Here is a 72,089-nt window from a genome sequence, read left to right on the forward strand (position 1 = left end):
TGACTGTGCTGTTTGCGCCGCTCAGTAAGGTATCCAAACAGTCTGTCCTGTGAACACCGATTGGGAAGTAGACGTTAGCAATAGTGACTTTGGCGCACTGTGGAAGAGATTTCAACCGCCAACAACTCACAGTGAGGGCGCATAACTGTCTGCGAGATTGATGCCCGGTGACATATTTTCGTAGAGATCATAGTTATTAACCCACCACCCCTGCCATTAACGCAATCTACCCTGAAAACTCTAAATTTTTTAAATGTGAATGATTTAAGTGGAGAGAGCCACGTTTCTTGTAAAATCACAATATCTGGATTATGTTTATGAAGAAGTAATTCAAGATCCGGTAAAGAAGAAAGTACGGAGTGACAATTCCACTGCATAACTTTTAGACCCGCCATGATTATCGACTGGTTAAAGAGGCATCAACAGCCTCCTTCAGCACATCAGTCTGGGGAATTCATTTGGGGGGTCCTTTCTTTGCTTTGACGTGCGGAACAGCTGACTTCGAGTGTGAGGAAGAAGCTCGACGCTTCTGGGAAGTGGTGAGCATTTCAACGTCCATGCAACAAGTATCTACATGAGCGACACTGTCAGGAGCGCTGTTGGCACGCGGTACTTGGGGCACGGTAGGAGGCGACATGGAATGACTCTTACTAGCAGCACTTGGGAGTGATGCCGGCGTAGCCGCCGAAACATGTGATTCAGTAGGCAGAGATTGGCCAGCAACAAGTTGAGATAGAGCCTCGGTGAAACTGCCCAGCATTCGCTCGACCACCACAGAAAGAGCCTGTTCTACTGAGGACACTATTGAAGTAGTCAAACTTGACGGTATATCAGCAACAGAGCTTCGCGCACGGCTGGCATATGTAGTATCCCTCCGATCCACAAGTGCATAAGCATCTGCTCTCGAACATCGTTTCGCTTGAATGATATCGAGCAGGCTTTGTTCGTCGGCTCGTTTCGAGCAGTTGACATCATCAGCTGAGTGGTTGCCCTTGCATAGGCAACACTGGGGCTGATCAGAGGGGCAGCTGTCATCTGAATGCCCTTTTCACAAACACGGCAGCGGGTCGCCGACTTACACGCTTTACCACTGTGACCGAAACGCCAACAGTTGTTGCACTGAAAAGGACGGGGCTGCAGAGGGTCCACACGATACACTATCGGCCAAACCTTGAGTTCAGAAGGACAGGAGGAACCAGCAAAAGTAGTGATAACTGACTCTCTCGCAACACGCACACCATTGAATTCTCTACTGCACCGGTAGACAGAAAGAACCCCCACACCTGCATCCTGAACCTCCTCCAGTATATCCTGCGGGGAAGATGCTGGGTCCACGCCACGAACAATACCTTTGGAACATGCGAGCTGTTCCGGGATGAAGGCTTTAACCGCTAATGACTGAAAAACTTTGCACTGGAGCAGGTCTGTGACACAATCAATGTCAGCGGACTTGCAAACAATGCCTCTCCGGCCGAACGGTCACACCTCAGAGATCTGGAGGTAGTGGGTAGTGAGAGATCTTAGCTCCTGCTGAAGGACCTTGGAGCTTTTCATCTTGATCGTTCCCTCACCGATCGGCACGAGAGCCACAGGGATGATGTCAATTCCACTTTTACGAAAATTTTCTAGCGGCAAGCTTTGGGTGGGAAAGCTGGCAAACCAGGTTGCCGACCCTCCACCCGGGGAGGTGAGCGACATACCTGAGCCAAACGCACCCTCAAATGCACATTAACCTGGCCTACAGACCTAACCTGAGACCTGGCCAAATCCCCCACGCAGAACGGCCTCACCAGAGATGACCACGTAGGCACCACCAGGACACCACAGTTGAGCTCGAAGCCAAGCACCAGCAAGAACCTGCTCTTGAATGCTCTTGAACAGGTCTTCTTCTTCTTCTTCTTCTCAAGTAATATGGCACTTGTCTTCTTCTTCTTCTTCTTCTTCTCCTCAAGTATTATGGCACATACCCACGTGGGGGGATTGGCCAAGGTATAGGGTAGAATGCCAATGAAGCATTTGCGCGGGGAAGGAAACGTCAGAAGACTGAATCAAGATAAAAAAAAATTGGGAAAAATAAAATGAATTCAAGAGGTATGAGTCATCCGGAATAGCATCAATCTAGCCTTTTTGGACATGCGAAAGAATTTTGTGTATAGCTAACAGGATAATCGATTAGTTGCACTTATGTAATCGTGAAGGTAGCCGCATACACTGCTTAACGGGAATCCCTTGGCACTCGCACCGAACGATAGAAGAACTGTAAGAGACAGAGGCAGTCCTAGTCTCGAAAGAGGAACCTCCAGATATTGCTTTCTCTGAACCGCGAACCGCCGGCAAGAGAGGAGAAAATGATCGATTGATTCAACTTGCCCACATGATACACAAAGGTTTGTCGCAGCGAACCCGCACCTGCATAAGTACAAGTTTAAGTGAGGGATTCTACATCGCATGAGCGTCATGGACACTTCACAAAGCCTTGACTTACACCACCGGATATTCCATGGGTACTTTAGGTGTTGAAAGTCCACGGTATTCAGCAACGGATCACTCAAAGTGGCTGAAATATGTTGGAACCGCTGGAAACGTGAAGCTGCTAACAGAATGAGGTGAGGGACGGGATATATTACAGGTGCGCTGAGAGCTGACCTTGCCAATAAATCAGCCACCTCGTTAAAATAGACGCCTGAATGCCCAGGTACCCAGACCAAACGGATCTCGCGCACTGTGCTCGGAACAAAAAACCTAAGTGAACGAGTCAAGAAAGATTTTTCCGAATTTTGGAGAGAGACAATAACTGAAAGGCAGTCTGTGAGAATAAGAACCCGTGCGACATGTCTGGGAATTTTGAGAAGAGCCAAACCAATGGCCAAAACTCTGCGAAGAATATAGGAGTATAATCAGGGATACGAACGGAGTAGCTCCAATCTAGATCCTGCGAATATATGCCAATCGCCGCCTTCTCACAGCTGCCGGAGGCATCAGTGGAGAGAACAGTATGATGTGGAAAATTCTGTAGGTGTTCAGAAAGAAGACCATTTAGGGCATGTGCGGGCATATGCTTCGCATGGGACGGGAAAATAAAGTCGTAATAGAAGACGGGATCAGCCTGCGTGTCAGCAACTCGTTGCAAGGAGATCAGATCAACCTGAAGCGGAGCTAACAGATTCTGCGTGAACCTAACTTGCGGAAGCTGATAACGTGGCCAGTGATTAGTCAAAAAAAGGTGTGGTTGGGATACAAAAATTGGAACACTAACGCCTGGGGCCGGGTCAAAAGACTTGAGGAAAGTACGCACTGTTAGAAGTTGGAAGCGGGAATAGAGGTTGGGGATACGCGCTTCCAGATAAAGGACAGCGTTGGAAGCTGATTTTGGGAGCCCGAGGCATAGCCGTAGGGCACGTCTTTCCAGTAAGGCTAATGGCTGCAGCTTGTAGTTCGCGCTACCAGAGAACAAGGGGCAACCAAATTCCAGAATCGGTCTCATATAAGCCTTATAGAGCAACAGTAGCGTGTCACGACGCATGCCAAACTTTTTATTGCCAACACGGGTCAAACGGCCCAGTGCACGTTCCCCTTTAATAACATTATTCTTAATATGGTGTCGCCAGTCCAAATTTTGGTCATAAGTAACACCTAGGTATTTAACCGACTCCACCTGCGGAATTGGAGTGGAGCGGTAGGCTAGCGAGATGTACATAGGAGCGTCGGGTGGAAATACCAGCACGCCGCATTTGCTGACATTAAGTGATAAATTGATTTGGTCCAACCAGACTTCAAGAGCATTCAGATATGCCTGCAAATACCCGTAGAGCACATGAATATCATTTGCTGATGCGAAAAAAGCTATATCATCTGCGTATACATAAACTGTAACGTTAGGATGAATGGGGATGTCCCGAACTAATATGTTGAAAAGCAGCGGAGAAAGAACAGAGCCTTGCGGCACACCTCTTGATTGACCATAGGTATTAGAACAAAAAGATCCGTCTGTACAGAAGAAAAATCTATCTTTTAGAAATTCACAAATCCAGGCGTAGAGGTAATGCGGTGGTTGTAGTTGAGCAAGCTTGTTAATGAGGACTGTGTGCTCCACGCTGTCATAGGCCTTCGCAACGTCAAGCGTCACCAAGGCCGAAACTTCTCTCTGGCGCATTGAGAGTCGTATTCGGCTCTCGAGATCCACATGCGCGGACCATATGGAACAACCGCGACGAAAGCCAATCTGTGCGGGGCTGAGGCCGTTAATATGATGAACATGCTTTGTGAGGCGACTGTGTACTACTCTTTCTATTAGCTTTACTAAATTTGAGGTTAAAGCAATCGGCCGAATATTGTCTAATTGAAATCCATTGTCTGCATTTTTTAAAAGTAAAATTATTTTCGCAATTTTCCAACTGTGAGGAATCCAAGAGGTTTCCAATGACGCATTTACAATATCTAGAAGGTGAGTTGGAAAGTCGTGCGCTAAAATCTTTAACATGCCCACAGTAATCCCGTCAGATCCCGGAGGAGCAGAGTGCATCGAGGAAACAATTTGCAGGAGCTCCGCCACGTCGACCTCAGGATAGTCCGAGCTGGGGGTGAGAGTGTGCAAAGGTTCTGCTTTCTGTACCTGGAAACGTAAGGCCAGCCCCTGCGCGATGCGTTCAAGGTTTTGCTTAGCCTCCTGCGGAGACATTACCATTGACCTTATGCGATTGGAGGCCGGAGAGCTGTTATTCTGCGCCATGAATCTATAGAGAGCCTTCTTATTCTGGGGTTTTGAGAGATACGTGTTTAAATTTTGATTATAATCCTCCTTTGCCTTTTTAACAGTTCGTTTGAAACATGCAGAGAAGAACTTATAATTTATCCAATTAGCTGGGCTCTGATTATAGGAAAGGCTTTTCCAGGCTGCTTTTCTACGACGATAAGCTTTCTCGCACTCCTCCGTCCACCAAGGAGACGGCTGTCTGGCAGGAGCAGTAGTGCACACCGAGAATACAGAACTCTCAGCAGCATCTTGCAGAAAGGTAATTGTCCGCTGAGCTCTTTGTGCTCGACCTGAGCTAACTATGGAGGGGAGTGAGGCAGATATCAATTTTTTGTACATAATGTGGTTTAGAAATTTCATGGTTGCACCACCTTTTCTGATAGGCGAGGATATAATAGAAAAGGTTATTGGAAAGTGGTCACTAGATGTACCTGATTCTTCAGTTGACCATGCAGATACGCCAACCCCACGAGATGCTAATGTTAAATCTATGATTGAACGGGATCCTCCACGCATAAAGGTTACTGCTCCGGAATTACAGCAGCGCACTGCATTCATTGACATCCAGGACCACAGAAGCTGGCCGCAGGAGTCAGAGCGACTATCCCAGGCACTGTGGTGCGAATTAAAATCTCCTGCGATGACTGTGCTGTTTGCGCCGCTCAGTAAGGTGTCCAAACAGTCTGTCCTGTGAACACCGATTGGGAAGTAGACGTTAGCAATAGTGACTTTGGCGCACTGTGGAAGGGAGATTGCAACCGCCAACAACTCACAGTCAGGGCGCATAACTGTCTGCGAGATGGATGCCCGGTGACATATTTTCGTAGAGATCATAGTTATTAACCCACCACCCCTGCCATTAACGCGATCTACCCTGAAAACACGAAATTTTTTAAATGTGAATGATTTAAGTGGTGAGAGCCACGTTTCTTGTAAAATCACAATATCTGGATTATGTTTATGAAGAAGTAATTCAAGATCCGGTAAAGAAGAAAGTACGGAGCGACAATTCCACTGCATAACTTTTAGACCCGCCATGATTATCGACTGGTTAAAGAGGCATCAACAGCCTCCTTCAGCACATCAGTCTGGGGAATTAATTTGGGGGGTCCTTTCTTTGCTTTGACTTGCGGAACAGCTGACTTCGAGGGTGAGGAAGAAGCTCGACGCTTCTGGGAAGTGGTGAGCATTTCAACGTCCATACTACAAGGATCTACGTGAGCTACACTGTCAGGAGCGCTGTTGGCAGGCGGTACTTGGGGCACGGTAGGAGGCGACATGGAATGATTCTTACTAGCAGCACTCGGGAGTGATGCCGGCGTAGCCGCCGAAACATGTGATTCAGTAGGCAGAGATTGGCCAGCAACAAGTTGAGATAGAGCCTCGGTGAAACTGCCCAGCATTCGCTCGACCACCACAGAAAGAGCCTGTTCTACTGAGGACACTATTGAAGTAGTCAAACTTGACGGTATATCAGCAACAGAGCTTCGCGTACGGCTGGCATATGTATTACCCCTCCGATCCCGAAGTGCATAAGCATCTGCTCTCGAACATCGTTTCGCTTGAATGATATCGAGCAGGCTTTGTTCGTCGGCTCGTTTCGAGCAGTTGACTTCATCAGCTGAGTGGTTGCCCTTGCATAGGCAACACTGGGGCTGATCAGAGGCGCAGCTGTCATCTGAATGCCCTTCTCCACAAACCCGGCAGCGGGTCGCCGACTTACACGCTTTACCACTGTGACCGAAACGCCAACAGTTGTTGCACTGAAGAGGACGGGGCTGCAGAGGGTCCACACGATACACTATCGGCCAAACCTTGAGTTCAGAAGGACAGGAGGAACCAGCAAACGTAGTGATAACTGACTCTGTCGCAACACGCACACCATTGAATTCTCTACTGCACCGGTAGACAGAAAGAACCCCCACACCTGCATCCTGAAACTCCTTCAGTATATCCTGCGGGGAAGATGCTGGGTCCACGCCACGAACAATACCTTTGGAACATGCGAGCTGTTCCGGGATGAAGGCTTTAACCGCTAAGGACTGAAATATTTTGCACTGGAGCAGGTCTGTGACACAATCAATGTCAGCGGACCTGCAAACAATGCCTCTCCGGCCGAACGGTCGCACCTCAGAGATCTGGAGGTAGTGGGTAGTGAGAGATCTTAGCTCCTGCTGAAGGACCTTGGGGCTTTTCATCTTGATCGTTCCCTCACCGATCGGCACGAAAGCCACAGGGATGATGTCAATTCCATTTTTACGAAAATTGTCTAGCGGCAAGCTTTGGGTGGGCAAGCTGGCAAACCAGGTTGCCGTCCCTCCACCCGGGGAGGTCAGCGACATACCTAAGCCAAACGCACCCTCAAATGCACATTAACCTGGCCTACAGACCTAACCTGAGACCTGGCCAAATCCCCCACAGAGAACGGCCTCACCAGAGATGACCACGTAGGCACCACCAGGGAACCACAGTTGAGCTCGAAGCCAAGCACCAGCAAGAACACGTCAGTTCTTCTTCGTCTTCTCCTCCTTCTTCTTTTTCATCTTAAAACATGGCACATACCCACGTGGGGGGATCGGCCATGGTGTAGGGGCATAAACAAGGAAATTTCCATGGTACATGATACAAATTACACATTGTTGTTGTTGTTCTTGTGCACATACTTGATACACGTTACATGCGATACAGGTCGTACACGGATTTTCTTATTCTTCTCCTCCTTCTTCTTCCTCTTAAAACATGGCACATACCAACGGGGGGGGGGGGGGGGGGAATCGCCCAAGGTGCAGGGGCAAAAACAAGGAAATTTCCATAAGCGATTACGACGAAACTTTAGCACCAAGCGTCAATAATGAAAAAATGTTTCAATGAAAACGAAAGAAGAATATTGAAAGTAAACTAACAGACAGCATTTGGGGAAAAAAAAGGAGCTCGCAGAATTTTGAAAGAATTATTATATCAACCTACCAGTTGCAATTATGTAATCGCCGAGAATCCCATTAATTGAACCCAATGCAAATCCTTTGACGCTCGCACCGAGCGATAATAACAAGGCAGAGATAATGGGAGCCCTAACCTGGAGAGAGGGACCTCCAGGTAAATCTTTCTCTGAAGTGCAAACTTCACGGTTCCTCTCTTAACTTCTTTTCTGTTGTGTTTTTCTCGTCTGACCACGTTATCATTGCGCATCGGGATTGATTTCTGCTGAGATACTGAAAATTATACTGGTGAAAACATAAATTTGAGTTACTGAGAGATGTGCTGCACGTAACGCAATTTTTTCACAGCCCATAGGCGACTTTAAATTCACCTCCCCCTCAATTCTTGTCCCAAATGGCTGTCAGATTTTGAAACTTGCAATTTATGCGAGTTAACGAACTACCGGTACCTAGAAAAAAAAAGTCAGCTGATTGCCTTCTCTTCCCTGGTGCCGTGGGCGGTGGTAGAAGAGAAGGTTGAGGAAGAGGCGGCTCCCGTCGGAGAGCCGTGTGCCCGATCGAGGTGATGGTGACCGGGTGAGCCCCGCGCTTGCCTCGGGAGCCGACCGCTCCGCCAGCCGCCAAGACGAGAGCGCTTCTGCACACGCCCCGGAGTGTCAGCGCGCTGACCTCCGGGGGCGCACATTCCAGGGCCAGCATGCCGGACATGAACGAGGACTCCATCCTGCGCCAGCTGAGTGAAGCGTTTGGCAACAGGAAGTACTTCCTTATTTCCGCTGCCGTGAGTGTGCCTTCTATGCTTCACGGCTAGCGATCTACATGTTAGTTTCGTCCTCTTAGTCGCCAACTACGAGATAGGGAGGACGCAGGCCTCCTGATTATTGCCCTAAATGCTCACGTTTACTGCGGAGGCACGCACTGCTTTTGTTGCGTCAGCGTGCTTGGCTGCGGGTTGCCTTAATGAGCTGGCGCGTTTAGCTTTAGAATTATGATGTCGCTAATTGACCAGCCCGTGGGCGCATTCGCAAATTAAACTTTAGAAGCCGGAACACGATTGACACGGCTTTAGGAGAACAGTTTCCTCTAAGAAATCAAAAAGTGCCCTTATTACCATGCGGCGGTGGTCTTGTATTATCCACCATAAGCTCACACGAGTGAATGACCGCACCTTCTTGAAGTGAACGAAAAACTTCCCTCGCATTGCCCTCAATATGCGACACGTTGGTTCGCATATGAGCTTCACCAATGCATTTCGGAGTACGTGCGTTTTTAATCTTGCTCGTATTGCGAAATTGTTTTTCACGCTTGTATTGCTGAAGCTCTGCAAGCGTATAGGGAGCTATTTTTTGGTCGCTTGTTTAACTCTTTGGTAATATGTTTTTTTATTAGCGAATTTTCAGTACGAAGCCGTTTGTACTGAGTAGGCACGTTTAATTTTTAATGATATTTGGCCTGAAATATGCTAACAGCGCGCGTAAACTTCTGCAACGCTAATACCTCGGGCAGATGTTGACGTGTCGAGTTTCATGCTCCTGAGGGGTATTATGCGGTTTGGTGGTGTCTCTTGTTTAGTTTGTGCATGAGAACTTACCGAATGTGAGCAGAAGCTGTAGTAGTAGTAACACCTTTACAAGTCTAAGCTGTGCATGCTTAGTGTAGCTTAGTTGTTATAGGACATGGCTGCTGAGGTCAGGAACCCAGAATTAACAACCTCCGTGGCAGCGAAATGCAAGAACACTCGTGGGTATCACAATGCTATTGCACGCTTACCGAGCACCAGGCGATCAGAATTAATCCCGAGCCCTCCCCTCTGGTGTGTTTTGTAGCCCATATTCAGTTTTGAGGCATTACCCCTACATAGCAAAGCTGTAGCCTCAGTAGTGGCATGTAACAAGGACTATATACGTTTGCACTAGGTGGCCAATTTACAACATTCTTTAAAATAAAAAGTCGCCTGCTTAGAAGCCAGTGGAATGAATGCAATACACAGGGTATCTCACCTAAGATATTCAGCAATTCTATTTAATTTAGCATTTTCAGTTAGAAGAGCGCTTCTTTCAGGACACCGTCGCCAGCGGTGCAGCGCATCAGGATTGAACTAAGCTGTGCTAACTAGTAGGATTGTTAAGTAATATTTTAATTATTACAGATGGCCTTTATTTATTGCATGGCTTGTAGCCCACAGTATATATTATTCATATTAGTTTTACCATTTCTAAAACGCCGCTACCTTCGGCGCTGTGGCCCTGCAAATTAAGTTATTCCGACCAGTTACGCGCACTGGAGGGGTTGCTTTGCCTGCACGTTTCTCGAAAGTGGGTTATTTCGGCCAGATGGGCGAGAGTAACTGCGTTCTCGAAATTCTGAACACTGATGTAGATATGACCTTTGGTGGGCTACACGCCTCTCAGTAAGGAAACTGGCTTGTAACGTAAAGTAAAAAGATGTTCGGTAAAAAATCAACGAAGTTTTAATGAACCCTGCCTGCCAGAACTCTTCTGTAACGTTTTGTATGGTTTTGTATTTTGCTTTTTATTGCATATTTTCTGTTTCATGTACGAAAGTTGTGTGAACTTAGTTTTTTTCTCTTGTTTTTCTCTGCTTTCGGTCATGTAATATTTTGTGCCAAAACTTTTTATTGTTACTTAAATGTGTAAAATGTTCAGTGTAAAACGTTTATTAAAAAATACAGCTACGGATACTTTGGAACTATGAAGTTCTGGAGCGACATTATTAGCTTACGAACACTTGGTGCTAGGAAGTGCTGGTTCCTGTAGGCTCTTCCTTGGCGTCGCTTCGACAGATCCAAACTTCTGTAGTTGTCCTGAAAGGAAAGTAGGTGTTTATGATTAGCATACAAAAACATTTTAGCGATTTCAGCCAGATAATGAACAACGAATGTATTAGTAAAATGCCTAACGCAGACGGCGCAAAATCTGGAAGTGTCAGCAGTACTTGCGTGGAGAATAGTTTTCATCCTGCATTTGGTCTTTATCTAGGATTTTACACATTGCATAATTGCACAGAATAAAAAGAAGTCGCAAAGTCGCCATTAATCCTGGGTGGCTCTGTAAATAAAGCATGATTCCAATACTATTGACATGAACATGTAGAGATCCTTTATAGCTGTTGTCTGAGGTACTAACATTCGTTCTCAAACGGAAAACAATTAATAAACCTACAAGCGACAAGCTGGATTGAAAGGCAATCTCGTTAATCACAGTATTCGAGGTTCATTGTTAGCTCGATTTTTGTGCACTCGACAGCGGGCGTGTTGGTGCGGCAATGTGAGTGATACTTGCGAATGCGCGCAAACGCTGGTCGGCCGCAGGCCTCTAGCTGCTTTATGTTTTTAGAGCACCTGCCCTAAAAACCGTGTTTTATTGTACTGATGCCCATTCCTTTTACCAGAGCGCGTACAGACTTCGACCCCTCTCAGCGCATGTGGTGAAGGTTGGGGCCTTTCTAAGTCATAGAGTGCATTCGTGCACACCCCGTGTATTATCTGATTCAAAGTAACAACCAAGACGACCGCCATGGACGCGTGCAAGCATGCATTAAGCGCTATGCAGTATTCAATAAGCCAGGATCGGCCGATCTTACAGTATAGCAGCACCTACAGGGAATAACTGAGTCCTAAAGGGAAGTATGAGATGTTATATGTACCAAGCATGAGGAATGTGCACAGCTTACCTTACTGTGGAAATAATCATATGAGTTAAGCGAGCAGGGGAGCCACATTCAGTACGAGGTCGACCATCTTGCACAGTCCAGGACTCCAGCAAAACAACGCCACGCAGAGCGCATAGTATGTAATCGTCACTGAAAAAAATTACCTTTATACACTGTTTGACCTTTGAAATATACAAAATGATTCAAGGTGAGTCTCATGCATTTTAAAAAAGGAGTTTTCCTATAGCGGAGGGTAAAGCTACTGGAATTTCCGGTGTGGCTGTTCCAAGAACAGAAATTGGTTTTCTTTTTCGTGAACGGGTTGCTCTATGGGATCGTTAACAAAAATTGTCTCCATGACAACCGAAACTTTCCGGAAAATATTGTAATCCTGCACATTTCTTACAGTGTACTTAAAAATGTTAACCACCCAGTAGAAGGTCTTAGCTGTATATTTATGCGCTACACCACTTGCTCTGCGCAGCTTCTACCTCGAAAAGCCTAATTTAAAAAATGGCATAACATCTGATGTGAAACACACGGTATGTGGCACTGCTTCATTCGCAGTCCGGAGGAAGTTGAGGTCACTGCTCTAGATGAGAGTAAAAGTACGATGCAGAAAACACGCGCGCCCAGCTGACAGTTATGAAACGGCTCTTTAAACTTATCTATGTTGAAAACTCGCAATAGTCGGGAATTCGCGGGAACTCAATAGAAGAAAGAAGCATTCAAATGCCCGACCAGTCAAGAGCAAGCGCCACATTTTGCGCGTCATTGTCCACTTCACGGTAGTCCCATTAGGAAAAGTATTCCGTAAGCTATCAACTGAATTCAGTCTTTCGTCCTCGCTAAGAAAGTAGTTCCCTTTCAGAGAGATGGCTGCAGGCGCGCAAAATTATACACGGGAGGAAATTTATTAAATGCGCCCATTTGGTCAGATTTACGCGTAATAGGAGCAAGGTCTAAAAGTAGAAACGAAGGGAAGGTCACTGACCTGCAGTCGGACAGTTTCAGAGTGAGAAACGAGGCAACAGTAAGCTTTAGCAAATGGCCAAGCAGGTAAGGTGCCGGAAATAATAGAGAATTAGTTGAAAGTTGGTTTTGAAAGAAATGATGTGACTCGAATTCTGGTTACGGTAGTGTGCAATGGTACGAGGTTCATGTCAATTATATATAAAAATAGTCTTTAAACATTTTCTTGCTGGTGAATAAACTTCTATTTGACCTTTTGGGAAAGCTACATATGCCACTTATATTTACCCAGCGTGGCACTGGGTTGACTAGAGAGCACAGCCTCCCAATGGCGCAGATATGCGAGGAAACCTTTAGGGAAGAGGCAATTGAACACAAACTGGGCCTAAGAGAACACTCTCGTCTTATTCTGGATAGGTTTCGCAAGAGTGCTATCGAAACCTAGAAAATTTATTGGTGTTACTTCTTGAAGACATGAAAAATGCAAAGATTGCACTATTGCGTACAGTGCTACCGCTCCTCACTTTTTAAATATAATTCTTTCTACGTGTCACAGCTAAAAACGCGAATGTGTGGAATTTTTTTTTTTTTACCGCAAAATGGCAGCTTTGTAAGTCGACGCTGCCGCATACTGTAATGGCTGCTGATGCCTGTGTATCTTACTTCTGGAAATTTTTTGCGTGCAGTGAACGCAATCAAAGAGTTTCTTACAATTAGGGCACCTGTATTAGTGCCCTCATTGCAGTATAGGCCACATGACGCGGTGAATACAACACAGGTTGACGAAGCGGAAAGCGGACGGCTTTGCACAAAAAGAGGCATTCTCAGAATGAGCAGTTGTTATATTTACTAGAACCTGGCCAATTTGAACAAATGAACAAGCACGTTCCGTTTTTCTCGACTTAGGTGACTTTCGTCCTGATGCTTGCCGCCCTGGTAACTGCCTCTAAACACCTAAACAATGTGCGGAACCAGGCTACAGACCCACGGCGCCGAGTACCCTACCGACTCAAGCAGATCAACAGCCAGAGTACATCCGAAGGACTTCTTCAAAACCTAGCCCACTTCAACGACGTGTTGGGACCACGCCCCGGCACGCTCAATGAGGTATCTGGGCCTAACTGTGGCGCGTATGTTGCCTGGATAAGTTGTTTGCACCAAGGCGGAAAAACTCGCAAGGTCATTAGGAAATGTAGCACGGTCGCAGTGAGTCAAGAAAAAACAATAATAACATCGAAGTCGTAATTTTCAGGATGCTTAACTTGAATGGAATAAGACTGAAACTACAACTGATTCTGAGTACGCTGCCGCGTAGCGCATGAAAGTCGCATAAAATAATTTCCGGGAATGTCCGAACGATTATTTTCTGTAGTTAAGAATTGATACAGAAGATCTTCAGAGTTCTTTGCAACTGAAAAAAAAAATACAATGTAGCGAACAGCTCTGAATTGCTTCCCTGCAATACTGGTGTTTTTGCCAATTCGCTCATCTGGTCCTAAGCCACGGGCTCTGCACCGTACAGGAAATCGAGCGGAACAGATGTCGGCACCATCACTTTGCGGAAAGGCGAGTGAAGGTGGCCTTAGACGAAAGAAAAGGCTTAGTAATGGTGCCAGAATCGGTAGAAAGCATGAAAGCAGAAGGAGTGAGTGTAAAAAAGAGGCTGCAAAAGCCGCATCAATAGAGGTGGCCGATTTATGTTCATGCACCTCGCATTCGCTAATGAGCGCTGACATCGCACAGCATACTGCTCTTTCTATATACGGCTGACATCTATTTGTGGCCTCTGTAGCCCGGATTAAAAAAACAATAAAGCCCCCCTACAGCTTGCGGCATCTTCTGTGCGTCTCCGCAGTTTTTTCTTCGAAGAACTCTACCTCTGATTCTCTTCATTTCAAGTCGGCTAGATGTCACTATCATCGACTTCAAAAGCGAAAATTCATGAAATAAAAACTATATTGCGCAGTTGCCTAAACTGAGCGTATCACGACTGAGGGTACATAAAAAGAATATAAGGGATATAAGGGGGGTTAGTACAGTCACTCTCTGGATCATATCAAGCTCGATAACCAGTGTAGCTATTCACCATTCAGACTAAGCCACAGCGATTAACTAGCATACATTTGTGAACCGAGCGTACATCTATGAACCGGTTACACATTGAGTTGGCGCTAGGCGCATTAAGAATAGCGCATTCATGGTTGACATTTAAAGCTGAGGACGGAAGGCAGTTGGAAACTAGGAAGACCCATGTGTTTCTCAAATCAAGAGGCAAGTCAACTTCTTCCTTAGCTACAGTGAGAAGAAATGAAAATCGGTGGAAGCAGAATGACGGCCACCCTTGGCCTCGTTCTCTTAGAAGATCAGTATCTTTTCACATAATCTATTAACGATGCAACCGCACCCAACGATGCTAGCAGTTTTCTTGCACTATTTGTAGTTCTTCCAGAGCGATCTAGCAGCCTCCGCCAGCATATGACCAACAGCTAACGCCGCACTGCACAGCTGGAAGTGATAAGACAATATGTCTGAGGTAAAAAGGCGATAAGCACATAATATAAAAACAAAAACAGAGCATGTTTGATGCCTGGAGTTTCACAGGCCAAGCAAGCCTGGTACAAATGCAAACGCCATAACTTGATTGGCGGGTTCTGTCATTCTTACGTTATCAGGTATCGAGTAATTTTGTTTCCCCACAGACGACCACAGAGCCGACCTTGTGTAGACACCCAGACTGCCGCTGGGTGGCCCTGTACCTACAAAATCGTGAGCAGAACCCTGTGGACCCTTGCGTAGACCTGTACGGCCACGCGTGCGGCCACAAATGGGGCGGGAACGAGTATCCGTTTGGCACGCGGTCATACCGCCACCTTGCTGTGGCCACCACGGTGGCCAACCTGCACCACTACTTCAACCACACCAGTAGACTGCAGCTCGAGGACAAGATCAAGGAGCGCTTCCTACAACAGGTACGTTGCCCGTTAGGATGCCGCGTGACGAAGGCAGGCGGTGCAAATCGGCAACAACGCTAGCGGAACCTACGTGCGGCAGTTCTGCTTAGGTAATTAGCTCTCGATTCTTTGTCCTCAACTGGTTCTGTTCGGAACTTTCTCTGACTCATGGTGTGAACTAACACCAGTTTGCAAGTATTGCATGTGCTTGCGGCCATTCAAATGTTGCGCAAAATTTCAGCTGAAATAAACTTTCACAAAAGACTGAAGCGCAGCCACTCACCATCCGAGTCAAAAGGGTGACAGCGGTATCCTTAACGAACCCGACGCATAATTAAGGTCTTCAAAAGCGGACGCAACTAGCATATTACCCACGACATGTTTACATATCATTATCCTTAGTAGCTCAAACAAGTATGAAAAAAAATTTAGGCACGCTAAAGCTTTCCCTTAAAGAGTAAAACGCGATACCTGGGTCCTGGGTCCCGTTCACATTGCTACACAATACTCACACAGCGATATCATTTGTAATAAGCATAATCATAATTACTCATGTACACATCAGGTCATTCTTCAAAGGCAGTTCACTCTACCATAGACCAGAACGCGCTTACTAGATATACATTTATTCATGTTCAAACAACGAGCTTTCGGCGGCTAACGGTACCGTACCTTTGGCGCAATGTGAAGGTCCTGGCTATGATTTTCGCTTTAATTAACCAGGTTTTCTTTTCAGCTCAATTTATAAATTACTCTGTTGAATCGAGATATTTTACTCACGGCTAACGACGCTTGCGTTTCTGCCGTACGGGACATTACGCCATCGCGCTGAAATTGTCTGCTTCATTAGATTCTGCATACCATCGTTTTGGGTGAAGTATAATATGTGGTGCGGGATTTCATGTCGTCAAGGCGTTGATTGGCTTTTGGATACCCCGTAGTGGAAGGCTGCTGTTGACTTTCGACCACATGGGGCTCTTTAAAATGCACTAGTATCACATAGGGCCTGAGATACTTTGTAATTTTTATGCACGGAATACTTTGTAATTTTTATGCACGGAATTAAGGAGCAGTCTTTTGCATCATGCAGCGTTAATGAAGAAAGTTTTTACTCCTCACATAGTCGCCCGTTCACCTATGTGCTTGTGAAAGTCATTTTCACAGCGACCCTGGTGTATTCTAAAAATAATAGTGAAAGTAATTCTATTCCTTTGCGGATACTTAGCTTGTAAGCGTTGTCACGCCTTTTCAACACACTCGCCCTCAAACCCTTTTGCTCTACTTTTTCCTTCTCTCTCACTTCAGTCATCATCAACAGCCTGCTAACTGCAGCGAATGTACTACCGTTAGAAGCAAGATTTGGAAAGTACGAAATTTCAGATGACATTTGTAGAACTGCAGCAGGCGAGACTTGAAATATTGTACTCTTTGAAGAAAAGAATTGTTCTGAAATGACTGGGCTATTCCGGAGTTGTAACTCATGGCTCAAGCTAAATGTGATTAAAAAGACTTACCAGTTTTCAGTGATTAATCACCGTTAAGGTGATTGCAATTCTACAAAATTACCGTGTTTGGGTGAAACATCTAGCACAAGCTTGAGTGTTTCTTTATCATCAGGTGATACTGGCTTCGCATTCGCATCACTGCTCGTTTCGAAGACTGATCGTTAGCCTACCGGCTCAGTGGGTTTCCTTCCATTAGTAATCGAGGTAGAACGACGCGAACCATCCACGATAAATATGCGCATATCTAAGCGTCCGCACTGCCAGATGTCGACTACTAGCAAATAGGCGAGTTTACATATGCCGTGGCCGTTAGAGAAAGTAGGCTTCCGTGACCAAGAATGCGCATATTGGTGGTACACTGCTGCATAATATAGAGAATAATACCTCTCTGAACGAGGTTCATATCGTAAATTTAAGCTCCAATGTAATACTAACAAAAGTTCTGTGGATATAAAAGGAACACTGCGGGCTGAAATTAAGAAACCTTGCCGCCGAAAGGCCGCTAATTGAAATCTTTTGCGTGCATGGAAATAGAGCGGTTTTACACTAATACTCTTATGTGGTTATGTCACCGTGATTTGTGGCGTTGCACTCCGGTTTCACATCCGCATTGATTTGAAGCCCTCTTAAACGGGACCGAAGTAAGCAATGCTGCTTTACAGTAAAGGAACGTATTCGTGGGGCACAGGAACGCGGAGCAGGGGACTTGAAGTCTAGTAGGCTCATACGATTATAGAGTTTGTAGTATTCAGATGGCCACCATTGGCGCAAGAACGGCTCTATTTGAGGCCATTGGAAGAGATTCTTTTGCACAAGGCATATGTGTATCGATAATGATGATGCTAAGCCGCACTGGAGGGATGCATATGCAACGATGACGTAGAGGTAGAACATCCGCCTCGCGTACAAGAGGACCGAGTTTGAATCCCGGTGCCGTGCAAATCTTCACCGTCTTAAAAAAAAAAACTCCGCGTGTAGATGGAATCGCATCACCAAAACCGACAACGCACTCCCTCACCAGAGCAGGATTTGGCCTCCCTGGTGTAGTACTTGCCAACATCCTTCTATGAAAAAAGCAATTAACGATTCATAAGCCGACAGCTATAAATGATACAAACACCCCCAACATCAGACAGATATGGAGCATGTTGTTCTCTGGCGTTCGAATAGGTTTCGAACCTGTACATGGACTGCATCATCGAGTACAAGGGTAAGAACGAGCGGGACAGCCTACAGGATGCCATGCGTGACTACCGCCTTCTCGACACCAACCATGACGAAAACCTAACCAGCCTCTTAGGATCACTAGACAGGGAGCTACGCATGTTCCCCTTCGTCCGCATCACCCTGGCGCCCAACACCCCGAGGGTGCACATCACTCCGGCATCCACACTGCTTAAAAGGTGAGACTGTTGTGGGGCCCCACGACAGTATTTAGCGATGTCTGTCGATTAATGCAACCACCCAGTCGGTGCGAAGGTTAGGAGGCCGAAGAGTCTGGTCGAAGAGGTGACATGTAGTTGTGTTAATGAGCACAACAATGCCTCTTGGTGGCGGTGAGGTGACCCTCTTCGTCGATGTGCGCAATTACGTGGACTAACAGTAAAACGAACTTAACAAGACGATTAGTGTTCATCATATAGGCATTTCCGAGTGTTGTTAATGTGGCCCAACTGTGCAAAATTGTAGCGTTCGGACACTGACGGCATCAGGCATAAGTTCTCCACGGCTTCCCTATTGTTTGGTCATGTTGTCAGACGATCTATCTTAAAAGATGACCATTTATACCTGCAACATTTGAGACGACGAAATTGATTCTTGGGCAGAGTAATCGGTTGATGGTGGTGCTTCTGGGGACACATACTAACTACGCGTTATTTGAGAAAAAAGGACCTCACTGCGAAATGAGTAAAATGTATGACGCCGCAGCGTTAATCGATTCCCTCATTATAAGGATAGCTATAATACTTGAGGCGTTCAATCTGAAATCGAGAACTGGATTTCGCTTTGGGAAAACACAACTTTTTTGAAAAAAGAAAACCTTTTTTATTATGTCATCTCTCACATTCAAAACTTTTAGGCGTGGTATAGCTTATTTGCCGTCCACACCAACGCTTTTAAAGTAGCGTTTTCAAAAAATTGAATTAGATATTATGTGGAACGCCTGAAGAATGCTGGCTATCCTGATTTTATCCTCACTGCCATCGCCGAAAGCTTGTGTAAGCAGTTACGGGAATAAGAAATAGGAAACCTGCTTTTAGCAGTGGCATGGAAGACGAACAGAGGAAGAAATAAGAAGTGGTGCCTTAGACCCACCGCGTATCTGATAATTTGAAAAGAATAGTAACTAAGTTTGATGTGGACGTCGTTTTCACGGCACCTTGGAAACATTCAAGGTTTTGGGCACTTTCGAGCCGAGGCCATAAGGAAACGGCATGCGCTACGAAGCAGGTCACCAAGGTCGTTAAAAAAAAGTTGGAGCTTCCTACTAAGTCCCTCTGAGGCGTGGTCGTGTCCATATTGTGAGACCGGTTGTTCTCTCAATAGATGTCTCTTTTAAATAAACCACAATAACAACCTCCCTAATGACTGTCGACGCTGCCGTTGTCATCCACGTTTCGAAAAAACTGAGGTTGCTGGCCGCTCTACAGCGCAGCTAGCAAGGAGGCTTCTTGAGGCGTCAATAATTTTTAAGTTGGGAAGCAATAATTGCGTCAGTGACACGTCGGTTGTTGTGCTACGAAAACAGGCAAAGTTGCTAAATGCTGAGTAATCTCTACAATACTGCTGGTTTAAGGTGAGCGAGATGCTGCCTGTTTTTTTTTCTGAGATCAGTTTTTAGCCCACAAATGATCTTATTTCAGATTACTTCAATATCAAGCCGCTGCCTCAAATCTAGAGATTGCTGGGCAAAAGCCTTTGATTTCCCTTTGCTCGTCCTTTGTTGCTTTCATGTCCTTGTTGCTCTCACTCAATCCTACTCCAAATTATGGATAAGCTTGCTCTGAATTCACTTGCAACACACACAATTTACACTGCTTAGGCAGAGAGTAACTTAACACTAGTTCAGAGTTTAAATGAATACCCAAAGACATTGAAGAAGCCGACCACTCACTGCTTTAGCAATTTTCATGACCCCTACATTATAATAATTGCGCCCCGAACATGTACGCACAAATATTTTTGAAGGAGAAGCAGTGTTCTGTTCTGTCGTGTGTGATTTTCTCTTCTGCACCCTTTCCATCTCGTTGAACCGGCGACGTGACCTGTAACGTTATTGCAAGACCAATGATGTGTGAATTTTACGTGGTGCTCATTTTGAGAGAATTCATATATTTGGGTCGAATTCGATTCGTGCGCCTCATTAACAAGACGATGCTAGTAGTTTTTAAAGAACACTCATGAAGTAAATATCCCTATGATTTACATATATTATAACGGCCGGCAATTGTTTTAAGCGTCGTCCGCGAAACCCGGTACGGGCTTTGTGTATTTTAGAAAAAAATGTTGCTCCCAAAAAGTTAAAGCTCTCTAATACAACACAGCCATAAAATATTGACACTGAGAGCATACCGTGGTATGGACATACAGCTTGCAACACTTCATCCCTGCTTGTTTGCTCTTATTAAAACATTCCGCTTCACCAGCTGTTCACTTCTGATGATAAAAAGAAAGAGCATGAAACTACAGCATGCAAGGCAGGTTTTGGAGGCATCTAAAAAAGGATGTTCTACGAACACTTATAGTTTCGAAATCACTGGAAATCGTGTAGCTCGTATGTAAATCAGTACTAACTGCACTCGGATACACAAAGTTTGGGCTCATACCACTCAGAGCTGCTTGAACCACACTCTTCTTCGCTTTGCAGGTACTACTTGTCCTCGGAGCAGCCCTCCGACGGGGACTACACAAGAGTCGTGGCTCGAGCACTAGGCCTCCTCAAACCCGACACGGACGTACGCAAACACGCCCAGAACGTGCACGACTTCGAGCGCAAGCTGGAGAACTCCTTCGTGGGTCTTGTTCGGGCCCAGAGGCAGCAGGCAGTGCCCGTAAGAGCCGTAAATGCGACCATTTAATGCGTTATTCTGCCAAAACCCTTTATTCTTCGCGGCACGAGCGCTCTTCACCAAAATTGAGGAATAATAGAGATTTCAAGTATTAACAGTAATGAACGTTGCACGCAAAGCCTAGCAATGAGAACGAAAGATCAGAACAAAAATCTCATCTCGCCCAACGAAGTTAAATCTTGGCAGGCTCTGAGCTTGCCAGGCTGGCTGCAGGTGCTGCTCGACACTTACCACAGTAATTAATTACTCGAGATATATAGAATGACAAGTACCCATAACTGACCTTGGCAGAGAGAAATAGTCGTGGTGACGGTAAAAAGTTTTTTACGGGCCAAACCTTTCTGCACGTTGTAAGAATAGGCAATCACTAGAAATTTGTTTGCAGAACGTCCCACTGTCCTCCACAGTTTACCATAGTTGCGAGCGAAAATGACTGCTTTGATATAAGTCTCATTCGGTACTGGCGGCCAAGAGATGGCGCTAGGTTTTTCCCAGAAAACCTGAGCTCGAAACTATTCTCGGAGCTTGTCTACGGCTAAGTGGCTACGGCTACAGTATTTAACACCGCTTCGCCAGTTTCTCTCCCGCGGCCGTGCATCTTGATTGTGGATAAGCGCTAAGGCGGTCGCTGTTTCGTTTATGCAGCCAAGCAAACCCAGCTCCTAAGAATTCATGAAATCTACTTCTTCACACTGCTGCTAACATGCTGTGAAAAAGTAAAAACTTCGTTTCTTCGCGTCATGTACGAGGATTGTGACGAAAGTAATGCAAGCGTTCACGAAAAGTTTCTAGTACTTGGTATACATCACTGAAATTCTGCGTATTTGTAAGAGGAAGTCTTCCATAATAACCAGTCGTTTTTTGGCAGATAACTTGTAAATTATTGGCACCCAATAAACGAATATTATCCACTGCATGTAGCTAGTGGATTACGTGGAGCAGCAGCAGACTGTCATACAATTTCCTACAGTCTCCGGCATCAAAAAGGGCTACTGAATGTTGACGACAATGACGCCACTGACAAGAGCAATGAGCTTAGACGGACTGAGGAGCTTGAGCAAAGATTACCGGAGTTGAAAAACACCATGTGATATGAGAACGTCAACTGCGATCACTGACACGAAACGTCATCAAGTAGATGCAGATGAATTCATGCCGGCCAAATCCATTTTAGCTGCAGAATTCAGCTCATAAGAAGTTGGAATAACTTCTGCATTACTTTCGATGCAACCTTCGTCCTTAGTACCGACTTGCGACGGCACGCCAGTGAGCAACGAGGGTCCGCATATTGTAGCCATTCACTTGGAACTGTATAAGAAAAGTTTATTCTTCTCAACCCTCCTCTTAGGCAACAACACGCTCCGTGATTGCTGGCATCTGTGCTTCGATAAGCTAGGTAGCAAAAATTGAACCAGGTCGGACGAGAACAGCTCTTATAAGAGAATAAGCATTTTCGAGAACGCTGTGACAACAAAGTCAGCGCGAAATGGCGCTATGAGACGCTACGTCGCGTGTGCGTGTTTTTAGAACAATCCTTGTTCTCCCTTGAAAACACGTTGAGTCTGAGAAAGAACAGACAGCGGGAATGGGCTCATAATTTTCTCAAATGCCCATTCTGGAGTTGAGCTGGTGGTGTACTTTCAGACTAGTAGCACAGTTATCTTAAGACAAGGGGCTTATTGCAGGTAGTTTGCCTGGAACGGGCAAGATGGTTTTGGCCACAGCCCTCACGACTGAATTATTCAAGAGCTTTAAGCAGAGATCGCCGTGCATATTTGAAAACGACCGGCAACAGGATACTACAGTATCATTGTCATTCTAAGCACGGATGCCCAAAGCGAACGAAGCGAATTGGTGGCTCTTGTTTTTTGCAACACGCAATAAGAAACAGGAAGCTCTGCGCTAATTTCGAAGCGAAAGAAACAAAAAAGTAAATCAGAAACCATATCCCGAAAGTCGATTTTGTGGCAGGCCTCACAACCAAACACATAAAACGTTTCCTAGAACAGTGGTTGGCGCTTAGGCAATGCCCGCGGCTCGAACCAGACTAGAATTCACGGCGCAGTTTCGCTGGCCGACGAATTCGTCGTGAGCGGCGAGTCCTCCAGGCTCATTTGTGTGGGGTGCTGGTCGTAACGAGCCGGACGCAGGCGATGGTTTTTCACAGAATTTTATAAAGCCTAGATATCCGATAATTATCTTTTATATGGCGCCTGCAGTGACTGCCTGGAGCCGCAGTAAAAATAATGCCCCCAAGAAACGCTTTAGTTTTTTACGCGCCTTTCAAAGAGGCCACTTATGTGTCTGCAATGAATCCTAGTTGCAAAGTCTTGTACTTGCGTAGGCCGTTTCACCCCAGCTAAAATTACAAGCTAAAACGATTACTGGCTGCGAAACTTTGGGGTGGAGGAGCTGTTGATTATACTACCCTAAAGCGCATAATCAATGCACTTGACGTTAGGCGAAGAGCACGAACCCGTGGTTCGTAGACGATTTGGGTTCAGCAGTATGGGTTCTTTGGCGGTTTTGCACGTTTGGATTCACCTTAATGTGTACGAGACGGGATACGCGGGTTCTATCCTTCCTGTCATGCGATAAATATTCGATCCAAAAGTTTTGATCAATCTAAACACAATATCTGGGCCATACGGCTATGGTCCTGCACAGCAGTCTATTTCGATTGCCCCAAGACTTCGGGCCAAAATATTATAAAAAATATGCAGTTGCAGGAATCACAACTCGGCAATTAAATGCAAATTGGAGGTTAGTAGATCTGTTCTTTAGCTATATTCTTCAAACATTTCTGAAAATTAAAAGTGCGGATCACGGCTCTCCCGTCTATTACGGCCGCCAAATTTTCCTGGCTGTTTTTTTTTCGCGCAGCATTTTATTGTCAGGGCAGGCCACTGGCAAGCGACTACACGACGCTTTCTTTTTCAAATATCTAATCTTTTCCTCAAAATCACTGATACTTGTATATCGCCCAATACGCTGAAAAAAAAGAAATATAATGCATGGGAGGGGCCATCCGAAAGGTCCGGGCTGATATGGCGTGCTCCTCTATAATCACAGAGCATGAACGGGTTCTTCGTGATGTTCGAGTTAACTGGTAGTGCAGTGTTCGCAGGCAGTATCCTTTACTATAACCGATCCACTAAGCAGCCGTTCATTTCCTGAATTCCGGCCAACGTCACCTCTTCCAAGAAACGCCTCGTGACTAGATCGATGCTGCGCCATGTTCCTTGCATGTATTTGCTATTTGTCCTTCCAGAATCTCCGTTTCCTAGCAGCAGGGACTTTTCACAGAATGGTTGTTGAATATTGCCAGAAGCTGGAATGACGTAACGGCAATGCCAGACTTAGCTGCTCTATGTGATCGATAGAAACGATTTAAAATAAAGATTTTCCTGCATATCAGAACAAAGGACCATTAATTTCAATTTTTCCACAACAGTGTATTACAACTTTCCAAATTTTCAAAAATTTGTCCGACAAAACTTGTGTTCATTTTATGAAAAGATCTTAGTGTAACTCTCTTTGTACATTGTTTTAGTGAGAGATGCAGCAAACTTGTACTCACGTTGGAAAGTTCAAATATTCTTGAGTAGAGTAGCGAGAGCACGCATTCCTGTAAGGCGCCAGGCAAGCGTGGGAGCGATTACCGCTCGGCTTTATGCTCACCAAACTGAGGGTCCAGGCTAAGTGAAAGATTGTGCTGTGCATTTTACAACGCCATTTTAATGCGAGAGCATTTAAAGCCTCATCGGGAAAAGCTGCAGAGCTCACTCAAGCTCCGCCTTAAGAGTGACGCGATAGCTTTAAACCAGATAATGCACACATATGCGGAAGTAGTACTTCTCGACTGCATTGAGAGATCGCTGAAAGTGTTCTTGCCATTACTGGCACAGTGGTTCAGTGGTGAAGCGTTGAGCCGCTGCCCTGCGATGAGAGGTTCTGCCACCTCTGGGTTTTTGCGACCAGGGTTCCTCTTTTCCAAGCAACCTCTATCGACCAATCGTTAATTTAACTGCCACCTGCTAGGGTGGCCAGTTTGCTCAACATTCTACAGGTAGATTGTGATGGCACTACAGCGTCACGTGACCTATGTGGTCTACTTAGGTTGCTCCCATGCGGATATTTCGCTCATAACGCCATGGGCGACAAAGCCGGATTTTCTGCAGACCAGAAGCCTTAATCTGTCGCGTTAAAATATAACGTTCGGTACAAAATTCGCCCACTGACTAAAGGCAACTGACTTCGCCATACTGGAAGTGATCTCACTCTTGTTAAATGCGTCAACAGCTCGTGGTGCTATTGCTTTGTCAGCGTGTCATATTGACACGAGGATTGGAAGTAGAAGAAGAAAGAGATCGCAGCCTCTAGAAGTAGACGACGCTGAAGTGTAGGTCCGTTTCTCTGGTGCCCTCGTTCAGCTGCTGCAGTTCCTTTTCAGTGTAACAACTGTTACACATCTGGTGGAGCAGTGCGGGGTACGCTTCCCGACCTGCGTACGCCTACGAGATAAAGACGGCACTCACACCGGTCCATCAGCGCCCAAGCCGCCGCCTCCGTGGTGAGACACCTGAGTTCGGGCCTCTTGACAACCCGACGAGGAAGACGCAGCCTCGACCGACGGTCCCTCCGGAAATGGCCACAGACAGTAGGTTCCCGGCGCCCATCCTCTACCACACGCCGCGAACACCGCTATCTTTTCACGGCGACGTGTACGAAGATGCGGAAGACTGGCTGGACACCTTCGAGCGGGTCGCCCGCTACAACGGTTGGAGCGACGACCGCAAGCTCCATAATGTGTATTTTTCGCTCGAGGACTCCGCTAGGACATGGTACGAGAACCACGAGAGCAACCTGTCCACCTGGGAGACATTTCGCCAAAATCTCATAGCTACGAAGTACTTGTATTTGGGCGTGTTGGTTCATATCTTTTCAGGTGGACACAGGGGCGCAACAAAAACACACGGACATAGAAGTAGACAGGATAGTAAGCGCTCGTCCCTGTCTACTTCTATGTCCGTGTGTTTTTGTTGCGCCCCTGTGTCCACCTCATAGCTACATTCCCCAACGCAGACCGCCGGGAGAAAGCTGAAGCTTCGCTTCGCTCCCGTAACCAGCGGACTAACGAAAGCGTCCGCATATATGTAGAGGACATGACGCGCCACTTCAAGCGTGCTGACCCATCCATGGCGGAGGAGACGAAGCTTCGCCACCTCATGCGCGGGGTCAAGCAGGAACTTTTCGCCGGTCTTGTGCGCAGTCCACCGCGTACTGTTGCCGAATTCCTCACGGAAGCGACTACTATGGAGACGATGCTCCTGCAACGAGCCCGGCAATACAATCGGGATGTAAGCACGCTTGGGCCCGCTGTTTATTCGATGCCGCTAGGGAGTGATGCGGCCGTTTTACGGGACCTAATCAGGTCGATCGTCAGGGAGGAATTACAAGCCCTCCAGCTGCCTCCCAGCGCGCCGTCTGTTACATCGCTGTCTGAAGTCGTACGGGACGAGGTGCGCCTAGCAGCACAGCAGCAACAACTGCCTGAGATCCCAAGACAGACTGTGGTCAGACCAACCTATGCATCTGTCCTCTGCCGGGCCCCAACGCCAGGCTACGACGTGAATACCGCGACTCACGCAGCGCAGCAATCTGGTCTTTCCTGTGTGCCTGCTCGACCAGCTTATCAGCGGCCACGGAAGTGTAAAGTGTGGCGTGCACCGGACCGGCGGCCCCTTTGCTACCTCTGTGGTGAGGCGGGACATCTTTACAGGGCCTGCCCGTACCGCCGAGTGGGTCTGCGTGGTTTCGCGCCCGACGACCCTTGCCCCCGGAATAGCGAACGACCATTCGAAATTGAAGCTCATCTGTCGGCCCGTCAGAGGCCTGGGACATACGGTCGCTACGATCCTAGGTCGTCATCTCCGCTGCGTTACCGTTCCCCAAGCCCTCGCCGAGACGCCGGCTACGCCGGCTACCCAGTCCCCGCCGGGAAAACTAATTCCAGCGGTCTCCGGAGGCAAGGCCGCTGCTGTCGGGAAAACTGAAGATCTCCGCCGCCGATATACCGATACGCTGATTCCTCACCGGGGCAGGGTAGCGGCAGCATCCGATGCGCTACTTCTGATTTGCGTGTGACGATTGACGGAACCGACACCATCGCTTTACTTGATACTAGGGCTGACTATTCCGTGATGAGCCACACCCTCGCCCAGGAATTAAGCAAAGTTTTGACACCATGGTTGGGCCCTAGCATTCTCACGGCTGGAGGTCACTTCATTAGCCCGGCCGGAAAGTGCACAGCCCGAGTCGGCATCCGCGGTTTCGTCTACGTGGGTGAATTCGTCATGGTGAGCGAGTGTTCGAGAGATTTGATCCTGGGCCTCGACTTTCTAAAGGCAACCGGTGCTGTGATCGATCTACAAGAGGCGCGAGTCACATTTTCGACGAAGCAAGCCGTGGCGCACAGTAACACAGAAGGCCCAGGAGTCAACGCTCTGCGTATAGTCGAAGACGACGTAATGCTGCCACCACGGTCCAGTGTGCTGCTGTTAGTGAGGAACGACTCGTTTCACGACTACGAAGATATTGCGGACAGTCACCCTTCGCTGTTGCTCGAGAAGGGTGTGGCTATCGCGCGCGGTCTTGTTGAACTGAATGACGGCTGTGCGACAGTTTTTCTGACGAATTTCACGAACGAAATTCAGCACCTCGCCAAGGGAACGGCCGTCGCCTTCCTCGACGACGTGGATAGGTTGCCCAATCTGTGCCCCGTACAGGTGAATCTTCACGACGATGCCGTACCAAGTAACGCCCTTCAGAAGGTTAAAATCAACCTGGAGTTGTCACCTCATCAGAAGAACCTTCTGTCGTCGCTGCTACTTGATTTTAAAGATTGCTTCGCGGCGAGCTCCAAGGTCGGACGTACGCCGGTAGCCAAGCACCGCATTGTCACCGATTCGGTCAAGCCACCAGTTTGTCAGCGTCCATACCGCGTTTCGCCTAAAGAGCGCGAAGCTATTAGGACGCAAGTCGATGAAATGCTTGCAGACGACGTTATACAGCCGTCATCAAGTCTGTGGGCGTCGCCGGTGGTCCTGGTGAAAAAGAAAGACAACACGTTGCGATTCTGTGTTGATTACAGGAAACTGAATAATGTTACCAAAAAGGACGTATACCCACTCCCGAGGATCGATGATGCCCTTGACCGACTCCGGGACGCCAGGTTCTTCTCTTCCTTAGATCTGAAAAGCGGATATTGGCAGATCGAGGTGGACGAGCGAGACCGCGAGAAAACGGCTTTCGTGACACCCGACGGTCTGTACGGATTTAAGGTGCTCCCGTTTGGACTTTGCTCCGCTCCGGCCACATTTCAACGCATGATGGACACTGTTTTAGCTGGTTTGAAGTGGCAGACGTGCCTTGTGTACCTGGACGACGTGGTAATCTTTTCGTCTAGCTTCGAACAACACTTGCAGCGATTGCGCATTGTCCTTCAAGCTCTTCAGTCTGCACAACTAACGATCAAGCCAGAGAAATGCCATTTCGCCTTCGAGGAGCTCCGTTTCTTAGGACATGTTGTCAGCGCACAAGGTGTTCTTCCGGACCCCGACAAGACTTCCGCCGTCTCCAGTTTCCCACGCCCAGCCGACAAGAAGGCCCTCCGACGTTTTTAGGGCCTCTGCTCGTATTACTGCCGCTTTGTTAAAGATATTTCTCGCCTAGCTGAGCCATTGACTGCCTTGACTCGAGATGACACACCGTTCGTATGGGGAAGTGCCCAAGACGCAGCCTTCGAGGAACTCCGCTGCCGCCTTCAAAGTCCACCAATACTAGCTCATTTTGACGAGAATGCAGAGACTGATGTCCACATTGACGCCAGCAATGTCGGCCTCGGAGCGATCTTCGTACAGTGGCAGGACGGCGCAGAGCGAGTAATCGCCTACGCGAGACGCACACTTTCTCGATCGGAACGGAACTATTCGACGACCGAAAAAGAGTGCCTTGCCGTCATCTGGGCTCTGAGTAAGTTTCGACCTTACATCTACGGCCGACCGTTTTGTGTTGTCAGCGATCATCACTCGCTATGCTGGCTGGCCAGCATTCAAGACCCTTCTGGCCGGTTGGCAAGATGGAGCCTCCGTTTACAGGAGTACGACGTTACGGTCGTCTATAAATTGGGTCGGCAGGACCAGGACGCGGACTGTTTATCACGAGCGCCCGTGGAACCGGCTACGCAAGACATCTCCGAAGATTGCCCTGTTCTTTGTGCCATTAGCATCTCCCGTATGGCGCAGCTTCAACGAGCAGATTCTGAGTTGGCGCCACTCGTTAAGTATCTGGAGGGTTTGAATTCTCATGTACCTCGTGTGTTTCGCCGTGGACTACAGACCTTCATTCTGCGGCGTGGAGTCCTCTACAAGCGCAACTTTGACAGCAACAGAGATGTTTCTGCTTGTTGTGCCATCCCAGTTGCGCTCCGAAATCTTAAGCGCTTGTCATGATGAACCATCCGCCGGCCACTTGGGGGTTAGTCGCACACTGGCAAAGATTCGGCTTAAGTATTACTGGCCCAATTTACTCCCATCCGTGCGTAGATACGTAACAACATGCCGGGATTGCCAACGGCGCAAACCTCCTCCTCTGAAGCCAGCCGGCTTTCTGCAGGCCATAGCACCACCAAAGACCACGTTTCAACAAATTGGCATAGACCTCCTCGGCCCTTTTCCGAAGTCGACCAGAGGAAACCGGTGGATTGCGGTCGCGACAGATTATTTGACCCGATACGCTGAGACCACGTCACTTGCAAACGGTACTGCTGTTGAAGTCGCCGACTTCTTCGTCCACAACATCGTCCTGCGTCATGGCGCTCCTGCAGCTATCATTACTGACCGTGGAGCTGCATTTACGGCCCGCTTCACTCAGGCTGTACTCAAGCTCACGCACACCAGCCATAGACGTACAACAGCCTACCACGCGCAGACAAATGGCTTGGTAGAACGCCTCAACAGGACCTTGACCGACATGCTTTCCATGTATATTGATATCGAGCACAAGACATGGGACGAAATTCTCCCATACGCAACATTCGCGTATAATACCGCGCAGCAAGAGACGACGCAGTTCACTCCGTTCGAATTAGTCTTCGGTCGACCGGTTACCACCCCCCTCGATGCTATGCTACCCGTGGACCCCCCTGACAGTGAGAGTGAACTTGTTGTCGACGTCGCCACCTATGCTCAGAGCGCGGAATAAGCACGGCAACTGGCCAGACACCGCATTCACCGTCAGCAGCAGATCGATGCTGACCGCTACAACCTTGGACGCCGCTACGTTACCTACCACCCAGGCGACTATGTGTGGGTTTGGACGCCCGTTCGTCGTCGCGGGCTGTCCGAAAAGTTACTGCGCCGCTACTTCGGCCCTTACCTTGTTGTCCGCCGCCTCAGCGACGTAACGTACGAAGTTGCACCAGCCTCGCTAGCTCGTTCATCGCACAACGGCAAGCGCAGCGACGTTGTGCATGTGGTGCGAATGGAGCCGTACTACGAGCGACCCCCCGAGTGACTTTCCGGCTGATGTCAGACTCGTGGTGTACCTCTTGAACACTTTTTCTCCCCGCTATTCGGTCTGACGGTAACACCGCATCGGGGCGATCCTCCTGAAGAGGGGGCAGTGACACGAGGATTGGAGGTAGAAGAAGAAAGAGATCGCAGCCTCTAGAAGTAGACGACGCTGAAGTGTAGGTCCGTTTCTCTGGTGCCCTCGTTCAGCCGCTGCAGTTCCTTTTCAGTGTAACAACTGTTACAATATAATTCGGTCTCTCTCTCAATTGCTGATTGCCTGCTTTCTAAAAACCGACCTTGGTAAAGAGTTGAAATTTTGGCCAGTTCATACAGAGTTAAGCGAAAAAACCAGTTAAACGCCGACAGAAAAAGTGAAACCATTCGTCGTGTTGTGAATTCCTCCTCTTGTCCCTCGTCTGTGCTCGACCGGTTTTTTCGCCGACTTGTTACCTTCTGGAAGGTATGTGGAGAGCTTTTCAAGATTAGTAGTGAAGACCGGACTGTCTCAATGCAAGGTAACTGTTTGCCTCGTTCGAAGATTTTTGTTCCTGAGGCAGCGTGAAGGAATAACGTGAAGCTAAGCCAGGCTGTGACGTCCAGGCTGAAAACTGGCTGACGTAGTAACCTGAGCTCTCAGAAACTGTTTTGAACACTGGGATGTCGAGGCGTTCAGGCCAGAGCAACGCTACCTTCCATGGAGTTAACGGACAGCTTTTCTCGGCTAGCTCAACGCGTCGTCCATACAACGTGACACTTATGTACAGCTTAGAAGTCAGCTAATTAGTTTACCCAATTTGCATAGTGGGGCGAGGCTCTAAAATTTTCTGTTATTTTTTCAGCGGCCGTGAAAATACGATTTGAAGCCGCGTAAGCGAAGACGTATTACACACACTGTTAAAAAAAAGTTAGGGGAGGCTTAAGTTCCACGACAGAGTTAAAGTTATTCCCATATATAGGCAACTGGTAATTCCCGCCTTTACAATGATAGATCGCTGGGAGTCATCATACCATTCCTCGCACAGGGGTGTAGAGGTTAAGCGGAGCGTCACTGCCGTGCAATGGCAGGTGCTCCCATTGGTTAGGCTTGTGAGACCCAGCTTGCTCTTCCCGACCAACCTCTCGGAGCCAGTAATTAATCTGTCACCTACCACGGTGGTCAGTTTTCTTACAATCTGGTGGGCAGGTTGTTCTGCGGCCACAAGGTCACATGGCCTAGGCTTCCCACCTAAGCTGCCAGAGGGGCCGGTTGCTCCGGCCTCTCCGGCCGCGACGCTTCACACGGTCGCCAATGCCGGACACCTTTTCCGACACTGAGATGCTGTTTCAAATTAAAAGCAAACTATTTATTCACAGAGAACAAATCACGTTTATTTCGCCATTCTTCATAGGATCAATTCGAAGGGTGCGAGGAGTTCAGTATTAAAACGATATAAAGTACGGCGATAGGAAACGTTCCCGCGGCGGCAGAAAGGTCTTAAAAATTCCGAGCAATTAATTTGTTCGGCCGAAAAAGCGGTCGCTGTGTTAAAGATAAATTAGCCTTCTGAAGATTGCATTTAGTGTTGAAACAAAAAAAATGGCACATCATAGTAGAGCACGTGTCAGAACACGGCACGATAACGGCACCGCGACAGAACACAAAAAGCCGAAAACAGCATCGCAGCAAGGTACCACCGGGAAAAAAAGAGCACGCGTCATAACAGCACGCCAGAAAAACAACACAGCGACAAAACCGCAGACGGAAAAACAACATGGCAACAAAACAGCACAGCGTAGTTCGGTGCAGTGTTGCGAGAGGCCTAAACTATCAAAGTCATCACCGCAAGGGTGAAAAAAATACCATACCACAAATAGTAATGTGTAATATATTCGTCAGCAGTATTTCTTGGGTAGGTTAGGTTGTTTTACGCAGTACTCTGGAATACAACATTTTTGTCTATCACGTACTCGCTTCTCTTAAAATTACATTTACTTTTTCAAGCAGTTTATGAACTGGTTGACCAAGGCAAGAAATGCTACTTACATTTAGTTCTCTGCATTGGCTCTCACCGAACGGGTAATGCGCCAGTATCACACTTCAATACGATTCCGGCAATTGGCGAAAATTTCCAGGAAGCGCGCTGTCATCTCACTGGAAATGAATTTGGTGAAAGAGTCTCACCAAAAGTGAAACAATAAAGCCAGCGTGATTTGCGGGGACATTTCATTTCTCAGTTGTGCAGACTCTGCTTCCATAATACTTAAACAGTGCATCGTTAAAGTACAACAAGCAAGGACTGAATATCCGCTAGTTCTGCAATACGCACTCTTCAAGCAACGTAGCCCCGTATTGCCCTGCCCTGTGTGGTCGTCGTGCAGTTTTTTCGCTATGATCTTCTTTCCTTTCAGTGCAAATACAGCGTTGCGACAAGCGACGAAGACGGAACGACAAGCATTGCTATTTTTTCCTGGGGCTGTTTATTCCATGTGCTCTGCTGTTAATGTGCTTTTTTCTACGTGTTGTTTTTACGCGTGCTGCTTTCTTGCTGTTCTATTTTTATGGGCTGTTTTCACGCATGCTGTTCAGCTTTTTACTGTTCTTTCATGGATCTCCTCGACGCATAAATATTCATTGTAAAATTTATTAGAGTCATAATTTGCTGATAGGTTTCTAATGGCAGGCTGTAAATTATTTGCAGTTGTTCTTCGCTCAGGTTTTGTGACTGCTGAGCCACATTTTGCGCGACGTTCCACGAGTGGTTATTACTGTCTTATTCTTCGGGCTATTATCTGGCTTTTTTTCGGCACGTACTAAGAATGTCGAGCAGAAAGCAAAGCCGCTAATACAATTCTGTGAAAAATAAATGTACACTTCCTTCACTTCCCATAAATGATTTTTGAAATACGATAAATGTGGAAATTTGTGTTCTGTAAAGAAGTGGTAAGTAATCTTCCTAAGCCTTACAAAAGAAAAACAGCTACAGGGAAAACATACTTTGAGAATTAATATACATTAGTAGTTTTAGTGCAGGATCAATTCCCATTAAATCCAAAGCAAGTACCCAAACCGCTTACGGTATAATATCATTATACTTTTTGAAGGAAGCCAGTTCCTTCAGTGTGTACTTCAATTTTTTTAATATATTCCTTCACACATACATCGTGTTGTATTCACATCGTCATCTGTCGCCTATACGCTGCGCATAAACACCTTCTTAGGAACAGAACAGCAGCAGCCTAAACAAATGAAAAACTTCATGCTTTAGTTGTTACCAAATTATACGTTCCGAACGCGATGGGGCGTGCTTTTAACTCGCTCAAGTGGCAAACGTTTATCTCCTTAAAGCTTTCGCATATAATAAGCGAAATTCAAGTGGAAGCAGCCTGCGTGCCCTGTATCCCTTCCTTAATTGCTTCCTAAATTTTGGCTACTATCTTCTGTCTTTTTTGTCCTGGGTGATGCTGTCAGCCAAAGCTATGCTTGAAACAAGTCTGGCCGACCCCCGGTCATGCACACAGTGCCTTGCTCATTTCTATTTTGACCAAGTGCATTTTTTGTCCTGAAATTATAAGGCATGTCCTGCCCGCAGGTACCTCTTCATAATACATGGGACGAGTACCACTCTTTCTGGAAGTGGGACGAGTACTTCGCCACTCTCATGCGCGACCGGAGAGACTTCCGCATGTCTCAGCTGGTGGTGAGGCCCGCCGACATGCTGCGGCGACTATCCACAGTGATAGGCGAGACTGACACACGCACAATTTTCGACTACTTCCGCTACCGTTTCCTGGCTTTCGTGGCGCCTTTTCTCTCCGAGGAGTTCCACTTCCTTCTTTCCCTAGGCCACGCGCACCACCAGGACAACGTTCCTTCCAGATCACTGGCCTGCCTTCATTCTATTGAGAACATCTACCCTTACGCCATGTGGTTCTTTGCATCCGTGGCCAACCGGATCAGCGTTGAAAGCGCTCTCTGGAACGAACATCAGAAGACAGTTCGGGCCCTTGCCTCCGCAAGCAAGAAGGTCCTCAAAGATCACCTAACAGAAGAAGACTGGATGTTGCCTGCAGAGCTGGAACATATCACTTCGAAGCTTAACACCGTCGACGTCGCCACTGAGTACAATCTTGAATCTGAGATTATAGAACTCCTTCGCTACTACACACGGATGGCCGTACCGCTGGTTAGCCAGTCGCCGTTCCAAGCTTTCCTAACGCTGCAGCAGTCTAGCAGTGAGCTGTATTGGATGTCAGGTGAGGAGCAACTTGATCTGGACACCAGAGTAAGTGTTAGTAGCCTTGTGCCTGGATACATGTACCAGGAGCAAAATAACAGCGTATGGATAACTCCTGCGACCCTTGGATTACTCAGTGCCTTAAACGTGGCGCCAATATTCCTGATCCCGTCAGTGCTGCCTCACGTCATGATGGGACTGATGACGCCCATCTACTCATCGTCGACAACGCGAGGCTACATGAGGCACCGCGAAACGAGCACAAAGTTGACCAAGACCAGGCTATGCCTTTTTGAGCAGTACTACGCGGGCATGACAGACCTTGTCAAGGAGGATGTGGCACTGGACATAGGCCTTTCGAAGTTTGTTGAACAAAATACTCTCGTTTCTTTGCTGTACGACGTGTTCCTCCTCTACAAGAACGTCACGACGTCCATGACGCTGGGAGTAAGCGGAATGGTGGACAACACCACAGACACGGTTCTGGACCAGTTGTTCTTGACGGCTTGGGCGCTCACGCAGTGCGACCTAATGGCGCCGACCTTTCAAGAACCAACTACACCGTTAACGTCCACTTATGCCCGTCAGCAGGTGGCGACACAAGCAAGCACAAGAGAGAGGACGATGATTCGTTTTATGGAAGTACCACCCCGGCTAATGGTGGACATTTCATTGCAGAACTTCGCAAAGTTCGGGAGCATCTTCGACTGCCCGTTTGGTAGCGCTATGAATCCGGTTCTACGCTGCAAGATGTTATGACAATTAAGTTGTCCTTTGTGTTAATGAGAACAGTAGGCCGCGAAAAATGGAGGCGTGCGCAGACAGTGTCGCATAGTTTATTCTTTCCAGTGTGTTTTTTTTCTCTTCAATGCCTTCCTTTCAGTGCTTTTTTGTTGACTTGTGACTTTTGTACGGTGATCGCTCTGCTGAGTGCCCATCAGAACCTGGACGCACGTGCGGGCAAAACATTGCGTCAGTACAGATTAACCCGTAACAGTACTCAACAGCTGTTGAAAATGTTTCGGATGTCAGAAAAGATGTGCTCATTAGCAGTATCTAGCCAAACATATCTGGTGATTCAGCTGGTCGAAATCTTAGTTTTGCCCAAAGGCCATCGTTACAACAAAATAAGTTGCGAAATTAGAATTTAAGATATCTGGCCTACTGCAAGCGTGATGTAATCAGCTCAAAATTGTTCACTTCTATTTCTCCAGATGGCGTCTGGTTGATCTTTCTCTGCTCAAGGAGCGATTTTTCAAAGTGCAGCAAAAAGGTGGGCGTACATTCAGATTGCCTTTGCAGTTTAGATATGGGACTGCTCCTTGGTAGAACTTAGAACTCAGTTCCGAACTTTTCATAAGTACTAGGTAGTACATGTGTGTGTTTTTCATGTATATGGACATTTAACAGGTAATACACGATGCAGCCTCCATAAAAAGTATTAATGGGCATGATTATTCAATTATTCTCAACCTAAGCACATAGGCTGGCAAGAACAATAAGCTCCTAGCGCGCTTTCCTCTACAACCACGGCACATGAACATGGCTGCTGTACTTCGTTTTAGCGTTTTCCTTAGTTAATTACTTAGGTTCTTTCACCGCCTTAAATTTGATGCTTCAGGTGAGAGCACACTTTTTGTTGTCTGTCACTCGAGACGCCACATACTAACTGGCAGTTGCTGTATGCGCAAATTCTTAGCCCGGAAAAGAATTGTTAAAATGCTTTCCTGAAAGCTCGCGTTCTTAAGTTGAAATGTGGAGAGATAAGATTATCGCTTCTCGATTGAGGAGAGACCAAAAAACAATTTCTTGTCAACCGAAATAAGGATCGAGCGTTATACCCGTCAAGACAACATGAAAGATTTTTTACGGCGCAGGTTGAGAGCATCGCTTTGATTCCCGCAACAAATATGCACAATAAATGTTGCACACGTTGCTGCCACTTTTTTAACCGATAAATGGCGGAAGCATCTCCTGGTAATATACGCGTAACTTAATGATATAATTTTTCGCTTCCTCGCACCAGAACATCAGTACAAACAAACCCCCGAAAGCCATATTTCAAAACTCTTCTACATTAGAACAACTTCAAAGCGTATTATTGAAGTAAAAGACTCCACACAACTGCTTTCTTCAGATATAAGCCAGGTCGTGTTCTGCCCTGCTTATGCACCGAAGAAAATCCCATCACCGGAGGTATAGTTAGAAAAGAGTCGATGAAATGAAACGAAATTTTTTCTAGCGATACATTACGGGAGCATCTCTACCCTTCAGCGTGGCGGTGGCACGTGATGGTGGCGGAGACATGTGACAGCGCCGCAAACGCCACGTGGTCACGTGGTTGGTCAAGTGACGTGCCACGTGGTGCGTAGCAGCTGATGCTGCCGGCGGCGCGGCGCGCGGCGAAACCGAGCTGCAACAGCTCAGCACATGCGCCGTGTCAAGTGGGACGAAGATGAAGAAGGAACGCCCAGCGAAACGGAGCGGCGAAAGTCTTGACTTTGCAACTCAACTGAGCAAGTTCCACTCAGCCAGCTGTAGCTATCGCGTCACTCCAAAATTAGCCAGAGCGAAATCACCGTCACTTTTTTATCCCGTATTCTGCACAATTCTCATGTCTGCTTTCGGGTACATTGCAGGAAATGCATAACAATGGGACCACGTCGCCCAGGAGTGTCAATACCGCTGCGGGTATTCCCTGTGCACGCCTCAGTGAATCACTTAGTATAACCGAATACCACAACGGTTCTAAGCTAATACGCTCTTTTTATCTCATATCAGGAGCCTTCTATGTTCTCTTAAGTCTAGGAAGCGTTGAAAGGAGCAGTCTAATCTTAGAACCGTTCTTCGCGGCTCATTAGGCAAACAGGCACTCGGAGCGACGAGGCGCTACCTTTACGCGCCTGTGTGGAGAGTATGCTTCTAATTTTAGCAATATATTTGTCCAAACTGCAAAAAGTAGCTGTGCTTTAACTACTGTTGAGACTGGTTAGAGAGTTAAAGCTGTGCTGTATCGGGTAACTAGTCGCGGCTTAGTGTTTGTGACGTTGAGTGCGTTCTGGAGAACTGTCAGCACCGGGGCTCGTCGAAGCGCCTGCGTCTTCATTCCCGTTCATGTCGCCCGTTCATGAACGCCTCAGTACACAACTCGAAGATACGTTTCTAAGACATCTGTGCATTCACTAGACGCGCGCCACCTGCTGGACCATCGCCGTAGATTGCAGTGGTTTCTGTGTCTGCCGCATGATGGCGCTACGACTGCACGCCTTACACGAAGGGAATGCACCGGAAACGGCCTTCGCTGCTCGCTTAATTTGGAAGTCTACAATTTTCCTGCTCATAATTGAAATTATTCTTGCACGCCTCTGTACATATCTCGAAGATACTTTTCTTAGAGGTCTGCGCATCCACCTCACGCGCCTTCATTCACTTCGAAGAGTCGAATAGTCGCGGCGTTAAGGATTTGGTAGCTTAGCGGGTTTGATTTCAATGAAAAAAAGAAAAACAAACATTATTGGCGGAATGGAAGCACCCCCATATCTCATGCCGGAGGTCCGGGTTTGATTTCGACCCACAACACAGTTTTTTCTGTTTTTATATTAACTGAGGCCGCTTCCAGGTAATTCCTGCAGACACAGCGATTGCGGCTTCTCTATGCTAGTAAAGCTTTCGCTTTGAAAGTGAATGCACATCGATAACTTTGTATTTCCATTTTCAGGGACACTTAGTAATGTGCGCTCGTGTTGCATTTTTGGCGCGTACTTTTATTGCACTCGATGGCTTGGCAGGACGACCTATCGGTCTAGCAACCTAGCATTCTTTACATCTCAGTTGCAGCGGCAGCACCAAATGTCTGCTGTGGCACTGTGAACTCGATGTCCCCGCAGCAGCAGCCGGAGACGCGCTGCTGCGCAATGGCAGATAGGATTGCTGTGCACTGAAGCATACGTTCAGGTCGATGGTCGAGGAAAGGTAGCATGGAGGTAGCATTGTGTCCACCTCAAAAGAAGAATGCTCCTTAGGAGGCTCCAAAGTAAAGCGCATTTAAGGACAGCCCGTAAATCTTAAGGCATCTTCAGTCAGGCGTGCAGCGGTCCAAAATTTGACCTCTAATGCCTAATAAGATTCGCTTAAGTTTTACTGCGGAAATTCACCGTTTTTCGGCAACTTGCTGCGGTGAACTAACACACAACATCAGGGATACACTGTAAAACCTAGACCACTGTGAGTTTAAAGAACAATTAATGCTAGTATATCTGCTGTCTCTTTTGTGCTCCCTTGAACCTGAAACAACAAACGGGCTGCCTAAAACGCGTTTTCATTTATTATCAATACCTACATTGCCTGGATGGACCTTACAGTAATAGGGAGGTATTCTTAAAAATGGTAATCAGCAAGAGCAACCCGTACATGCAATCATGAACACTATGTTTGCAGAGGCCGTGGGCACTAACAGGTGAACAACACTCAAAAACAGCACCTCAAGAAGAACGAAGACATGCTATTACTTATATTTAGGGCGCCAGTACAATGGAACAGATGTTGAACATGAAACACAACAGGTGAGTAGAAAAATATGAAGGAGACAACGTGATAGTGTGTTCGGGTAGATCATTCCAGTCAGATATGGTTTGGGGAAGAAAGTGTATTTAAATAATTTTGTCCTACAGCTATATTTCAGGGTATTCATTTAGTAATCCATTCGAGGAGACATATAAGTTGGTGGCTTCATGTACTATCCTGTGCAAATGTGTACGTGACGTGGGTGCGGAAAAAAATATATTTCGGCACAGTGAGGCCCTAGCCAATATTCTTAAATGTATGAAGGTGCTCGGGGCCAACAGTCTCCTTCTTCTGGTAGCAATATCAGGCGACTTCGTAGTGAGGTACCGCTACTATAAACGCTTTTCCAAGAAATCCCGTCCTGGAAACTATTGTTGCCGATAGTACATGTCTTTATCAATGCCTGTTCTGCCTTCAAATATGTTATACAAAAAACTTGATCTAATATATTGCTCTCTATGTTCTAGTAGCAGCCAACTGAGCTTATTCAGAACAATTGTAGAACTTCTAATTAATTCATAGTCACCTGATACAATCCAGACTGCACATTCTGGACACGCTCAAGCTAATTTGTGTTTTATTTCGTGCAGGGGTGCCATGCGCAGTAACCACATTCGAATATTGTACAGACATTAGTTAGGCACAATTTTTTTTTTCTAGAGGGGTTTCCCAGAAATTTTGTTCTATAAATATAAGCACGCTGCGCGATCTTGATGGTAAGTAGTGAATGTGGGTGTTCTAGGGCATATCATTGACAAACTTTAACTGACAGGTATTTGTAATCGGAAACTGTAGGCAGTCATGTGCCACCCAGAAAATAGAGATTGACTTTCGGACATATTTTTGTGAATATGACTTTGATGTAATTTGAAATTAAAAGGGTAATTTCCAATCCTGGCTCCAAGATAAAACGCAATGAAGGTCCTTTCAGAACTGTCTCTAATTATTTCACATTGGGTATAAGGATAGGCACAACAATCGTCGGCATGCAATGTGATTGAACTGGACAAATATGTTGATAAATTCATGACAGAGGTCAAAAAGACCAGCAGACTTAAAATCGACCCATGTGGCGCACCTCATCACACTGGTGCTTCTGTTGAGTTACCTCTGTCTTGCTCTACGCACTGTTTTCGTTCACTCAGGTATGCCCTACCCATGTAAATAACGTATTCAATTTTAACGGGAGATAACTTCTCTAAAGGGGCTGTGTGATACACAACCAAAATATACTTTTCTAAAGTCTGAAAATACGCACTCCTCTTCATCACCATGTTTTACTGATTCGGCAATGTCGTGCGTAAATTCTATCGATTGCGTGTCAACTAGAAGCGATTTTGCGAATACACTTTAAGTTCTGCAAAAAAATTATTCCTTTTATGATGATCAAGTAACGTACAGTAGATTACATGCTCAAGAGGTCTATAGATTACGCTTGAAATAGAAATGTGGCTGTAGTTGCTTCTGCTTGCATTATTTTAATGTATGTGCGTAGGAACCATATTTTCCTGTTTAAAATCAAGGGGTAGTTCACCCACTTCAATTGACTTTGTGAATGACGTTTTGGGATAAAAGAAAACAGAAAAAGCATTTTTTAAGATGTGATTTGAAGTTCGATCGGGACCAGGTAATTATGCCATGGTGAAGATATGTAGCCGTAACATAACAATATGCTAAGTAGAGGTTATGTCACTCATGAGCACGAAACTGTAATTTTCTGGTGCCTCTATCACTGTAATAGTCGAGTGTGAGAAAAACTAGTGGAAGTTTGAATTGAAATATTGTGCCTTTATTTCAGGATTTCCGCTAAAGTTCACACAATCAATAATACCCGCAACCATGCTTTTACTGCATTTCTTAATTTTTACATATTTAGATACTTCTTTTGGTTTGTTCCTAAATTTTAACGAAGGCTCTGCATGTACAGGCTTTTAGCGCGCCTTGTTTTCTTAATAGCAACAATACTTAAACATGAATTTCCTCTACTGGGAACACTGGCTTTAAAACGTCGCAGCCCGATGTTCAGCAGCATCTAATGGTTGAAAAATATTCATTTAGCCAGGGTAGGAAAATCTGGGCCGAACAGGTGCCATCGACTTCTGCAGAAATCCTGTTTCGCTTCTGCAAACTTCTGCAGCGCAAGTTTTCTGCTGCTAGGGCAAGGAAACCGCCTCTGCGAAGCGCAAGGTGGAATGACATGCTTCTTCCTGTTGATATCATCACCCTGTAAACCTAAGCAAAATAGTTCGTAATGTCGGCTGTTCGAAACAACTTAGAAAATTTGGCAGAATCGTGCTCTAAGGGGCAAGCAACCAAACGCTGACACTTCGGTAAATTTTTCACATGTGGCTTCAGTTTCGCGTAGTGCTAACCCAGTATTTCTTGAGTGCTTTACTTGCCTACATCGACTAAATTTGCTGTAAATTCTACAAAACATTTTATTCTGCACTGAGACTACGTCTTGGTGTTGGACGAGAGTGGTAGCCTCTAGCTAACAGTCTTATTATGCACTGCTACAGAATCAGGAAGCTGTAGTTAATATTCGCCACGTCGCAAATATTATCAGTGTAGTCGTCTATTCAAAATACGCCTTGCGGGTTTTCGGCAATGAAATTCGCTCCATCAGTTCCAGTTCGTATGGGTAGGTTTTTAAAAGGAAGATTAAAAGCGTTTTTTTTTTTGCAGCTCTCAAGGAACACATACGTGGGCACTTCTATAAATATGAATATTTCTTGAAAGATCATGGACTAATTCTGGTGAAATAAAATCAAGGTGCTTGGAACATTTAGATGGCATTCTCCGTCACGAGAAGAAGAATCAAGTAATATGAGCTCATGGCATCGCAACATATCCCCTGCACTTTTGTGCTGCAAACATAAGCAGGCGCATCTGGTTACGCGTTTTGTTTGTTTTGCGCTAGACGCATGAAATACATCGAACAGCTATATTTTTGTTCTTTGGAGCACGCTCCACAATTGCGCTTCCTGTTTCCTTGCTTCCGCTCTTCCAGCGAGAGCTCACTTTTTTGTGTTCGTGTATTCGCTTGTGTCCGGACCTCGATAAAAATAATTTTTTAGCACTAATAAAAAAATATTAACTGCGTCATGTTCTATACAGGTTACATTGTGCAATCAACGCTGTTTACATAGCCGCGTAAATAGGATAGCCGGTGCTGTCCATGTGCTTGGAAGAAAGAGACGATGAAGAATCGGAAGGGGGCATTAGCAATTAGCAGATAGCATGAGTTGATATTAATGGCTTACGAGAGAGCCTACCGCCATTTCCAGAGGTGTAGAAGGGCATGATCATCGGGTTGAAATAGATCACCGAAGTATTTGCAAGCAGACTCTTCATGTTCTATCGCGATGCAAAGTTTACGGCATACCAGTGTGCGCAAATATAATTATCTCGCGACAATGACATAATGCAGTAGACTGTAATCTCCGAACTTACGAGGGGACAAGCATTCTCTAACCGCTAGTGGCAATACCACACGACTTGGTCTTGACCCAGTGCTGAAATAGTCTTTTTTTCAGATCATGCGTAGCTTTTCATGTCAATAGTATGTCCACGAATAACTTGCATTTCAAACATACTTCGCAGCTAGGTGGCTATGTTAATATTTGTTTCTTCGCGTGAGCATAAGTGGAAGTAAAATAGCATAGGAAGAAATTGGCAGTGGCTTAGCTCGGCTATGCCAGGATATACGTAGCGAGAGGTACGTTTCCCTGGCTGGGGTTGTTGTGGTCACTGTATGTTTACCAATGAGAGACATTGGGTATACACATCTTTTATTCATTTTGCTTGGCAGAGACGAGGACTGCCCTATGATATGTGAAGTAGCATGCAGCGGCCTCAATTTTGTCGATACAGTATTTCGATTTCATAGAGCCTCAGTAGTATACAAGCTCTATAGTAGTTCCCAATTGTGTGGCCTGGACGTCAGGGTCCGAAGCTAAATGAAATTGAAACTTTTCTGTCACCACAGACTAAGAGAGTCCTGTTACCTGTTGAAATCACCCAAAGTCAGACTCAACTGTGAAACCATGCCGTAGGTTCAGAAGTGCAAGATGCCGGGCTAGTTGGTAATCCATGATGAAAAAACAACGCAAGGAACGAGACGAAAACACGAAGGAAGAAGACACAGACACGGGCGCTGACTAACAACTGACTAACAGTTGTTAGTCAGCGCCCGTGTCTGTGTCTTCTTCCTTCGTGTTTTCGTCTCGTTCCTTGCGCTGTTTTTTCATCATGCCGTAGGCTGGTATACACGTAACAACGACATCAATCGTCTACTTGATAGATGTTCGCAGTGCCACGTTGACCCCTTGGATGATAATGCCGCATTCCAGAAGACGAACATAGCAGGCTTCACCATTATTCACCGCGAACGAAGGGAGATGTCTGGCAGCGGTAATACCTTGTTTCACGTACCCACAGACTCCAGCGTTCTTATTTGCTTCAAGCCAAGTGCCAGGCGACAACATCAGGATGGGAAGAGTTAATCTTCTCTTGTCTATAGCGCTTTTTAGCAGCGGCTGGACTCTCCTTCTTTGCATGCATGTCAAACGTTGTGATAAAGACGCCCACTACATCTCCGCCTTTTATACGCAATCCTGCGAATGCGGCGCGGGGTTCGGGGTATAGAGCGGCGTGCGGCGAGGCGGCGACGAAGAACACAGCGCCGCTGTGGGGCGCCGCTCTGGTTACCATGGTATCGGTGCATGCGCACAACTGCTCATCCGCGTGACGTCACGCTCGGCCTTGACGGTGGAGCGGGCGTGCGGCAGCGGCGACGCCGAAGCGCACGCCGCACTTTGCTCCTCTTCGGTTGCCATGGCAGCGGCGCATGCGCATGACTGTCCTCTCCCATGTGTCGCTTACATGCTCGGCTGGTAGCCCAGTGTAGCTCTCGCTACAAAATTAGCGTAGAATAGTACAGGGATAACCTCTGCACTTCCGAAAGAGAAGCGCAACGAAAAAGCATCCGACTTCATACACGAAAATGTTACTACGGCTCAAGCAATTAGACAACCTGAGCGAAGCAGGCGTCATGCTGCAAACTTTATATCTGCGGCGAGAATTTAGTACGGGTTGAGTACACTTAGTTTCATCTTCTGTTGCTAAAATGGTATAATGCATCCGAGAATTTAGGGAGTTTTAGACAATAGTGCTCCCCTGTCTAAATGCTCTAAAAATCGATGTATTTCCATTCTGCTAAAAAACATAGGTTTTATGACGCCCAAGCCTGTTTTACAGATGCAGCCCGTCAGAGAAGGGCCATTTTCACGTCTGCGGTATTCCTTTGCAGAAGCTCAGTGAAGCGTAACCACAGCAGGTGCCACTGTCAGTGACCACTCTTTCGGTGGTTAACGGTGCTAAAGTGGCAGCAAAACGTATCCATTCAAGGGAGGCGCTGGATGGTTCTACTGGTGAGATATGGTACACGTTTCATGGCAGGTTTCTTATCATCAAAACCTCCGCCCAAGAACGCCTCATCTCATCGGTACGTTACTTTTCTTACGGAACGCCTGGAGCGCCGAGTCTGAGTAGTGCACATTGCCTCATTGACAACTTGACTGCGCGTCACTATCTTCGACGTCTGGTGAGCTCTAATTCACGATGAATCGATTTCCAGAAAAAGGTGTAGATATACTTTTTTATGGAAAGATGCCGTATTTAAGATTTTGGTAGCGCAAAAAACGTCGACTTGCCACAGCAGTGCATTGTTTTTTCTATCATACTTTGTTTTTCTCTCACATTACCTTGCTTGCTATCATCATATTTTTTAACCTTCCTACTTGTGTTGCGTGCTTAGCCTAATGCACAACAATGTTTCGTTATTCAAACTTCATTAGAGGCCATTTAGAGAGGCGAGGAGATGAAAATAATCAGTTTTGAAGAAAATTCGGAAAACGAAAGTCAGGCTTACGAAATATAAAGTGTTACGAGAAGCATTACTATAGTTAGTTACGGGGGAAAAGCAGTAATGGCAGCCTTTCAAGTCTCTGAAGTCGGAAAAATTCGCATTTCTCAGTTGCTGGGTTACTACTTCTTGTAATACTTGGATTCGCCTGGTACGGCCATCCCGTGTGGTAAACGTAAGCCACTTGACCGCAGAAGGTGCAAAGCGGGTCGTATCAAATAGCAAGCATATGTGCACAAAACAATTTACTTAAGATCTATTTAAGGGTTTTCTACCAATACCCGGGAGATCCGAGGCCTTCCGGTATATCCTATTGCCTTGGCCTCTACATGGTGTCTTATTTTTTTTTGCTTCTGAATGGTCTGCATTTTGAAAACCGCTTTAATTGGTTTGCTACATCTTCAGCAGTCTTATACCGCAAATGCATTGCTAACATCTGCCGTTTTCTATTTCCATTTTTACAAGGCCACTCAGAATAATTATCTTTCCGGAACTAATTGCATTTCAGTAGCGGTCCCGTTTCCGCTTTAAAATTAGCCTCACACAAGCAACACACGTTTTGTGTAATTAAAAATTGTCAAACTGCTTATTCGGCATTCTTGAAGGTATACACCACGGATCATTTTCGTATAGCTGGCTCGCCGAAAACATTGCCTACCAGGTCTCATAATTGCATATTTAACCAACAAGTCTTCCAAAAGCACCACCGCACTAATTTGGTTCCAAATTACAAGGTGGAGAGCGAGAACAGGCTCACACAATCTAACTGAACCACCACATAGCGAATTCCAACTGCTGGCGTGGGCCTTTTCAGATGTGCTCAGAACCTCAGAAATGAAATTCTTTCAAGATTGCTGATATCCGCTCCTCAATAATAGCGCCTCGCAACATTTAATTTCATAGTAGTCGTCAGAGAGACGCGAAAACAAATAGCGATTTCACGTCCGTTGCAACGTCTTTATTTTCCTTTAATTTGGTAATGTTCGCTGTCTGCCAAACGCTGCCACTCAAGCCCTTTGAGGCTTCGGTAGGCCTGACTCATCGTGTACGAGAATTGACATGAATAAAAGTAGTCTGTCTGCCTGCCTGCCTGCCTGCCTGCCTGCCTGCCTGCCTGCCTGCCTGCCTGCCTGCTTGTCTGTCTGCCTGCCTGCCTGCCTGCCTGCCTGCCTGCCTGCCTGCCTGCCTGCCTGCCTGCCTGCCTGCCTGCTTGTCTGTCTGCCTGCCTGCCTGCCTGCCTGCCTGCCTGCCTGCCTGCCTGCCTGTCTGTCTGTCTGTCTGTCTGTCTGTCTGTCTGTCTGTCTGTCTGTCTGTCTGTCTGTCTGTCTGTCTGTCTGTCTGTCTGTCTGTCTGTCTGTCTGTCTGTCTGTCTGTCTGTCTGTCTGTCTGTCTGTCTGTCTGTCTGTCTGTCTGTCTGTCTGTCTGTCTGTCTGTCTGTCTGTCTGTCTGTCTGTCTGTCTGTCTGTCTGTCTGTCTGTCTGTCTGTCTGTCTGTCTGTCTGTCTGTCTGTCTGTCTGTCTGTCTGTCTGTCTGTCTGTCTGTCTGTCTGTCTGTCTGTCTGTCTGTCTGTCTGTCTGTCTGTCTGTCTGTCTGTCTGTCTGTCTGTCTGTCTGTCTGTCTGTCTGTCTGTCTGTCTGTCTGTCTGTCTGTCTGTCTGTCTGTCTGTCTGTCTGTCTGTCTGTCTGTCTGTCTGTCTGTCTGTCTGTCTGGTGTTTTACAGTTAAGTGCTGTGCAACATGGCCTGGATATATATAGTTTCGCACGTTTACACACAGCCATTAGTTTGCGTAGCTCTAGCTCCGCCTCCGACTAACTGTGTCCAATCTGCTCATAATCAGCAATAAATATGTAACGTGACTAGAATTTTACCTTGATGTAGTAACCGTATTACAACCTATATAATGCTGTCGCGACGCGGCTACTATTGCAACCGTGCAGCAAGCTGACTGAAAGCACTGTGTCACCATTTCCGTCTCTCCTGGATGAACGCCAAGAGGGACCCACTACACGTGGAGAGAAGATATGCGTCCCTGAAAGGAAAAGAAAACACTCCCACTGATAGCGGTCACTGACAGTCAGATTTCTTCAATACAAAACAAGTCTGAGCGCAAGAATTTATCTTAATGAACTGGATAAAAACAAAGCCACCAAAGAGAGCATTATTGCAAGCAAAACTAGTGACGTTGCCAATATTGAACTCTCTTTGATGGAAAGTTTTGATAGGCAGTTAGTGTGACCTGTGATATTGCAGAATCCTTATCTCAAGGGCACGAAGATACCTCGGCCTCCCTCACAAGGGCAGGGGATCTACTTTTGATCCGCCTTTTGCGGTTGAAATTCAAGGTGCTCTTCGTACTATCCACATGTTGCAGTCATCATGAGCCATCCAATTTTATATCTACTCGTTTCGCCGTTGGCGACCTTATCAAATGCCAAAAGCAGTTATTAGAGAAGTGTTATTTTGGTAGCTGTTTTCAGGCTTTCAGTTTTATTTATCGTTCGAAGTAGACTTTCCTTCCAGTGGCTCTACTTCTTACTGTTGCAAGATATGCCTACTGTTCTTCAAAATTTTCACTTTTTTACCACAAGAGGCAGCTTCTACATAAAAGGAAAATACATCGGTTTGTTTTTTCGTCTCAGAAAATTCTGGTTTGTTACTCTGTACGCACAGAATATTGGAGCTCAACTGCATTGTTCAAATCGTTCAATATTTTTCAGCCTCTCCTATCGCGCAAGGCTATTGGAACTTTCATATAAGAGTCGCCGACAAAAATTTACTCATCAATGCAGAAATATTTACTGATTCAGACAACGTAGCCCTATTGACAGATACAACGCCTGCACAGGTTCTACAAAACATTATCGCTGCAGAAAAAAATCAACCTCGTTCTGGACTCTCACGATCATTCTTCAAATGCGAACACTTTGAGAAATGCGGTGTAGCTCTGATGTACAGCCGTATGGTCGCACTTAGATCGATGGGAGTAATTAAGTTTTAAATCGAAATACATTCCGCATCGAGATATTCTGCTCAGTGTATTAGAATATCGAGCTTTTCAACAAAACTATGTTGCGTTACATAAAAATTACGGAGAGCACTTAAGATAACGCGTTTTTAATGTGAAGGCATTGTTTTTCTGTTCCTATACTGTTATTTTAAGTTGTTTTTGCAATTTTCTGTCTAATTTTCACCTAATAATTAGCATACAGTCCTAAAGCAACGCATATACCAGGTTCACCTTCGTTCGCCGAAAAGCAACGCTGTTTCGGGCGCTGTGGGTTGCGTGCTCGCATCGCAATGTTAACGTCGTATTTCAATTCCCCGCACTTAATTTTTTTTCTCTGATGCAACGGTGACGTCATCTTGGCTTATAGGCACCATTGCTGCTGTTCAGCACCGCGTTTTGTTGCTCATGAGGCAAACGATGTTTTGACATTTAAAATAAATTTCTTCCTATAGACTGTAAGTCTGAAAGTATTCCCTCCATCAGGCTATATCTGGTGAGTTCAGTTCTGACGCTTTATGTTTGAAGGTTTGCTTCTTATAGCTAAAAGAATATCCCATCCTCTCGCACTGTTCTGCTTCAGAGCTTGAATATCCATCATCAGCTCTCCATAGCAATTTTTCGGCATGCTTAACTACATTCCGGGTGTGCACCAGAACACCACCAGGCTTTAAAACTTCTCAGAAATTGTGGTTTGCCAACTAGTCCCTCACTAATACCGCGAGAACTTCGCATTCTCACACTTAAATCAGATTCACCCCTTTTCTTCCCAGTAGCAGCTATGCTTTCACCTAGCCCGCAAAATAAGTTCACTTTCGTGAGAGGGAAGGCAAGAAGAGGAGCCTAGAAATGCCTCTGTATGAAATTCGGAGACAATCTTGTTATCTAGTTTTATGCTGCCGCAATACCGAGCATCTTCCCTGACACAATTTCGCCACTGAATATCTTCCCGCAACAGCCCGTACTCAGCATAGCACTCTATCATTGTAGTTTCTGGAAAGTATTTCTCTTCTGTTTGAGTAACTTTGGTTAAGCGAACATGGGCGTCGATGCATATAGGCAAGCAAAAAACCACAAAATCAAACAGTCTCACACGCGGTTTCCTCATACGACCCCGCGAAACTCACTTTAGTGGATAGTACCTGGTCCCCCCCCCTCCCCCCTATTTCTCTTGCTCGTTGCTGGGAGACCACCATCAGGGAGAAATTTAGAATTTTATTAAACTTTTTCGCATATCCGAAACTCAACTTGGGCGATACTTTCGCCGCGTTGTGTTACAATCTTTTCTTTTTTTTATACGTCTTTGTTTCTGCATAAAATAGGCCTAGCCTTGCGGCAGAAATGAGGGGCTACATGGGGGTGGAGGTGGGAGAGGGGGAGGAGGGCCGGTCTCCACTTCTTCTTCGAAGTGGGGTAGTCCTGTGGTCGGCTCTGCGAAGAAACGGCCAGGCCCTTCTTCTTCCTTGAAGTATAGGAGAAAAGCACGCCAGAGCCGGAGTGCGTCCGATGATCCGATGTGTAATGGTGGATCGACCCATTCCTGCAAGGTGCCAGGTCGGTGTCCGCCCAGGGACTGAAGTGCTCGCTCCCGCACAACGTCAAAAGCAGGGCAGCGCCACAAAAGGTATTCGGCCGTGCCTCTGGCCGGGCATGCCGGGCATTGAGGGGTCGGGTATGAGTGCGGGTTGATGAGGTCGAGCTTTGCTGGGGACAGAAGCTGGCCAGTCTTTATTGTTGCTTTTTCTTCATCAAAAATATTGGAGATGTAAATGGGGGGAAAGATCTCCCTTATGCAAATGTTGATAAGTTTTATCTGTGCAGTCGAGCAATTACTGAAACTTTTGCGATCGAAAGGACGAAGGTACAGGCTTTTACGCACCAGTTATAAACGGTTTTGTCGGTCTCAACTAAAGGTGTTGCCTCAAAGCAATCATTCAGACCACTACCACTAGTCTGCGGATGCCTGCTGACTCGTTGGTTTTCAATACTCAGTAACGTTTAATTTATTGTTTTCAAATATGCACTGGTCGAGAACCTACGTCCAGAAAAAAATGTTTCGTTAAACGTATTTTCAAAGGAGCAAAATGAAATATGTATCCACTTCTTTGCGTTTAAAATTCTGCTTTAGGTTGATGGAGATCCCCACTTTGTCGTCTGGCTCTCACGACTTCGGTAATCCATGTATTCATTTGCTGTCAACATATCGGCGCTATTAAAATACGTGCTGTTTAGTTCCAGCTGTTCACTCCACGATAGCCGTCGCGTTTCCACGGTGCTGCTAATTTTCCTCTTTTATATTTTTGTAGCAATACCTACGTTACGGTAGCATTTCGAGCCTTCAGCGGGCGGTGCCGCCACGCTCTCACGTGGTTGGTGACGTGCCAAAGTTCCACTCGGCCAGTTGTAGCAATGGCGTCTCTCCAGGTTTAACCAGAGCTAATTCACCGCCAATTTTTTGCTCTGACGAGATTGTTTGAATATGCATTCTACCGATAGCAAACATACTGAAAACATGAAGTGGATTGCTATTTTGCACCGATGTTGATAAGAATATAAGGTTATTATTTAATCTCGAGCATAAGCGAAGAGCACTGCTCTGTTTTGGTTCTTCGTCATAATATTTGTCCTCGTGCCTTTAACTGATCCGAATGGGTACTTGAAGCGTTTTTGTGTTTGCTAAACTGCAGGCAAGAGTGACAATTTTCTCTTTATCATCTAGCCGATGGTGCCAAAAGCGCTAAAAACGTTGGCATTTTGCGCGCTCAGAGCATCTACCTTTAATCGTTCTCAGAAACACTAAAGAAATTTTCCATTCCAACCAGTATTCTTATCCATTAAATATGCGCATTTGCCATGTAGCGGGTAGAATCGTGTTTTAATTGAAACTGATTATTAATGCAAGAAATTTGCGCTTACTCGTGAACTGAGATTTTTCCTGATCCGGCTTTTCGCGCAACGTGAAATGTCAGCGTTTCTCTCGCATTTCCAGCAAGTCATTGGTCCACGGTGTTAAGTCTCGTTTGGTGCTCTGGATTTAAAATCTGACATTTTAGTTAAGAACGGTAACCCCCCCCCCCCTCCCCCCTAAAAAAAATATTCCTATGGTGATCCGCTATGTCTCTCTTAATGCCTCGCACCCGTCATTAAGATATATAAGCTATATTTTTACTTTCGCGCAAAGTAATTAGCCGCGCATATTACACACGCACGGCTACCTAAGCTTCAGAGCGATGGTACAAAAAAAGCGATAAGAAAGAAAAAGCTGGAAAGCAAGCGCTTGCTCACCATCGCAAGCCACTGCTCCTCTCGGCAGTGACGTCATGGCGCCCGGTTCCCGGGACGCCATGACGTTCCACAGACGTCGCGGGGCCCTGCCTCCCAACCTTGAACTTGAAAGAGAGGCGACGCTCTTTCCACGCTGAGGCGAAAGGAGCGGGAAATTGGGCGAGGAGGCAAAGCGGGGTGGACGACGGGAAGGACTGGCTGGTAGGAGGTGCCGTGGAACGCTTACTGTGCCGACAGGATTCCCTTTTGACATGCTGGACAGCGGTCGATTATTAACAGTTGGAAAATTTTGGCGCAAACGCTTAGACTTGGAGCTCTGTATTATTGCAATAGAATTATAGTGAACTGCTGCAGCTACCGAAGTAGCCTTTGCGTCTTTCGGTTCTGCGCATGTTAAGCACGAGAAGACCCGCGTAAAATAATGAGCGAAAGGAGGTTGCTCATCGCTATTTAGAGCTTATAAACATGTGGAATGGCGGGAGCGGGCAGTCACATCTCATTTGTCCAACCTATTTACTTTCCAAAAGTATTTGCATTCATAGAATACTTGAAAGCAAACACCGCTATCTTCAGCAATGAATAGTCCGATTATGTAGCATGTCAAAAGGGTGGAGAAAGGCGTATGGCCTAGAACTCTGTCATATAAGTAATAAAGCAAGGGCTGAGCTATTGTTTATTAAAAAAAACGATTCAAAATTGCTAGGTGGCCTTTTTTACTTCCACTGCTGTATGCCCAATTTTTCGCATTGATCTTGGAGAGTTCCTGGTTCGCAGTATGGAGCAATCACAGGAAAGCCAGTTATGAACGACTTAGTTTGCAAGCACCAATGAGAAAATAAGTAACAGATTTCGCCACATAATCTACGTGCATTGGAATTTGGGATGATATAGTTGTCGTTATCAGCTAAAAGTGCAAGAAAAAAGCGAAACAATTCAAGAGCTGTGGGGAGGAGCGACTAAGGATAAAATTCTGCTGCCGTCAAAGCATGCGCATAAAAACCGGGAAACAAATCCCCACTGTGCAATATTAACCTACCTTTGTACGGAATACCTCGCTTTAGAAAGGGAGGCAAGAAAATGAAAACATAAATGCACGTATAGCGGGCGAGAACAAATCTGTATAAAAAATCGGAGATGTTAGGAAAGCAAAAGTCGCACAGCCATTTTGTACGAGCAGTGCAGAGTTCTCGCTCGCCAGGTGGACCTCACAATGCAGAACATTCGCAGCTACTGGCAGATGTTATTCAAATAAAGGTCATCAAATAATAAAACAGTAATCTAATCTAAAACCATAGTGAACTACACATGAAAGAAATATCGCAGGAACAACCATGAAGACAGAAGTGACGAGCTCAAAAACACACGCGTGGAGGGATCAAAGAACAGCCAGAACGTGACGCAACGTCGCGATGGCTAGGTCCAAGAGCATTGAAGCGCTCTGTCCTGGAACAATGCAAAAAGGCCATTGCGGACGCTACAGTGAATCCTCGTGCTGGAATGTCGGTCTGCGGCCAAACACAAAAGCTGCGGAGAGAGAGACATGATGGAGATCACATCAGATTAGAATAAAAAAAGAGCGAGGGCGCACTGAGTGGAGGTCGCATAGAGCTTCAGGAGCGAAGAGACACAAACACGAGCGCTGGCGAAAATCCTACAGGTGGGTGAAAGGGAAGAACAAGAAGACAGCGAATGGCAGCGCAGACACACGCCTAGATAAAAGGAACAATTGTTGCATGGAAAGCGAAGAGGGAGTGTGCAGGCAGATGGGAAAATAAACCCTGCCTGTCTCTTTTTCTGGGGCTCCGCAGAGCTGTCTTCGTGATTGCACGCGGCCGGGAACATCTGCGTAGCGGGAAAACCAAACAAAAATTCAGGAATTTAGAGAAAATGCGCATGGACAGAAAAAACAAATACAACACCAGAGAAAGTTTTATTGCACACCGAAGTCCCGAAATAAAATGAGGAGCAAGCGGTCGATACTGTTCCTTATTTTTTTTCTCCCGCGGCGGCGGGATTGTTTAGTCGTGCGCTCGGAAACAACGGTGGCGCCGCAGTATTTCTGCGTTATCCTTTATCGCTCAGCTTGGCCCTGATCGTGGGTGAGTGGGGGAAAGAAGGGCCCATAGTGTGAGGAGGTGCTGACGTCCGCTTCTCTGGGATGAGGGAGACGAGGGAAGATTGTTGGAGGAAGGACTGGGTAACAGGGCGGAAAAAAAAAAGCAAAGCGTTTAGGAAAAGAGGGAAGGGCGGCACGCAAACGAGATAACAAGACCTCCTCGCGACAGCCCGATGAGGAACCCGGAAAGGCATTGAGCAAAGGAAGAAGAACAAGGCTGCGGTGCCCGGTGAGCCGTTCTCGCTCTTTTTTCTTTGTCTTTCGTCGTTTATCGAGTTCTTCCAGCTACTGGCTCCGAAAATTCAGCGTGAAGGGGATGCGATGACAAGGACCGAAACGGGCAACTTTGGACAGGTGGGTGAAAACCAGTTAAAGGAAAGAACGGGGAACGAATGAGGGTTGAGAGAGACGGGACTGAAGCGATCGAAATTCGGAGTTCACCGCTCTTCCCTCCCGTTTACTCCAGGGCCGGCGCTGTCGGTGGTGACACTTCGACGACAGCACACAGCCGGCAATTCCGCGGCCGCTGCGTCGTCAGCACCGAGAGAGGGCGTGAGGTTCTGGTCGAAACGAGTTCGTCTCCCTTTAGTTTTATTGTCGCACCTTCCTTCGTTTTATCTCCCTGTCGCGACTCTGGCTCATTCGTTCTATTCTCGATGTAGATTTCTGCCCAGGCTTTGCATTCACTTTTCTTTGTGGGTTATTTTACTTTCAACCGACGCACTGATTCCTGCTTAAAAGGCAAACCGACGACAGCCCACCGTTGGGCGCCCGTAAATTAGGGACGCGAGAGCGGCGGCCTGAACCTTCAATTGCGGGAGGTGTTGCGCGGCAACAAACTACGTCGTACAAACTCGCCTCGCCCCGGATCTGCGTAAGACACGTGTGCAGCCGGGCGTGGGGATATGAACATCCCTCACGCAAAGCCCTGGCACCTCGTATCGGATGAAGCCAGCTTCCAACAATTACGAATGGCTTCCTCTTTGCACAAACGGGAATGTAGGAAGACTAGAGCGGGAGTTGTTTCGAAAACATTGAGAGCTGCTTCACTCTTTGTTCTTCGCTCATCGCTGCTGAAACCTATTGTTCCCATTTCTATACGAGTCGGAGCTTCGTATAGAAGCCGGCTATAGACTCTCTGCGTGCTGAACAGGAGTCGGTGGCCCAGAAATGTTGACTCGTGCTATCAGCCGAATGTGGCTTGGCATGTTTTTTTTTTTTCACACATGCTAAGGCAAAACGTTTTCAGTCCCATCTTGCAACAAGCAACTTTTGTAGTCACGAAATTGTGATACGGATTAGCATTTCAAAGTACGCTTTGAAGGCAACGCTTCCCGATTCCCCATTTCAATAGAAGTGATTTGATTAGATTTAAACGATTTAGTTGTACAATTTCACGTGTCACTTAGCCTGAATACTGAAGGGAGCAATGGCTCTTCTAAATCGTGTACTCAGCTGATTAGCTGCGCAGCTTAGTCAGATCGCGTAGTTCGGCGATTGCTTGTACATTCCGCACAGATAAAAAATCAGAAGTTTTCTTGTTTTAGGCGTTGGCCTGGGGGGAGGGGAGCGGTAAGTTTTTTTTAACCTTGTGCAATCTGTTCCGATTCATTGGCATTAAAGATTATCAAGGGCTTTCGCAAGCTATTCTATGATATCTTCTTTTTACCTAATTTTATGCCGCCCCAAATATTTCGCTGGCTTCTTCTCATAATGTTGTTACGGGGAAATACTATTTACATTTATTTACAAGTGTTGGCGTTAGAATAAAGGGTTCCTAGCGGGGAGCACCAACACGAACAGGCAGCTGCATTAACCTGCTCTTCTTCGTTCGTCCTTTCACGCGAGAGGCCACTTCGTCTTCCACTGCCACTTCGTCGTAACATGACTCCTGGCGGCACGAGTGCCGTCTCGGCGCTAGGCCGATGGTCGAGGAGCGACGTGGTAGGGCTTGAGGCGCATGACGTGAACAATATCGGTGGGTGGTCTACTTGATGAGGATGCAGGCGTATGAGGAGCAACTTCATACGTGACGTCGGTGACCTGACGCACCACACGATAAGGGCCATGGTAAGGGGACAAAAGTTTCTCAGAGAGACCGACGAGGCGTGAAGGAGACTACAAAAGAACGAGCGACCCAGGTTCGTAGGTGACGTGGCGATGTCGATCGTCGTACAGAGACTTCCGTGCTTGCTGGGATGCTTGGAGCCGACTACGGGCGATTTGGCGAGCGTCTGCAGCTTGAACAATGGCGTCACGGTAGTAGGCGGTGACGCGATGGTCAGCGGTTGGGACAAGTGTGCCCAAAGGCAGGACGGCGTGTCTCCCATATAAGAGATAGAACGGAAAGTAAGCAGTTGTGTCATGCCGGGAGGTGTTGTAAGCGAACGTCACATAGGGCAAGGCGAGATCCCAGTCTTTGTGGTCGGGGGAGACGTACACAGACAATGTGTCTGTTAACGTCCGGTTGAAACGCTCGGTTAGCCCATTCGTCTGCGGGTGGTATGCTGTGGTAATCTTGTGGTTGGTTGAACATGAGCGCCGTATGTCGTCAACAACCCGAGACATGAAATAGCGTCCGCGGTCCGTGAGTAATTGACGAGGGACGCCATGTTGCAGAATAAGATTGTGCAAAAGGAAGTCAGCGACATCGGTCGCGCAGCTCGTAGGCAATGCACGGGTGATAGCGTACCGAGTGGCATAATCGGTGTCTACTGCGACCCAGCTATTTCCGGATTCCGAGGTCAGGAATGGTCCAAGGAGATCGAGCCCTACACGGTGGAACGGCTCCACGGACACGTCTATAGGGTGAAGAAGACTATAAGGTGGTGCCGAAGGCTTCTTCCTGCGTTGACAGAGGTCGCAAGTGCTGACGTAACGCTGGACGTTACGGTATAAGCCAGACCAAAAGAAGCGGCGCCGTATCCGGTCGTAGGTGCTTGCCACACCAAGGTGCCCAGCTGCAGGCAGGTCATGGAGTTCTGCGATTATAGGAGAGCGCAGCTGCTGGGGAATGACTGGAAGGTGGGAGGGCCCGTTAGGACGGAAGTTGTGGTGATAGAGGATGCCATTTTCGGTATCGAAGTGCTACAGGGAGCGCTTCGAGCTTCCAGTGCTGAGTAATATGACTCAACTCGATGATGGTTTGCAAATATGGGTCCTTGCGCTGCTCCTCGGCGATGTTTAGCAGATCAGAAATGCCAAACAGGGAAGTGAAATCGTCAGTGTCACTGAGATCAGGTGGCTCGACAGGGTACCGAGACAGGCAGTTAGCGTCTTGATGAAGATGTCCAGACTTGCACACAACATGTACGAATACTCCTGAAGGCGTAGCGCCCAGCGGCCAAGAGGCCCGGAAGGGTCTTTCAGCGAGGACAGCCAGCAAAGGGCATGGTGGTCCGTGAAAACAGAAAAAGCACGCCCGAACAAGTATGGCCTGAATTTAGCTAGAGCCCAAACCAGAGCGAAGCACTCCCGTTCGGTAATCGAGTAATTTCGCTCGGCAGGTGAAAGCAGGCGGCTAGCATACGTAACGATGCGGTCCGGACCACGGGAGCGTTGTGTGAGCGCTGCTCCGATCCCGTAGCCACGGGCGTCTGTGCGGATTTCAGTATGGGCCACGGGATCAAAATGTGCCAGAATCGGTGATGACGTCAGCAGGGTAACAATCGTGGAAAACGCGTTTTGTTGATCAGGGCCCCAGGTAAACTCGGTGTTGATCTTCAGGGACGAGCGATAGGGGACGAGCGATAAGGACAAAATCTTGAATAAAACGGCGAAAGTAGGAACACAGCCCAAGAAAACGGCGCACTTCCTTCTGGGACAGTGGACGAGGAAAGTGTTGCACCGCTTCAATTTTACCGGGATCAGGACGTGCGCCGGAGGCGTCGATGAGGTGTCCAAGAATGGGGAGTTGCCGGCGGCCGAATCGGCATTTGGACGAGTTGAGCTGCAGCCCAACCGTACGAAATACAGTCAGGATACTGCTGAGATGTTCAAGGTGTGAGGAAAAGGCGGGCGAGAAGCCAACAACATCGTCGATGTTGCTCATACACGTAGTCCACTCACATCCGCGAAGGAGCGAGCCCATCATCCTTTCGAAGGTAGCTGGTGCATAACAAAGGCCGAACGGCATGACTCTGAACTGGTATAAACCGTCAGGTGTGACAAAAGTTGTTTTTTCGCGGTCCTGCGCATCAACGGCGATTTGCCAATAACCGGAACGAAGATCAACGGAAGAAAAGTTTTGTGATCCGTGGGGACAGTCGAGAGCGTCATCGATCCTTGGGAGTGGTTACACGTCTCTTGTAATGCGGTTCAAGTGGCTCTAATCAACGCAAAAACGCCAACTGTCGTCTTTCTTTTTAACAAGGACGACGGATGAGGCCCGCGGACTGGAGGATGGTTCGATGATGTCCTTAGCGAGCATCTTTTCGACTTCCTTTTGTATCACTTGGCGTTCGGAACTGGACACCCTGTAAGGCCGGCGGTGCAGAGGAGCGGCGTCACCGGTGTTGACACGATGCTGCACTATAGTCGTACACGCTAAAGGGCGGTCATTGAAATTAGATATGTCCTGCAAGGATGCCAGTAAATGGGCAAGTGCCTGTGCTTGGTCTGCGGAGAAATCGGAAGCGATCATATTGGCATGATGGTCACGTCTCGAAATTGCTGTGAAATGACCATCCGAAGAGGGCGATACACAGTTTGTGACTGCGGAGATCACGCACTCGTCGGTCGGGGACAGCGTGGCGAGGCACATGCCTTGAGGAAGCGTCTGGACGTGCGTACTGAATTTCAGAACAGGTAGACATGAGCTGTTTGCTGATACTCTGAAAACTGTGTGTCCAGGGCAGCATTCTTTGTGACGGGCAAATCAAGGTCAGGAGTGATGACATACTGGCCGTTGGGAAGAGGTGGAAGAGAATTAAACAAAACGTAAGTAGCAGCTGCAGGTGGTAAGCGGGTGAAATCGGCAGCACAAAGAAGGTGCAAAACTGGGGCAGGTGGCTCTAAGAGGAATGGTAGGTCCAGCTCAACAACACTTGTAGCACAGTAAATAAGGGCTGCGTGTTCACTAAGGAAATCAAGGCCGAGTATTAATTCATGAGGGAAATGGTTGAGAACGGTAAAGAGCACGGTGCTTTGGAGATAAAAAATCATCACCCGAACAGCACACAGGATGAGGACTGGGAACGTTGTGCCATCGGCAACTCGAGCAACGGCTGTAGGAGCAGGCCTCAGACTTTGCGGAGGCGGCGGCGTAGGTCGGAACTCATCACAGAAATGTGGGCGCCCATGTAAACCAGAGCAGGGACGCCAACTCCATCGACTTGTATGGTCAGTAAATTCCGCGAGGCATGAAGAACTAAACGATATTTTCAGGGCTGGGTCTAAACTGCGGCATCACCTCGATACGCTGCAGAAGCTAGTTTTCCGCCTGTGATCGTCCGTAGGGGCTAGGTGAGGTTGCGCATGGTCGTTGCGGCGAACGGGACTGGCGGTGACGTGGCCTCTTATTTGCCACCGATTAGTTGTTTTGCGCATTACTTGTGCACAAGGTATCCAGCTCATAATTTCTGCTTCAGGTATACATATAAAATTTAACGCCACTTCCTGGCTTTTCCTTCATTTTATTTCTGCCAATGTGTCGTGACATTCAGCCCAGCATTACCTTTTAATTGTATTTCGGGGCCCCGCTAGTCCAGGTTTGGTCACTTGTGTTCACCTCCGAAGCCTTCAGCTGCGGCAAAGCATATTGGTGGCCGGTAGTGCTATTAAAAAACAAATAACTTGCCTTTTACATGCGCGCGTTGTGGTTCGAGGAATAACAATAACTGATTATCATTCAGATCGCAAAATCTTTTTATCCAGGTTTTGCTTGATTGTATAAATAAAGCAAATATACCCGTTGAATATGTCAGTCTCCACAATGCACAGAGGTAATCCTCATTCTGCCATGCCTTCAGCCCGCCGCGGTGGCTCAGTGGTTAGGGCGCTCGACTACTGATCCTGAGTTCCCGGGTTCGAACCCGACTGCGGCGGCTGCGCTTTTATGGAGGAAAAACGCTAAGGCGCCCGTGTGCTGTGCGATGTCAGTGCACGTTAAAGATCCCCAGGTGGTCGAAATTATTCCGGAGCCCTCCATTACGGCACCTATCTCTTCCTTTCTTCTTTCACTCCCTCCTTTATCCCTTCCCTTACGGCGCGGTTCAGGTGTCCAATGATATATGAGACAGATACTGCGCCATTTCCTTTCCCCCAAAAACCAATTATTATTATTATTATTATGCCTTCAGTTTGCTCGTTTCTTGGTAGCACTGACGTGTATTTCCGTAAGTTTCCTCTTCAGGTCCCAAATTAGATACGTCATTATTCAGTGGTTATTTATTGGACCCCTTCATTGAAACATTTGTAGCCATTCCTCTATACTTTTAACTTTTACTCCGTTCTGATAACGCTAGGAATTTTTTAAGTAACTATAAATTCTGAGAAAGTTAACCCTCTTTGCCTGATAAGCTTTGCTATTATAATGTTCTCACTCATGTAATGAAGCGTGAAAGTTGTAAGCAGCTAATCACACGAAGACGTAGTTGAAAATTTTGCCATATTCTATGCGCTGAGGTGCTCGGCGTCACGGGAGCGAGAGTCCGACAAGAACCCCTGTATTGCGACAGTGTAATAAACGGGATTTTAGGGGCCATAAAAATTACTCGTTAGTTGTTAGCGTGGTGTCCTTCATGTGCCAAATATTAGCCAACAGAATGTGCTGACTTTGGAGAGCCAAAAATATTCACGATCCCAACTAGTCACACAAATGCAGAGAACTGGATCTGCGAATCATGCTTTTCGCTTTGAATTATTAAACAGAATATTGCCAGAACATTTCTGTACCTCGCATTTATGCCAGCAGAACATAAGTAGCAGTTTTCAGCACTGCTATCGCTTTATCTTCCAACATTCGACTTTAAAAAGTTATCAGTGAGCAGGTCGGAATCTGCTAACAAGTCGCTTAGTCCCCATCAAAATATTTTGATATATTCGTAATATTTGCGCCTCAGCTGTGAGTTTGAATCCTGAATTGAGATTAGACAACTATATAGTTGTGAGTCCTTTTGATACTCGGTGACCTTTTGAGAACCAATGATTGGTGCTTGTCAAGCATGAAAACTGATCAGCGGTGCAGTTTAAAGAACAAAAACTCTCTACATTTTGGGCGTAAATAGCTCTCGTTCAGGAAACGAAATTTGAACCTTTATTACCAGCCGAAACTGAAACCGGTTCGTCAATTATAGCGGAAAAATTTTGTTACATTTGCAGGTTTAATAAAAAAGAGCTACGAGAGATACGCCGCTGCGCTGAGCACAGTTGAATTACACTAGAAGGCGGAAATTCTTTACGATAGGGAGCTGAATTAAAAGAAGGTTTTTTTCTGAAATTAACTAATAAGTTTTTTTGTTTTGAGGACTGAAGCCTTCATTGCGCAATTGAAGGACATCAACATCGAAGGCGAGTCGAGTTTTTTTTTCTGAATCGGCACTACGGTTCGAAATATCGCGCGTCAAAAATATTTTGTATGCGCGCTGACTATGCTTTTCCGCACTGCGCATTTAGAAAATGGTGTCACTACTAGTGATGCTGCAGACAAAACGTTTTCTACTTCTAATTCATTAAATATACAAACTGTGTTTTTTTTTGCTCCGTTATAAAAGCGCATGATGCAATTTTGCAAGTTTCCAATGCGGGGAAGAGAACTGAAGGCGATTACATAAGTGCAGTAGTGACGCATTTAGAACCAAGATGGCGACTCAGAATTCGAAAAAATTAATCTTGCCTTCGATAATGACTTGTGTTAAATTTCGAAATATAATTTTGAGCCCTCTAGCGGAAAATGAAAAAAAGTTAACTTAGCAATTAGTCACCGCTGAACTCAGCTCAACCACGTAGACATTGCCCATCTTGCCATGCAATCCAACTACACACACCGCGCCGACGTATCTTCCATGTTAAAACAGAAATATGCAAACGCTAAAGCCATCACCAGGTAAGAAGACTTCGGAAACGTATCAACATCAGCGGTTTTTATTATTGATCACGTTTGTCCCTTTCTTCGGCGCCTTCTGAGCTTGGCTTTAGCTAAGAAAAAAGCTGCCGGATGGAAGCATGCCTGGAGCAGAGGAGCAAAGATATGTGCCAGGCAGGCGGATGGCTCGGAAATGATTGCTATTCAGAAAGGCAACGATATAAAGAGGATTCAGTAGAGGAACACAGATAGCCTGCGCGTTCGTAGAAAAGGGCTACTGAAATAAAAGATATAAGTATGGGTCACCGCGTGTGTTCTCAACTTGAAAACAGCTACAGAATTATTAAGAGGGCTGTACAGAGCGCATTCAGAAAGAGGCTACTGAAAAGCGAATACCTTTGAAAACGTGCCCTGGCCGATTATCAATGCAAATGACAGCGAAGGCAGGCGCCCTCTTCCTATGTTTCGACAGAAACTGATAAATGTAAACACAGGTGCGTGCTTTTGGGTTGCTATAGATGAATGCATGGATCAACAAACCCTTTTTTTCAAAGAACCGCCATTCACAAGATGTAACACCCGAATGCATTCCGTTACTTTTTGTTCTCTTCATCATGGCGTCGCTGGATGGTAGTTATGTGGATACATCGGAACTTAGCAATTATGCCACCACTAACAGACAGTCACGGTTTAACAGTGTTCACTTCAATTTTCAGTCTGGCAAAAATAAATACGGGAATCTGGAATGTTTCTTTCGCGACGTAGGAGTACTGTTTTATGTAGTCATGTTTCCTGAGACTTCGTTCAACATTGAGAGTGATGTGTTATGTATGCCTAAAAACCGATCATATTTTATGAAAGGCACTGACCAACGAGGTGGTAGTGCTTGTGCCCAGACTTCGAACAATATGAACTGCGAGCGCCAGCCAGAATTTTGTGTTGTCACACCAGACTACGAAACATTGATGCTGAGGTAACGGTCAACCATTTTCTGTCTTTGCTATCGTCCGCTATCTGGAGATAGCTACCAGTTTTTTTTCATTGCAGGATTCTATTTTGGAGTAGGTTAACGAGAACAAATACCAACTAATTCTAGGCGGGGAATACAACATAAACTGGCTTGCTGAAAGCAGTGTAAAAGAAAACTTCGAAACCTTCTTAAACATTCACCTATGCAAGAATGTAATAGCGTCACCCACAAGAATAACAGTAACTTCACAGTATGTGTTAGACTGTTTCATCACAAATATTAATATATGCCGTGTGAAAGGTGGAGTCATAAATTACGCGCTCAGCGATCATCTTCCAATCTTTGTCTATTTGAGCATATTAACACCAACACACACTCAAGGAAACCTTTCCAATACCGTTTAATCAACCCAGAAATGCTATCAACCTTTCGCGACCGCTTAACCGGCTTTAATTGGGTCGACGTGCATGAGTTGGGAAGCCCTTAAGAAGCTTAAGATAAATTAATGGAAAAAAAATTGGCGGTGGTTTAGCTCTGGTCAAACCTGGAATGACGCGATAGCTACAGCTGGCCGAGTGGAACTTGCTCAGTTGAATTGCAAAGTGCAGCCGGCAGCGGCTCCGCACTACGTGACCAACCGCGTGACCAACCACGTAACAGTGTGGCGGCGCAGCCACAGGGTGGCTTGTTACGCTAAAAGACGTAAAATGACTCGCAAGCCATGGGTTACCACCGATATGCTAAAGCTGATTAGTAAACAAGATCGACTTTATGCCAAGTTTCTGCAAGCCAGGAACGTTGGCACTTTAAAACTTTATAAAGAGTACCGAAATTTTGTCACCAAAGAAATTCGTGCAGCAAAAAGGAGTTATCAAGCAAATCTTTTAAACTCCTCGACTGGCCGATCAGAAGACATATGGAGGATACTGAGTTTTGTGACCGAAAATCCACCCGAAACAGTCTCGAAAGTAACGTTAGATAATGTAGTATTAACCGGGCTTGACCTAGCCAATACCTTTATCAATTACTTCCTCTGCGTTGAACAGGCACGAAACAGCACTGGTAATTACAGTTACATGGAACCAAGTACCGGCCACAGTATGTTTTTGAAGCCCGTCTTTATTGATGAAGTTATCGCAGCGTTTGTATCGCTCAGAAATAGTAAGTCAGAAGATGCTCTTGGTCTTCAATTCACACCAGGTAAATATGTTATTGATGTATTGGCGCCCTATTCGATGCACATTTTTAACGCCTGCCTTTCGGTCTAATACCGCGTAACATGCAATCCGCAATCGTTACCGTGATCTATAAAAAAGGCAACCGAGATGAAATATCAAGTTATCGTCCTATTCCTATTCTTCCTGTCGTTTCCAATGGATTCGAAAAATTAATTCTACAACGCTTGATGGCTTTTTCTGACAAACATAACATTTTAGCACCGGCTCAGTACGGCTTCCGAAAAAATAAATCAACCGAGTTAGCTTTGCTTGCTCAAAAGGAGCTGATATTACAGAATTTTGAAAATAAAAATATCGTGTTAGGCCTCTTTTTAGATTTCACGAAAGCCTTTGATCTCATCAATCACCGCACCCTGCTTAAGAAGATGGAATACTACGGTTTTCGCGGCAAAGTTCTCTCTTTAATATCTTCTTACTTACAGCATCGCACACAATTTGTCGATATTCAAAGACAACGCTCAGCTATTAAACCAGTAGTTTCGGGTGTCCGTCAGGGGAGTATTTTAGGGCCCTTCCTGTTTTTAATTTATGTCAATGATATTGTTAATATCGACAAATCTGCTGACTATATTATATACGCCGATGACACAAGTGTGTTTTTTTCTGGACAATCGAGCATCAATTTAGCCGATCGAAAAAAAAGGACCTTGGGACATATAAAAACTTGGGCTACGAAGTATTATTTTAAGATCAACGGTGCAAAACACGATAGCAGTGATCTTTCTACCACGTCAAAAGGGTTTTATTCCATCCCTTGAAATAAACAACACTACAATTGAAGCTGTTCGTACTTTTAAAACACTAGGAATAATTTGCTCAGAAAATATTTTGTAGAACGACCGCATTATCTACCTCTCCGAGAAGCTCTCGCTTACGACTGGCTATTTGCGTCGTTACTTTACATCTTTTCTCATCTTAGTTAACGTATTATTATACAATTGCCTGTTTTCCTCTGTAATGAATTATGGCGCTTGTCTGGGGAATCAAAAGGCTTGATTATATTAATAAACTGTTGCGTTTACAGAAACGTGCTATTCGCATTATTGCAAAAGTCGCTGAGTATTCACATACAGCCTAATCGTTTAAGAAATTTAACATAATTGGTATACAGTCTTCATTACCCTATAGACTGTAGTCGGAAATAATAAAACCACAACAATTCTTTAGCAATGCTAGCCGCACTTGCTACACACTATCCTGTGTATTTTACACGAAATCCGGGAAAGTGGAATGTTGATGTATGCCGAAAAAATTACGGGAAACGAATGTTGAAATATCGTCTGCCAGTTATCCCGAACAAACTGTCCGGTGAAGATAACCAAGATGTCTTCAACAAATCGTTCAGGGATCTACGTAGTATGTTTCTATAACCTAAGAAATTGACGTGGCAATACAGTGAGTTTCTTTGTTTTGTTCTTGCAAAAAGCACATTTACAGCGATGTCTGTTATTTTGTTCTCGTATTTTGTTCACTTCACTTTCTTGCCCTGCATTTTTTATTCTTAGCCACTTCTGTAGACTACATTTTTCATGATCCGGAAACACCAAGTGTGTTTGCCTTCTGTTATCTGTATTTTTCGTTTTTTTTTATTTTGTACGCCTTCCTTCCTTGTGGGCAGCTGCGTTTTCTGCTAATTCACTGGTTGTATTTCAGACATTCCGCGTTTTCTAATGTAGACCTTGTAAGCAGCACGGACCTCGTCAAGCCATCTGTGGCTTTTTTTTTCGTGCCCTGAAGCACCTCAGGATGTTTTAATAAACAGGCGATGTGATTTGATTTGATATACATTAAATGCTCACTTTAGCAGATTGCTTATTAATATACTCGTGTTGTGAAACTAAAATGTAATGAGACTTACCGCAATGGTTTCACGTAAAGTTTTTTTGAAGCCTGGAAGATTTATGCGTAGTCATATTGCTAGGGAGCACTGAAAATTATACTTCCCTTTCGTTTACATAGAAGAGACCAGTTATTAAGTATATATTTACGAAACGACGGGTAATTTACGAAGACGATTTATCCCTCCGATGGCTTTCGACAGTGATTCAAGACTCTATTTTAAGTAGTGGCTAATGCAGATGCGACTTGCGTAAACTATGACGTCAGTCATTTCAATGTGGTGTTGTAGCACACCGGAATTAGCCGAACAGATAGTAAACTAGACGCAGCTAGCTCCTTCTTGAATAGCCTTCGCAAAGGCGTTTAAATGGATGCCCAGGCTCGATCCTTCATAAAGGGAGATGCGAACCCGTTATGCCCAGTGCGTGTAATTTGTGAAGGGCCGTTAGAAACTCCCGAGGCAGTTTACGCGGTAACGGCTGCTTCGTATAAAGCTCGAAAAGTTCACCCATCACCGAGCTTTCCCAAAGATACCGCCGAATTGAAGTTATGTTAGCAGAGCAGAAAGTTGGGCGAGTCTTTGTTTGTCTCGCTTGTCCTCGTTTTTCCGCGCCAACTTCTTCAGTATGAAGTTATGTTCATTTTTAACGTGCTGTACTCCCGTTATAAATTAGCGAGCTCTCGGGTCCACAGACTTCGGTGCCATTAAGTGACGCGTTTATACCAAAGGGACTTACATATCGGTATACTGACTATGTAGCTAACGCGCTATTGCTCCACTTGACAATGAATGGTGTCGGTATGGGGAAATTTGTTCAAGTGGGCCTTGGAAGTCTTGACAGCGAAATATCGAGCGCAGCATGCCAACAGACCATACTCATATTCAAAACAGACTTGGTTCTGCCCGAATGTATGCCTAAAAGAATACCTGAACTGCACAGTCTCGTGGAAGCGCTGGTCTCTTGTCATTGAAAAAACAAGACCTGTGTATTGGGTATTTCTCTTCCGTTTTTCCAAGCCAACCTCAGTGCGGATGTATCGCCAAACTGACGGAAAACTTAAAAGTAAGCAAAAAACAACTTCGGCTAGCAAGAATTCAGTAATAAGCATAATTTCAAGCCTTCCTGAAAGATAACGCAACAATGAATATTGCTTGTACGAGATGAAAAAATTGGCGGTGGTTTTGCTCTGGTTAAACCTGGAGTGACGCGATACCTATAGCTTGCCGAGTGGAACTTGCTCAATTGAATTGCAAAGTGCCGCCGGCAGCTGCTCCGCACCACGTGACCAACCACATGAACACCTACGTCACAGTGTGGCAGCGCAGTCACGCCGAAGGCTCGAAATGTTACCGTAATGTAGCTATCGCTAAAAAAACTGCCCTTTCTATCCACCATTAGAGAATGCAGATGAAATAGGCTATTCAAGAAGATACTTTTTTTGCAAATAATTACATTAGCTATATGAACCCGCTGCGAAGCTCCTGCGGCGTAGAATGGACATACCTTCCAGAAGAACTTATTTGTTTCTTTGACCCTTTCCCCGCTTATTCACCGCGAAGGCTTTGATTATACCTTCGGGGGCTTATTTATAATGCGCCAGCGTTTCCCACCTTACAACCGTTCTCAAGTGTTCCAGCTAAGGGATGCACTCCGCATCCAGTTCAGCGATTTCTGAAAGGCGCTCAAAGCTACGTACACTTTCTGTAAAAAATTTTCGAGCCTCCCCCCCCCCCCCCTCCCCTAAGCTTCGTTCCCCCTGTTGCTACGGCGTATCGGTAGGCAAGGCTAGTGTTGTCCTAGTGCTTCAAAATACTTGAGGTTTTAAACAAATCTATTTTTGGATGCACTGGACGTGTAATTTTCGAGGGGCGCCGTAACACGTAAAGATCATTGGTAGGCACGCAGCAAAGCTCCAATAAATAATCGGTTACGGTAACACATTTAACGTCAAACGAAGTGAAATGCTGTTTGAGCCGCCCAGCATAGGCGCGGAAGTTGGGGGTTTCTAATCTGCTGGGATAAGTTGGCCACTTCTTCCACAGGACATGAATAATCGGGGATAGATGGGAGAGGCGCGTGCGCTGCAATGTGACGGAACGTGGCTGATGCTGCCTTTTAAACGCGTCAAATGACGTTACTCCATCCCTTTCGTTAAAATTTAAGCAGCGCTAACTTTTAGGACGAATACACAGAAGACATGACAGGACGGGCGCTGTCTTCTGTGTATTCGTCCTAAAAGTTAGCGCTGCTTAAATTTTAACGAAAGAATATGCATAACCAACTAGCCCCGCAACGTGTTTTACTAAGTGTACTCCATCCCATAGGCACATAGACGTGAATGCCACACATTAACACGCACAGGCTGTTAATGATGAGGATGTTCAAAAGAGGTTACTAATTTTTATCTTTCCCGTACGGCACATTGCCGCAAATTTGCACGTTCTGGGTGATGCCGGGAGCGTGTCGTCCTCCATATTTGCAGTGTTTGAGTTTTTAATTAATTTCCAGGGCGCCGCAGACAAAAAACAACCGATGGCAGCCACCAGTCAGGAAGACGTAGAGTATTAATGGAGGTCGCACTTTCTCAAATTGCCGCCTCCGTGAATGTAATGGTATGACAGGTCCAAATATAGTGAAATGCTTTTGAGAGCATTTAGATGCAAGCTAGATTAAAAGTAACTGTTGAATACCTTGCAGCCTAGCTTACGTAACTTAGATTGTTTGCTTTTCATCGCACCTCTAACGAAGAAAATTCCCCCCTTCGAAACGAAGCCCCTGCGGCTGGCGTAATATTTGAGCGCTCATGTAAAGGCATCAGCGGCAGGAAATATTCAATAAATGTTTCAAATTTCAGGAAGAAAACCTCCGTCTACAAGCATAGGCAAGTATTCCGTCCGCCTATATGTAGGACAACAAGAGTAGTGTTCAACTCTAAACTTATGCGCCTAAAGAGCCATGCACGGCATCACAGCTATCCGTTTTCTGCGATTCAACGTAGTTTTCGTTGCACGCCACCAGTCTAATTCAAAGATCGCGGCGATATTGGTGCTGTTTATGCTAACGATTAACGCCGATGAAGGATCAACATGTGTACTTTGTGCATACTAACCACAAAGAGAACTACTTGGCCGTGCTCCTGGTACTCATAAAAAGAAAATAATCAAAACATTTCCAATCGTGGTACCCACTTGAAAGAGGTGGTCTTTGTTCACGTACGTGAGTAAGTTCTTAGAGTTAGTGCTTCTAGTTCGTCAGAAAGTTTCACGGCGATGACCAGGCCGGCGACGAAGGATCAGTCTATCCGATTCGTTTATTGTATACCTGTTTTTCTTCTAATACTTAGGTTTCTTCAATATACGTGAGCCCACTATCTCTCTATCAGAATAGCTGTACGAGAAAAAAATAATATATTTAAACCGTATAATTCCGAACATGCGCCCCAACCCATGCAAGCCTCCCCCCCCCCCCCCCAGCTTCATTGTGAATTTCACGTTTCCGCGCTATTCCAAGAATGCGCCCCTCCACCCCTTTCCCACCCACCCTCTCCGCGCTTTTATCACGCACCGAGCCCAGGCAACAATGGCCTACCCCATTCATTCCAAGAATCCAATGCAATCCAATCCTACTTTTCAAGCCATTCACATACCCGTTCGTCACGCGCCATTTGTCTTGTTTTGGCGTTGTCTAGTCGGAAATGCATTCGTGCACAGAGGCGAAGAAAGTTGAGGTCATACAATGGCATCTGGAAAATGCAAGGAACGTGCAGCAAACGTCTCGAGACTTCAGGTGCAACCGGAAACAGATACGGGAATCGGACAAGGATTTCAAGAAGTCGCTAAAGCAAAACTTCAAAGGAAGTTGAGTAAAGGCGCGCCAGTGTTTAGTGAGTGCGTGAATGAAGCGCCCTCAAGCTCTTCGAGCTGGAAAGAACGGCAGGGCGTTTTAGATCCATGATGACTGCGCTTTGTTTTTCTGGCGGTAAAATGTCACCGCCATCTTGAATTTCGACGCCGTTCCGGGACAGCGCCCCCCACCTCTACTGTTCCAGTAATTTCGACTTGTTGGGGAGGGGGGCGCATGCTCAGAACTTTACGGTATTTCTACGCTGTGAATCGCGGTCCAAAGGAACGCGCATCTGGAAGCGAAGAGAGCCTGCTTTGCGATGCATAAGAGAATTTAAGCGCTCACTCAAAGTTTTGTAGCAAATGCACTCAGATGGCACGAGATTCAACTTGAAACGAGGCGTTATTTGTATGGCGCTTTAGAGCGGCTTTTTGCTCATCTACTCAAAATAATTGAGCTTTACTTCAATCGTACACAGATGTAAAATAAGTCCAGTTTCTTGGGCAGAAATTTTAAAAGTTGGAAAATTGTAAGAAACTGCTATGCAATTATTGAAGGTAATGGTTCGTTGTTTTGATTGGTAGCAACATCTTTCTTTTAAAGTTTTCCAGCGATCGCATGGAGCAGTTAAGACTGCCATAGAAAACTAATGGGGAATGCTTTTGACGATAGCGAAAACGTGAATAGAAAAAAAAAAAACTATGAGACTGCCGTGGGGTGATCTGCTGCTATATTGATTCTTATAGTGAATTTTTACATAATATGACGAAATTCCTTTCATAAACGCTTTACCGCTCATAAATGCTTTTGTCAAGGATTGCTGGCTATGGGCAAGCAAAGTGCAAAAACATGAAAGGAAACGTGCAATGTTTGTAACAATGACGTGAAGTCCTACAATTAGTCACCGTGATAACTAGAGTAGCGCCTATTTTCTAACCCAACACCGCTTAAAAGCAGTGCATCTTTAGTAATATTAGTGCACCATATTCCATTAACCTGAATGCTCCTAAGGGAATCAAATATCATGGCCTCTCATTTCTTTTCTACATATTTTCTTTCCAACCCTTCATCACACTGACCCAATGTCCGGCTGCGCAGCTCAGTCATGGCACCCGGAGATATCAAGTTTAATTATTGCTTAACAGCGCATAGTTTTGCACGCATGAATGTATGAACGTCAGAGCAAGCATTCGTAATTATGTATGGATGTTAGCTTCAGCGATTCATTCAAAAGTAAAACGAAGCGGTAGCGTCCAGTGATAAAAAATTGTGTTGCTAGGCGCTTCATAATGTAAAATACAAATGCGAATTCTTTTCTGCGTGCCTCCTTAAAATGCTTGTTGCCGGGCGCTTTAAAATGCAATGTGCTAAATAATCTAAACGCAGTTTCCTGCGTCCTCAGATGCGTGGGCTGTATTCTAAGAAAGGCATGTTTCTCCCTCATCAATATATCAAGATGCTTTTTCCTTACCTTTCTTATATCCGGATTTTTCTTGTTGCTGTTACTTCAAGTTCTTTAAAGCTCCGTGCGTTCCAACATTACCGTTGCTGCATGAGGCCCGAAAATAAAGACCTCAAACTACGATGCTTTGAATATGGCTAGCAGTGGTGACCTTTCGCCTTATCAAAGCCCCTCACGCAAAAAAAAAAGAAATGTACAGAATATTTTTTTTTTTACGCAAGACACTAGTGTTCGAAAGGTTTCACGCTTCCTAAAGGGCAACCTCCATAATACTGGCGGTTCGACAGGGCAGGGAGTTTGCCAAGCTGTAGCCGCAGCCTTCGTAACCGCTCTCTAAGAAACGAGCTGCACGCCTCAGTGCCCTCGCCTCACCTCGAGTGCGTGTGGGGGAGGGGGGGGGGGGGGGAGGGGGGTGCACGGCACTTGTGTATTGTAACGAGCCTGTCGCAGCGGATGAGCTGCAAGGTTCAGGGAACGTTCTATGCAGATGCTATGTTGCTGCAACCGTGACCCGTGGCAGCCTTGCGGTCCACGAGCGTCAGTTACTTTGAAGTTAATCAAAAATGCAATGGACACCTAAGCTGACGACAGCAGTGCAACGCGCGCTGCGATGCTGTAACGAAAGATAGCATTTGAACCTTTTCTAATGTACACTCGGAGAATTGAAGCGCTCCAACATCGGCAGGCCATTCTGTTCATCTCGAAAGAGAACCTCTGAGAGGAAAAGGACAACAAGACGTTTTGGTCATGAAGCGCAATAAACAGCGATTAATAATTGATACATCTGATTACAGGAGAGCGCGTTAGGTCTAAAACGACTGCATCAGCGAGCTCCACGAAGAGACATTACTGAAAGAACATGTGTTGTTTCAGTAAGAAAAATAAAAACTGCAGGTTGTAAACCTCCTTACTTCGATTAAGGTGCGTGAGCTAACAACTTCACAATTTTTACTGTGTACCGCCGTAAGTGTAAAGTTTAAACAAGCACCCACTAAGAATTTTGGGCATTGCCGCTATAGACGCAACATTTTGCTGCAGCGCTGCACCTATGCATAAGCCACATTTCACAATTTACCGAGTTAAGAAATGCCAACTGTGCGCTGACTCTTGGCTAATGTTGAATGTTGAGAAGCGTCCCAAAGTTGTAGTTTCGCACCAGCCTTTAA

At 46.1% G+C, this 72,089-nt stretch overlaps 1 protein-coding gene across 1 annotated transcript; it reads left to right on the top strand.

Moving 5' to 3' along the window:
- Positions 1 to 8,195: 8,195 nt before the first annotated feature.
- Positions 8,196 to 36,165, top strand: LOC144104213 (neprilysin-21-like). Its single transcript, XM_077637092.1, has 6 exons — positions 8,196 to 8,473; positions 13,243 to 13,443; positions 15,036 to 15,305; positions 17,963 to 18,195; positions 20,661 to 20,844; positions 34,007 to 36,165. The coding sequence occupies exons 1-6, from the start codon at positions 8,390 to 8,392 to the stop codon at positions 35,408 to 35,410; spliced, it is 2,376 nt and encodes a 791-aa protein (XP_077493218.1). The 5' UTR covers positions 8,196 to 8,389; the 3' UTR covers positions 35,411 to 36,165.
- Positions 36,166 to 72,089: the final 35,924 nt, after the last annotated feature.

This window comes from Amblyomma americanum, chromosome 9 (assembly GCF_052857255.1).
Source record: "Amblyomma americanum isolate KBUSLIRL-KWMA chromosome 9, ASM5285725v1, whole genome shotgun sequence".
Classification (NCBI taxonomy): domain Eukaryota; kingdom Metazoa; phylum Arthropoda; class Arachnida; order Ixodida; family Ixodidae; genus Amblyomma; species Amblyomma americanum.

Excerpts from the sequence above, each read along its gene's own strand:
- LOC144104213 (XM_077637092.1), top strand. The coding sequence starts at position 8,390 with ATGCCGGACATGAACGAGGACTCCATCCTGCGCCAGCTGAGTGAAGCG. Across the intron at positions 8,474-13,242 it reads ACTTCCTTATTTCCGCTGCC|GTGACTTTCGTCCTGATGCT; the intron begins GTGAGTGTGCCT and ends TTCTCGACTTAG. Across the intron at positions 13,444-15,035 it reads GCCCCGGCACGCTCAATGAG|ACGACCACAGAGCCGACCTT; the intron begins GTATCTGGGCCT and ends GTTTCCCCACAG.